General features: G+C 46.1%; 1 protein-coding gene across 1 annotated transcript; it reads right to left on the bottom strand.

Annotated features, from left to right (window-relative positions):
- Nucleotides 1–905: 905 nt before the first annotated feature.
- LOC147622269 (uncharacterized) lies at nt 906–59,863 on the bottom strand. Its single transcript, XM_086823571.1, has 9 exons — nt 59,835–59,863; nt 59,563–59,675; nt 3,072–3,283; nt 2,724–2,829; nt 2,451–2,633; nt 2,181–2,343; nt 1,753–2,099; nt 1,590–1,658; nt 906–1,285 (listed from the first exon to the last, which is right to left on the bottom strand). Exons 1-9 carry the CDS (start codon nt 59,861–59,863, stop codon nt 1,218–1,220), a joined length of 1,290 nt encoding a protein of 429 aa, XP_086679697.1. The 3' UTR covers nt 906–1,217.
- Nucleotides 59,864–72,089: the final 12,226 nt, after the last annotated feature.

The raw sequence follows: 72,089 nt of genomic DNA on the forward strand, positions 1-72,089 counted from the left end.
AAGAGACGTGCAAAGCACGGGTCACCCCACTAGTCAAATTAAAGAGAAGACTAGAGCAACAAGGGAAGGAGCCTATGCATTTAGCATGTCCTTCGAAACACAATAACGAAACGGCAAGCAAGTCTACACAAGAAGGGAAGGAGCCTATGCATTTATCATGTCCTTTGAAACACAATAATGTAACGGCAAGCAAGTCTACACAAAAAAGCATGCCATTTTCCTGTACAAACTCCAAGGAGGAGTGGACTTGCAAAGCACGTTTCTTACATATATTTTGTATAGGAAGATTGATATATTTTGTATATTTATTTACAAGGAAGATGAATATATTTTGTATTCTTACATTAAAGTCTCCCAATAGCATTAAAACAGATGATCCCAAGTAATTGGCATTAGCCTTTTAAAAAAAACAGAGTAACATGCCCTTCTTTCCTAGAGCTTCATAGCCACCCCCAAAAGGACCCTTGACATGTCTTGGCCACTCTCCCAATGGGGTCTAGTTGTAGATTGAAACGTCTCTAACACCATTCTTGATAGTGAGATCATAAAATACGAGCAACATTCCCTGTTTTCCTGAATCTCCAAAAGAACCCTTTCATTTCTTGGCAATTCTGTGAACAGGGTCTTGTAGTAAAGTGATAGATCTAAAACCTATTCTTAATAGTGAAATCATAATCTACAAGCTCTAACAGGAGGGAGCTGTGCTTGCCCCAAAATTTCCTACATCCAACTCCCTCTCAAAGGAGTAGTGTTAAGTCCCATCCAGTGCATGCACCAAAAACCTTTGAATGATCATTCTCTAAATTCTCCAAATGGAGTGCAAGCCTTCATTCACGTTCCATTAACATGTCTCAAAGAGAGTCCTAGCATGAGTGTAATCATGGCTGAGTCAATCTGCTTACTCCTTTGAACCCAACAAAAAACCTGCAATTAGTATATCCCTCTCTACCACTAAATGGTTTCTGAAGGTCAAACTATTATAACACACTGTTTCTCGAGCTTGAGTGTCCTTTAAAGTTTGAATTTCAACTGCTTACACTTATTGTTGTATATTTTTACAACCAAGATTCGAGGTTCTCCAAAAGAGTAGGCCGTTACGAGTACCACTCTTTACTTGCGAACTCATGCCAACTTGTTCCAATTGAAACAAGCAACTAAGGGTGAACTGATTAAAATATGATTACTGCAAGAACTGCGACAATTGGAAGGGCAGACCTTCACTTCTCATCCTCAAAGTCATCATAGCCAGAGGGACCCACAATCTGATCAGGCATCTTCTCGTCATCTTATACCATCAAAAAAGGCATGTTCATGTGTGAATCAGCATATCAATGAAATATTTAGTAACAAGATAAACACACTTTTTGTGTGTAAAAGGCTATGTTCTATTGCTTCACTGTACAAAGAAAGTAGTCCTCAAAACAGAGGCAAACTTCTCAAAGAGAAGTCACTGAAGCTAAAAGCACTGAAAAAACAAGATAGATACACACCCATCCATGCATACATTACATTCACGGACACATGCTCCCCCCAAAACAAAAAAATAGAAACCCAACCACACATTCAGAACCATTCAGGTGAATCCTTACCCGAAGAACGAATAAAGCCATCTGCATCCGGGGCCAAGAAAGGGGAACCAATGTAGCTTCCAAGAATATCTGAGAGAAAAGCCCAAAAGATTCAATGGACTTTCCAGCAATCACTTGAAGTGCCACAAATTTATCGTGTAATTTTATGTCTCAATCACATTACCTGTACTACTCGACAACTCAGCTGTGAGGTCCCAGAGACTGAAGTTCCGCGGCAGGTGGCTTAGGAGCCCAATCGATTCTCTGGCTCCACCTGCATCTGCATCTGTGGTGATTTGTAAGTTTCCCATGCCATTCTCTGTGTGATTTTCGGCTGAATGGAACGATGCATCTGCAGGAAAATTGGCTGGAACATCCATCCCCATCCCTGACATGTCAGTGGGGTTCCCCATACCAGTAAAAGAGAACGCTGAGCTTCCCTGTAACACTGCATTTGGGACAATGCTGAGATCACCATTCAAAGGGATGCTCGAAGCCGTGGGTAGCAGAGACGTGTCTGGATTCAAATTGCTGTTGGAAGGAGGACTATAGAGTAAGACATAAAATGCAATGATTTTTCAGATTGATAACCCAAAGCTAAATAAATCTCACTTGGATACAGGGCTTCCATGGGCAGCCACGAATCCGTCTGCAGGGGCTCCTCCCATGACGGGGGGGCTCAGTGAAGCAACCGGCATTGGCACAATGCGTGGATGACGTGCTACTGCCATTGGTGGATGCTGCGGAACCCGGTATCCAATCGGCATGTGATGCACTGCTAAAAACATCGAAAAGCTAAAGCTTAGAGTCATTAACTCCATTAGTATCCGTCAAAAGCCAAAGACTAGGCATATGCATCTCAAAGAAGTTTGATCTTATCACCTGCCGGTGTATGCAAGCCGTTTTGCAAGGCTGGTAGTGGAGCTTTAACCAGATGCATCTTCTGTGTGAGCTGAGCATGCTGCTCCAAAAAATGGTTGAAGAGCATGATCTGTGGTTTGACCTTCAGGCTGACATAGTATGCTTTGAAGAAATCAGGGTTTTGTTCCTCCAGCTTTTGCCATACTGTGGAACAGAATAAACAAAGCTAAGAGAAACCCTAACTGCAGAATCTTGCATATCTTCATGATATCGCAACAGCTAGCCTTTACTTACCAAGACCAGTAAAACCTGGCTCAATCTTAGCTTGATTCAACAGAGTATTGATGACCTCTGCTCGATTCATATATAGTTGCAGGCATTTCTCTATCAAGTTTTGCACCTGCAGAAGCAATCCCAATGGATGTAAGTGTCTTTTTTTTTTTCCGGGAAAAAGACCCTTCTATTAGTTAACGAAAAAACAGCCACAAAGGGCTACATAACCACTAAGGGCTAGATACAAACTCGCCTCCATGTGTGGGGCGGTGATCAAAGGAATCAAAGGTGGAGAAAGATGGATGTAAGTGTCTTCCTCCAGCCTATTTGACAGCTTCACCATAAGAGACATTGCATACAAAACCTTACCAACTGGATATCTTCACAAGAAATTCTTCTTCCTTCACCACTTGCAGTCGGACCAGGTGGTGCAGCCGTACTCCCAGCGGCAGCCTCTGTTTTGCTTGACGATTGCATGTGCTGTTGTGCTTGTTGCTGCAGTTCTGAGTTTTGTTGCATAGAAAGTATCTGCTGCTGACCAGACTGCCTTGGATGTAGCTGCTGCTGCAGCCGTGTGCCACCTGCAAGATCAAGCCCCAAAGAGCTTTAGTTGGGGGACAGCAACCAGTTCTCACACAAGTTCCAGTCAAATAATGAGCCAATTTACTTCAGTGATTTATTCCCCCAAGCTAAGCCAGCAGCACAACTATTTTGATAGGGTCTTTAGAGAGGTACAAAGCCCAACCAATGGGTGTAACTAATTTGGGGGCTCACACATGACAATTAATGCGATTAAGAACTTAAAATAAAGGCATGGTTTATCCTCTTACAGCCACAGGCACACTTCAACACTGGACACCACACTCCAACCAGGACCACCACCACCCCCCACCCCTTCTTGTATTTATTTCATATTTTTCGAAGGAATATTTATCTGTTACAAGCTTTGGGGGTGCTTCATGTGTCTCGTACCAGATTATCCAGATTACAACATGTCCCAAAAGACATAAGTATCCAGATTTCTTGCAAACCCTATAATCCGTAAAACATGGATTAAAGTCCCCCACTCTGTTGTTGATGACCAATAAATAGTATCCATAGCTCAGTCTCCTCATATCAAATAATCCACGATCTGCAACTTCAAGGTGTCCAACAATATATCCATGATAACATCACTTCTCCCAAGCACATACACGTGAAGAGAAACAGTTCCATAATCTGTTCACCATCCTGAATTAGTTTGGAGAGCAGAAAAAGCTTGAAAATTTCCTGCAAAAGCCAAAAAACGCCCAAGAACAACCATTTTGAAGCCGAACAACCATATTTCAGATTTTGCACCCGGGTCTGTGTGTGTCCATACAGCGTCCGTACACAAGGTCCCAAAACAAGTCCAGTTCTCCATGCTGTTGGATAGCAAGTATTCTCTGTTGAAATATATGATGTACAAGGTTAAGCATGAGGGGAAGAGATAATGGAGATGTGAACACACCCAAATAAAGTGGGCATGTGGGTGGAAAAGGGATCTAGGGTTGGCCCAAACCCTAGCCCTTGGTGGTGGAGTCTATAAAAAGGGCAGGAGACTCTACTTTTTGTAACACATGAAGAAGAAGGGTAAGCCAATTGTGGAGCGGCTGAAATAGAAAGTAACACAAGAAACTTTCTATACATCATGTGTCCTCTCTCACGCTATGGAGTCTCAATGATGTTCAGTAAGTTGTTTATGCTTGTTCATTCATTTATGCTTTGCTCTCCTCTTGTTCCATTGTTTCCATTGTTGCATGCTCTAGATATCCATGATTCTTAACATTCTCTTGCAAGCAATAAAGCAAATATACCTATCAGGTGGGGGCCCTTGAGAGGGTGGATTGGGACCCAATCTAGTGTTCAAGTCATAGTTGCTGTCGCACGCCGTACGACACAATCGTACGGTGCGGTACGTATGGTACAGCACGATATCGTGCGGTACCGTATGGACCTCTTTCTTTTTCTTTTCCTCCCCTCCCTTCCCTTGTTTTTGATCATTGCTGTTTGACCCTCTTTTTTGGAGAAAAAAATGGCCATTTATGGCTGTTTTTGACTGATATGGAACTGGCTTGCTTTTAGTGTCATTTTAGGCTCAGCAACCAAGGATCTGTGGATGTTGACTTTTGGTGTGAATGCAAAGGATCTATTCTCTCTATCCTTGTGATCATTGCTCCATATTTGGAGGGTTGAGGTGACCTTACTTAGGGCAACAAGAAGCAAAGACTTCTCCTCAACTACCTCTTCTCTGTGCTTCGCAAACCGTCTTCCAACAATTGGGCCTTGGCCATTGCAATGCCTTCGTGGGTGCCTTGGACTCTTTGGCCTCCCTTTAAAAAGCTCTCCACCAACCTTCTCTCCATCACAAGTTTTGAGCTCTCAAGCTCAAGCTCTCATTGCTCTCAGGCTCTTCTCTTGGGCCTTGGCACTTGCAAGGCAACCTCCTTAGCGATGGCGACTTTGGCGAGGGCTCGGAGGTCCCTCTTCTCCTACAGATGATCTCATCTCCATCTAGGTCCTAGGATTTAAATTCTAGGACCTGTCCTCTTATCCATTTTTTTGTATTCACTTTTTTGTATTGCACATTGCACTGATCTTATGGTCTAGCCGTCCTTGGTACTATGCTTTTTTTTTGTAACTTATTTTTAATTGAATTTTGGCTTGTAACAACCTCTAAGCTCTCTATCCTTTCAAATTGATAATCTATAAATTTACAAGTGTTTTTTTTTAAACCATAGTTTACTATATCATATTCCAAAATTTCATACGGTACGGTAAATTCCCATAACGGTATCATATTGTACCGTATCGTACGCCCGTATGCCAACAACTATTCAAGTGTACTACTCTAAACCCTAAACTTTGCATTCAGTGAGTGTTAAGCATCAATATCTTATAATTAAAACGCTCCCGCAAGCAAGTGCATATTACAGTTGTTGCTTTCCAAATTTTAAACCAGTATTAATTATTAATAACTTGCTTCTTTTCAAATTTATTAAGTCGTAGGATTCCAAACCATAATAGATGTGCAAAGACCAAGCTCATGTACAAAGTTTCGGACGCCCACATAAAAATGTGTAAATTCACAAGAGACTCAAATAATAAATAGCCCAACCTTTGATAGTAAACATGTCCATCCGTTATAATAATGATGTGAACACGCACAAATAACTAGTTTTCAACACAACTAACCTTCCGGTCATACCACAATGACCTATCAAGAACACGCCTCACGTAATCCAAAGCATGATAGAGCAAGATTGTACGAACTTAGCCACCACCTTGGTCTCGACCACAACCTCTACCTTTGCCTCTACCTGAAGTACAATAAAAGGCTTGATCCAATGTGTCTTGCTTTGTGAAGAAGAGTCCTCACCAAGAGACTTTTCTTCTATGATCAGCATAGACACTAAGGTTCGAAAGTTGGGAACATTCTCCCTTACTACAATGGAGGTCTTGAATAGCTTGTACTCTTTGCCAAGCCCATTCGAATCATCATCCTTCACCGATACATTAATAGTCCCAAGGGATTCAACAATGCTCTTAATCTTTAAAGCATACTCATTGATAGACATGCTTTTCTTTTCCATTGTATGCAGCTCTTGTTTGAGCTGCGGTTTCCTTGCCTTTGTATTTGTTTAGAACATCTACACCAGGTTCTGCCATGCAACTGCTCGAGTGTTGACATCCTGTACGTGTCCTATCATTGTGTATGTGACATTGATCGAAAGCTAATACATGACTTTCCTTGTACCCTAATTTCAATCCTTGAATGTCTTTATATCTACTGGAGTGGCATTCTCTTCAGACAACTTGAGAGGCTCCTCATTGTCTCCTTCCACATAGTCCCAAAATCCTTTACCCATCAAGAAATTGGTCATTCTGAACTTCCAAGCATGGAAGTGATTCTTGTCTAGCTTCTCACTGACAATTTGGTTAATTCCGTCAGACATGTTTTCCTTCAACAATCAAAAAACTACAACAGACAATTTCTATATGCAACCTGTAACACAGTAGTATCTTTTGTGACTCCTACTGCAGCAGTACTTCAGCACAACCTATAGGTCACCAAATCTGACCAGAGTACATGTACATACACCCAATGTCAACAATACATGTGCAGACGCTGTCTGCACTCCCAAAATGCACTGCTACACTACAATAACCAGATTGCGACAAGAGAGAATTCTCAAGCAAAACATTCCGAAACTGTCGAAAATACCTTGCAGTGACAGAACGGAGACCGAAACGTGCCCGAAACGCGAATCTGGATGCAAAACTTCAATATAGAGTACAACGTACCACACAAGCATCTCCAAGCCTGAGACAACTCAATCAGAGATGTATGGTCCCGAAGCTACCGAGGGATGTTGTACCTAAACCAAGAAGAGAAAGAGATGATGATGCTCTTGTTAGCAGTCATCTCCTATCTACACCATATTAATCAGTAAGGAGTTAGGGCCTCTATTGTGGGTGTGCCCGCCTGGTTAGGAGCTTTCTCCATTTTTCCTCATTGTCCATGTTTTTCCCTGTTTTTTCTAGTCGTGGAAGACTGTTTTCTACTAGCCGACTTGTTCTGTCTCACTAGCCAACTAATGTTCTGTTGGCCGACCTGATAATGTGCTGGCCGACTACCATTTTATACTGGCCAACTGAATGTTATCGAGTCGTGGGCCCTTTCTGGGACTGTTGGTCCAATTGCTCGGGCGCTCTAGGTCGCCGAAGATACCCACACGTGCATCGTGGAAGATATTGGAACAAGGAGTAAGAGTTACTTTCTGAAACCGGACATGGATCTGGTTGATTGACCTTGCTGGTCCTCAACGAATGAGTCCATGGCTCTTTTTGTATGGATCTGTTGGTTGATCTTGCTGATCTTCAACGGAGATTCCATCTTGATTTTTATAAGTGATTATATTGCCGGGTACTATGAGCCAGGAACTATTGAAAAGACCCCTGAGTGAACAGGTGGTGAGCGTTCTGGTTGCCAATGATGCCATAAGTACACCAATGAAGGAATGATTGGAAATAAGGATTCAACCAGAGATTTTGAGGATTGTGATCAGTGATATAATGGTTTCATTAAAGGATTGTTTTAAAGATAGCTGATGCTGAGAAAAAAAGGCAATTTCATATTGGGTGTGTAAGTGGTGTGACTAGTTTTATGTTTGCATGAACATCCGGCTAAGGGACCTGAGAACTCTTTTCCCTGGTACCCGGGACAAAACCTAACCAAATTCCTAATTGGATCCCATCACTACAGTGGTTGGGCGGCTGGCTAACCCATGGGACTGGATGGGGTTAGGCTGGACTGATGGATTCGTAAATTGAGACTCAATTTCTGTTTAGTTTGATAGATGAAGTAAATACCGCGATGGAAAATGATGTATCTGGTCAAGAATGGATACACATGATTTGGAATTGGGTTAAGTAATATGGATTGTTGTGGAACAATCTGGAAAGACGTGAGTTCATTATAGAAACTGTATTTATGACCTGTTTGTAAATGACTGTTTTATGTCAAGAATGTTGGGGAAGCATTTTGACCGTCTTGTGATTAAGGTCGACTGGCTACCCCAATTAGTATATATTGCATGCCTTGCCTCCCACACCATTTTGTACCGGATCTCTTGTATATAGTAGAGTTTATACAACTTTCTCTCCTGCGGAGTTTTGCATTTCTGTTCTCACAGGTGTTTGTCTCATTTCTGCTACCCATTCCGACATTGTATCAGAGCCCCAAGTGGCTTGAAGCTTGGAGACAGTGAGAGCTTGAGGGCTGCTTGTTTTTAGGTGCTGACTGGAGAATTTTTGGGCTGTTCGGGATGTGGAGAAGCAGGTAGAAGGCGGCCATCATTGCTGGACAGCCACCTTGCATAGCTGTTGCAGTCTCTTCTTCATTCTTTTTTCCCACCCACCCTTCCTTCACAAGACCTTGTGAACCCCCGAGATGGCAGATTTTGCTCGAGATGGCTGAGAAGCACGTGAAGATCCCCACCCTCCTGACATTTCCCGGTGGACTGACAGTTGGACGAGATCAACTATGGCATCTGGAAGGTAATGATGGAGTTTGTCTTGGAGTCTTATGATTTGGCTGATTTCATTGTGCTTGGAAATCCATGGCTAGAGTTGGAGGAGGAGGAGCTTTCACTCTCTACTAGGAAAGAGCAGAAGGCTCAGGCACAGTTGTGGAATCGTGTCAATGCCCGTGTGCGTTCTCTCATCTTCCTTAATTGCACAGCCCCCAAGTGATCAATCACATCAAACACATGACGTTGGCTCGAGGGATTTGGCAACACTTGGCTTCTTTGTACAACCAGTTATCACCCATGAAGAGAATTTCCTTGAAAGTGCAGATGCGAGTGATGAATCCTACAAAGTCTTCGACGATGCCAGAGCACATCAACAAACTCCAGGCTCTTCAGTAGGAGGTTCTTCAGGCTGGGAAGGAGATATCTTCAAAGGATATGGCCATCACTTTGATGTCTCATCTTACCCCTCAGTACTCAGCTTTCTATTCTTCTTTGATCACCAGTGCAGCACCAATACATGGGAGGAGCTTGTGCCGATGGTTTTGGACCAAGAAGAAGAGCGGTTTACAAACCCTCCACAAGGCGGAGGTTCTGAGGCTTTGACTACCCAGCGGTCAAAAGGCCACAACAACAACAAAAAGAAGGGCAAAGGGAAGTCTTCACCAGCTAAGTCTTCTGAGAAGAAGCCCGACTCAGAGCGTGATGCTTTGAAGGCCAAGCGGACCTATAACCGCTATGGCCAGCAAGGTCACTATTGGAGGAAGTGTCCTCAACAGAGCACCGAGAAAGGTATTGATTCCTAAGTTGCAACTACAAAGACTCCAGCTTTTGTGCACTTGGAGATTATGGACACCGGAGCTTCATCTTCTTCGAGCAGGGAGGCAGTTGGTCTCACCCCTAGGGATACTCGGGAGTGGATTCTCGACAGTGGTGCTTCTAGGCACATGACTCCTTCCCGAGAGTTATTAAAGGATCTTCAAAGGCACACAGGTCACATCTTTATAAGTGACAAATCCACTATCCCAATTCACAATGAGGGAAGGTTGGAGATTATTCCCAATGGCAGAGGGAGAAAGCATTCCTCCCGAGTTCTTTATGTCCCATCCCTTGGCTTTCATCTTTTGTCAGTGCATGAGGTTTGCAAGACTGGCATGCGGGTGGAGTTTGATGAGCATTTTGTTGCTCTTCAGGACAAAGCAACAAGCCAGGTTGTATGGGAAGGCGGAGTGGAGAATGGGATTTACAAACTCTCAACACTCTCTCCTCTGACAAGTACTCAGCTCGGTGATTTGTGGCATTTCTGTTTTGGCCACTTGAATGTAGATGCGCTGCGGCAGGCTTTCCGAGCCCAAACGGTGGATGACTTGCTAGATGTTGGCAGCAAGCAGGGACACTGTAGTTCTTACATTCGTGGGAAGCAACGCAGGGAGTCTTTTCCAAAGCACACTACTAAGCGAGCTTCAAAACCTTTGGAGTTGGTACACACTGACATGGTGAACCTATGCAGACCCCATCTTTGGGAGGTTCCTTGAATTTCTTCCTCGTCCACTTTGGGGAGAGGCTGTGGCTACGACTGTCCATACCCTTAACTGAATCTCCGATGACTTCAGTACCTAAGATGACTCCATATGAGGCTTATTTTGGCAGGAAACCAGATGTCTCCCATTTCCGTGTTTTTGGGACTGATGCCTATGTTCACATTCCAGAGAAGCACAGGGGGAAACTTGACTCAAAGTCCCAGAAGCTTGTTTTTGTGGGATATAACTCTCTTTTCAAAGGCTACATGTTATATGACCCGGAGCGGAACGAGGTTGTTGTCAACAAAGATGTGTCTTTGATGAGCATGTTCCAACTTCCACTATTGAGGAGCCACCTTCTTGGAGAACCAGATGAGTATGAGGATGATTCCCAGGTTATTGTTCCTGCTAGCCAGCCTCAGTCACTCGTAGAGGTTGAGCCCAAGGTTGGAGATGAGCCCCAGCAACAGCAGGTGTTCTGTTTGAGTACCAAAGTGGTTGTTGGACACCATTCGGGAGTCAAGTGTTACAAGTATCCCTCCGAGTGGACCACGGAGGATGGACCTCGAAGATCGCACAGAGTCCGTGATAAAAGTCAAATCAAAAGATGGGTTTCAAAAATTTCGATTCTAGAAGGGAGGCTTTGTCAAAATATGCAGCAAAGATGAAGACAAGATCTGAAAACACAAGAGCAAGTGCACTGCAAAAAAACACAACAATAGAGAGGGAGAGAGAGGGAGAGAGGCGTGTAACTCTGCTATATACACGAGAAAACCCGAATGCTGGAATACAAACATTGTGGGGGCAAGGGGCCATTTTATATGGCCCCTATCAACCAGTCGGCCTGCTATAAAGACAACCGACAGCAGCATAACCCTCACGACCTGCTCAGCCCTCCAGTCGGCCAGGTTCTGTCAATCGGCCAATACACATATCAAGTCGGCCAGCTACAGAGGACAACCTGGGGGCAGCAGAATCAGTCAACCACCTTCTAGATAAGCCAAGAGCCACAGGACAGCCTCCCACACCTGAGGAAAAATAAGAAAAAATATGGAGAGTGGGGAAAAATGAGAAAACACCTAGCTCGGACGGGCACACCCACACAGAGGCCCTGGTGTAAATATACAAACAGGAGATGATTGCTAACACCCCCTCTCAGCTCCTGGATGTAAAACCAACCCCAGTCAGCTGGAGTGCCGCCGAAGCATAGCCTGAGATAGAGACTTTGTGAAGAGGTCCACTACACTGTCCTCCGTCGAACAGAACTCTAGCAAGATGTCATCAGCAACGATCTTTTCACGAACAAAATGCCTCTGGATGACCGTGGGTTCCACCAGTGGAAACCCAATCCTGCCAAGTAACCTCTGCAACCTCACCACCTGGCAAGCAACACCACAAGCAGCCCGATACTCTGCCTCTATCGACGACAAGGCAATAGTTGGCTGCCTCTTACTACTCCATGAAACCGCTCCTGAGACGAGGGAAAAACTGTAGCCTGATGTCAAGGTCCTCGTGTCTAGCTCTTCTCCCCAAACTGAGTCACTCCATCTGCGGAGTCTGACTCCATCCATCAATCCCCCTCCTATGTAAAAGAGTCCAAGATCCTTCGCATGTTGCAAAAACTACAAGATACGCAATCCTGCCTCCCAAAGAGTCCCGTCCAATCTGGTATGCATCAACCAAATCAATGAACCATTCCGCTTCCCAGTCAAGGAGGCATCATACTACTCACAAGGATCAACAACTGTTACGATGGGATGCCAAGTCCTGGAAACCTGCTGTGAAGACCACTCAAGTCCTTCAAAATCTGTAAACTACCCCCTCTGAATCCGGAACCACAGCCTGGAAAATGTGCAACATCCACCTCCTTCTGCAAGTAATCAACTGTCACCTGCCTGGCCTTTCGATAGGTCCTCATGGAAAGAACTTCCTCTTCTACAGGAGTTTCTGTGTCTCGAATGCTACGAGACATCAGAGCATAGGTTACCTCTAAAGTTTCCTTTGACTGACGAACACAAGAACTACCAACATCTATCCTGGAAAGTTCCTGCCAACTGCTACCATCAACTGACAAGCTATCCACCATTTGGTTCGGGAAAGCCTGCACCTGTAGCATATCCACACTTAAGTGGCCATTACCAGACTGCCACTCCCCACAAAACTAAGGACCTGGGAGAGAGAGTGCTGAAAGTTTGTAAACTCCATTCTCTACTCCGCCTTCCCAAACTACCAGGCCTGTTGCTTTGTCCCGGAGAGCAACAAAATGCTCATCAAATTCCACCCGTATGCCAATCTTGCAAACCTGATGCACTGACAACAGATGAAAACCAAGTGATGAAACATACAACACTTGGGAGGAATGCTTCCCCCCTCTGCCATCGGGAACTATCTCCATCCTGCCCTCACTATGAACTAGGATAGTGGATGTATCCCCAGTAAGGATATGACCAGAATACCTGAAAAGATCTTGTAAAGCCGAACGGGAAGGAGTCATGTGCCTGGAAGCACCACTGTCTAGAATCCACTCCCGAGTATCCGTAGCAAAGAGTCCTCCAACCTCCTCCCTGCACGAAGAAAATGAAACATTGGTGTCCATAACCTCCAAGTGCACAAAAGCTGGAGTCTTCACGGTTCCTACCGAGGATTCTGCACCCTTCTCGGTCCTCCGCTTGGGACACTGCCTCCAATAGTTGCCTTTCTTGCCACAATCATTACGATCCTCTCTGCCTTCAGTTTCTCGCGGTCTGAGTAGGACTTCTTCTCATAAGACTTCTCCGATGAAGCCTTCCCTTTGCCCTTGTTGTTACAACTTTTCGACCGTTGGCCAGTTAAGGCCTCCGAACATCTGTCCTGTGGAGGGTTCATGAATCTTTCCTCCTGGTCCAACACCATGGGCACAATCCATGTGATGGTACTGAGCCTGCCACCACTGGTAATCAACGAAGAGTAAAATGCTGAGTACTGAGAGGGCAAATGTGACAGCAACGTTATGGCCATATCCTCCGATGATATCTCTTTCCCAGTCTGGAGAACTTCCTGCTGAAGAGCCTGCAGCTTGTTGATGTGCTCCCGCATCGTCGATGACTTTGCACGATTCATCACCCGCATCTATACTACCAAGGAAACGCTGCCATATACCTCTGGCCAGTGTCATATGCTTGATATGATTGATTACATGTGGTGTGCAGTTGAGAAAAATGAAAGAACGGACTCTAGCATTGACACGATCCCATAACTGTGCATGTGCCTCACGTTCTTTTCGAATCGAGGGTAACTCCCCTTTCTCTAACTCCGGCCGTGACCCCAACAACAATGAAATCAGCAAGGTCGTAAGACTCCAAAACAGATTTCATCATTACCTTCCATATGCCGTAGTTGTTCCCGTCCAACTGACGGTCCACTGGGAACACGGGGAGTGTTGGGATCTTCACGTGCTTCTCAGCCATCTCAAGTAAATCTGCCATTGCGGGGGTGTACCTGAAAAGGGTGGGTGGGTGGGAAAAAATGAGGAACTAAACCTGCAAGTGGCTGTCCAACAAATCAGCCCGCCTTCCTCTTGCTTCTCCTCTTCCTACGGTCCAAAACAGTCCACCAATCAGTAACAAAACAGCCCCCCTCTTGCTCACACAGTTCCCAAGATCTTCCAAGAGCCTAGAGCCCTGATACCATGTCAATATATGGAGCGGAGATGAAGACAAGATCTGAAAACACAAGAGCAAGTGCACTGCAAAAAAAACACAGCAATAGAGAGGGAGAGAGAGAGAGGCATGTAACTACTATATACACAAGAGAAAACCCGAATACTGGAATACAAACGTTGTGGGGGCAAGGGGCCATTTTATATGGCCCCTATCAACCAATCGGCCTGCTATAAAGACAGCCGACAACAACATAAGGCTCACAACCTGCTCAGCCCTCCAGTTGGCCAGCTTCTGTCAATCGGCCAGTACTCATATCAAGTCGGCCAGCTACAGAAGACAACCTGGGGGTAGCAGAATCAATCGGCCACCTTCTGGATGAGCCAAGAGCCACAGGACAGCCTCCCACACCCGAGGAAAAATAGGGAAAAATATGGAGAGTGGGGAAAAATGAGAAAACACCTAACTCGGGCGGGCACACCCACAACAGAGGCCCTGGTGTGAATATAAAGACAGGAGATGCCTGCTAATAGGCTCATAGTACACCTCAGAATCGAGCTCTGAAGCAGCGCTCCCCTCTCTTGTTAACTCGGGGATCTTCTTCAAGCTAGCCTCCTAGGTGCGCCTGCAAAGATTGCAAACATTCATCCTTTGGGGCATGGCTACTACCAGGTTGAGTTCGACTCGCCAACGACATCTGATCTTGTTATGCAGTTGAGCCCCGTTGCATTGCATACGGCCCAGGCCTTCTTTGCACGGTAGCAGCCGGCTTTGACCTAGCATCCGACCCTCTCGCTGGAGTTTCAGGCTTTCCCGTGACTGTCTGCTTTCCAGGCCTCAAGAAGGAATACCTATCTCTTCTCCCGGTGATAGGTGGTACCATCGGAAGAGTGATGGAATCCCCCCCTACCGCTACCTCGGCCCTCACACAAGCAGTCGGGATTCCATCTCTCCGCATTTGTCTTGCCTCGTCGGATTCTGTGCCTCACACGATATGGATTCCCAGCCTTCGGGGCGAGACCCCATTTTACAAAGAGTGGAGTATTGCAGGCCAATTTTTCATTTGCAGGCAGATGGGTATGGTTCTGTCAGAGAACCATTTTGAGCACTTTTCACAACACCTGCCCGCAAACGGCGGGCCCCCACCAGTCAGGGAGAGGCCCCCCCCACCGACCCACCCCCATTGTGGCGGCCGATTCCTCGTCGCAACTTCTCCTCTAGCCCTCAGTGCTCAATGGGCAAGGTTGTTAGAGGTGTCAGAGGCGTTTGGTATGAGGCAGGTATGGTACGCGCCTCGGAAGACTCATATTTTTAGAGACGTTAGAGGCGTGTTAGAGGCGTCTGATATATATATATATATATATATATATATATATATATATATATATATATATATAGTGATAGATAGATATAATATATATAGTGAAAGTTGAGAGAGAGAGAGAGAGAGAGAGAGAGAGAGAGAGAGAGACTAGAGTGTGTATGTATGAGCCTTGAGGGAGGGAGAGAGAGTGTGTGTGTGAGAGGGAGAGAGAGTGTGTGTGTGAAAGAAAGAAAGCTGTATTAAACGTCTGCAAAAGGCCAAAATGACCTATGAGACCAAAATAGTCCATCATCATCATCTGGATACATCATCAAGATTCAAGGGTACAAAGTAAAATGAAATGAACCGGTAGAATATAGAGAGCTCCAAAAGTGGGTATAAAAAACATCATCATCCTAGTGTGTTTGAAGTTTGAACTTTGAACTTTGGGTCTTGAGAAAGACTTAAGGGAGGGAGGGAGAGAATGAGGGAGAGAGAGAGTGTGTGAGGGGGGCTGCCTTGGGCCCTTAAAGCCCCCGTCTAAAGACTCAAACCAGCCAAAAAATAAATATAGATATAAATATAAATATGAAAATTTGTGGACACCTCGATCAGGCAGTCATACGCCTCAAACGCCTCTAACCGTTAGAGGCGCGCCTAGTAACAACTATGCCAGTGGGGCAGATTGACCCCACCCTCTCTTCGTCAAGCCTTCCCCAGCAGCCTTCCTCTCTGATGGATACCTCTTAGCAACGTCCCTCTCCAACCTCTCAGCCTTCCTGCTCCCCCTCGCCTCCTCCCCCCCTCCCCCACCCTCGCCTCCAACTCTACCCGCAATCGCACCATTTTCCCCTTCTTCCTCCGTGCCCACCATCACACCCCCCCCCCCTTCTACCTCTCCAGAGCATTCCCGTCGGCCCCCCGCAGCCCCTGATCCGGAGAGGAGACAGCCGGCGAGTTCCGTTCGTTGCCTGATTCATCGTTTCTCAGAGCCGGTGGCGATGACCATTGCAACCTCACCGCTTTTTTTTCAAGAAATTGCACGGGGAAAGCGCCCGGGTCAGGTCTCCCTTCGGGACCCAAAGGATCCCTTCCTCGGGAGACCCCCGCTGGCCCGAAGAAAGGAGGATAAAGTGAGGACTCTCCCAGTTGAGTCTCCAGGCGGGCCTCCTAAGATCTTGGGACAACCTGTGGATTATAGTTTCTTCCGGTGTCTTCCGACGGAAGGGACAGACAGGTTCGAGGAGACCGTAGCCCCTATTTGGGTATGTGTGGTCTTCCACCACTCCAGACCCTCTACGGCAGAAAATGGCACAATGATCTTCTCTTTCCCCTTGAGCGCAGCCCCCGAGACAAAGTGGGATCCAAAGTCGGTGGCCGCTACCATTCAGGATCAGGTAGTTGAGCTATCGCATCATCTGCAAGATCTCCGCATCACCGACGTTCTTACTCATCTATGGCCTCTCGCCACGATGGAGCTTGGTGGATCACCCCACAAAGACCAGGGAAGGAAGATGGTGACCTCCAGCCTGGAGGTGCTTCTTTTTGTGTTCATGCATACCTCTCCCCCCTTCTTACAGATACCTCTATTGTGATCGATGGAGCACGGAGTATGCATACTCTCGCGCTCAGGCACAGTGGCAATACATGGAGGGCAAGATCCACGCCCACTTGGCGCGACTTCGCACCAGGACAGATTGTGACTATTCCCCCTCTAAGCCTATGCCCAAGACTCTTCGAGTGGAGGGCAGTTCCAGTAGTTCCGCCTCACACAAAGATTGATATGCGGATTGTCTCATGGAATATTCAGGGCTTAGGGGGGCCTTGGTGCTTTCAAGGACGAGGCGTCCTTAGAGGAGAGCTGCAACGAGCTATGGTGGGGAGACCTATCGACGTTCTTTTCCTCCAGGAGCACCATCTTACTGAGGGGCGTACCCGCCGCTGTGGGAAGATTATACCAGGCAAGAGTCATACTTTTTGGTCTCCATCCTTCGGCCCTTCAGGGACGCAGGGAGGAGTGTCTCTCTGTCAGTGAGTAGCTTCTGTTGTCTATGACAGAATCAGAAGTCATAGTTCCAGGACGTGCTCAGTGGGTTACCATTCTGATTGGAGAGGATAGCATTGGCTTCCTCAACATCTATGCCCCGAATGCGGCTGCATGTAGAGCTATCTTTTGGAGCACTGTCCGACAGGCCCTGCCCCAAGCTGATTTTTTGGTGCATGGGCGATGACTTCAACATCCGAAAGCTCGTAATTATACTAGGATGGGCGACTCTTTTTTTTGTATGTCGAGGCATGCTTGTCCATCCATGCCTTATGATAGAGGCAGCAAAGGACAGACTTGGAGGTGTCACAGGCATAGTCTCAGGAGCGGAGTACTCGGCATGGGAGGAGATGATACTCATTCTTAGGGGACAGGACCCTTGGCATCTTCCAGAGTTTGGGCGTAGCCATGGGAGTCTCAGCTTCTCTCGATCGGATAGGCGGAGCACTAGCCCCAACCTCTCTCAGCTGGACAGGTTTTATGTCGACAAGTGGGCTTGCAGCCATGGAGGCATGGTCGGTATTCTCGCTAGGCACTACATTTTCAGATCATGCCCTAGTTATTCTTTCCCTAGAGGACCCATGGGAGGCATGACAGACATGCGAGCTCCAGGATTCCAAACAGCCTCATTCAGGACCCCGAGATCTACAATCGGATCGAGCAGATATGCGCGGGACTGGACTTTTCCTCAGGCTCTGCAGCAGCGTGCACTTTGGATGATCGCCTTGGGGAGATCCATATTTTCTTACAGGAGGCAGGCTGGCAGCCCATAGTAGATTGGAGGGATTTCAGGAGGAGTCTGAGGAGGGGCCTAGCTGTTAGCAGTCATTTCATGTCTGTATATTTACACCAGGGCCTCTGTTGTGGGTGTGCCCGCCCGAGTTAGGTGTTTCCTCATTTTTCCCCACTCTCCGTATTTTCCCCTATTTTTCCTCAAGTGTGGGAGGCTCTCTTGTGGCTGTTGGCTCATCCAGATGATGGCCGACTGATTCTACTGCCCCCAGGTTGTCCTCTGTAGCTGGCCGACTGGAGGGCTGAGCAGGTTGTGGACATCTAGCTGCTGTCGGCTGTCTCTTGTGCAGGCCAACTGGCTGTAGGGGCCATATAAAATGGCCCCTTGCCCCCACACAGTTTGTATTCAATTTTTCGGGATTTCTTTGTGTATATAGCAAAGTGAATATAACATTTCATTTCATTTCATTTCTCTCCCTCTCTATTGCTGTGTTTTTTTGCAGTGCACTTGCTCTTGTGTTTTCAGATCTTGTCTTCATCTCCGCTGCATATTCTGACATGGTATCAGAGCTTTAGGCTCTTGGAAGATCTTGGGAACTGTGTGAGCAAGAGGGCGGCTGTTTTGTTGCTGATTGGTGGACTGTTTTGGACCATTCGGGAAGAGGAGAAGCAAGCGGAAGGCCAGCTGATTTGCTGGACAGCCACTTGCAGGTTTAGTTCCTCATTTTTCCCCACCCACCCTCCCTTTTCAGTTACACCCCCACAATGGTAGATTTACTTGAGATGGTTGAGAAGCACGTGAAGATCCCGACACTCCCCACGTTCCCAGTGGACCGTCAGTTGGAACAGGAACAACTACGGCATATGGAAGGTAATGATGGAATCTGTTTTGGAGTCTTACGACCTTCTTGATTTCATTGTTGTTAAGAGTTAGAGGAAGGGGAGTTACCCTCGATTCGGAAAGAACGTGAGGCACATGTTATGTGATCGTGTCAATGCCAGAGTCCGTTCTTTCATTTTCCTCAATTGCACACCACATGTGATCAATCATATCAAGCATACGACGCTGGCCAGAGCATATGGCAGCATTTGGCTTCTCTCTACAACAGGGTATTGCCCATGAAGAGGATCTCCTTGGAAGTATAGATGCGGGTGATGAATCCTGCAAAGTCGTTGACGATGCGGGAGCACATCAACAAGCTGCAAGCTCTTCAGTAGGAAGTCTTCCAGGCTGGGAAAGAGATATCATCGAAGGATATGACCATAACGTTGCTGTCACACTTTCCCTCTCAGTACTCAGCATTTTACTCTTCGTTGATTACTAGTGGAAGGCTCAGCACCATCACATGGGAGGAGCTTGTGCCCATGGTCTTGGACCAGGAGGAAAGATTCACGAACCCTCCACAGGGCGGAGGTTCGGAGGCCTTAACTGGCCAACGGTCGAAAGGCCGTAGCAACAAGGGCAAAGGGAAGGCTTCACCGGAGAAGTCTTCTAAGAAGAAGTCCGACTCAGACCGCGAAAAACTAAAGGCAGATAAGACCTGTAATGACTATTGAAGGCAATGTCCCAAGCGGAGCGCCGAGAAGGATGCAGAATCCTCAACAGCAACCGTGAAGACTCCAGCTTTTGTGCACCTGGAGGTGATGGACACCGATGTTTCATTTTCTTCATGCAAGGAGGAGGTTGGAGAACTCTCCGCTACTCGGGAGTGGATTCTAGACAGTGGTGCTTCCAGGCACATGACTCCTTCCCGTTCGGCTTTACAAGATCTCTGCAGGTATTCTGGTCACATTCTTACTGGGGATACATCCACTATCCCAGTTCACAGTGAGGGCAGGTTGGAGACAGTTCCCGATGGCAGAGGGGGGAAGCATTCCTCCCAGGTGTTGTATGTTCCATCACTTGGTTTTCTGATGGGGAGAAAACAGAATTAGGGTTTAGAGTTCATTCATGGGAGACATACACAGAGAAGCAAGGGAGAGAGAGAGAGAGAGTTGTGGGGATAAGTCAACTCATGAGGCATGAGTGTGTGACTCCCCTATCACACATGTATATTGCACTAGTACACATAGTGCACTTAGTACATTAAAAGTACTAAGTGTACTATGTACTATAACTTATGGGCTTGTACACACTATAAGGGTGGGCATTGTACCTTTACCCCAACAACCTCCCACTTAAAGGCAAAGTGCCCTTAAGTAAAGGAAAAGAAAAAATCAGCATGTACATGATAATATACAAGGCCATATCAAGGCTGAAACTGGCCTCATCCAATGCCCATCAAGTGTCTGCAATGAGCAAACCGCTCCGGAGGCAAACTCTTCGTCAACAGATCAGCCGGGTTGTCATCCGTATGAATCTTAACAAGCTGAATTTGCTTGTTCTCTATCACCTCTCTGATGAAGTGATACTTCACATCCACATGCTTCGTCTTTGCATGAAAGACAGGGTTCTTTGCCAACTGGATGGCACTCTGACTGTCACAATGCAACAATGGAATATCCCCTGTATAGCCCAAATCAACTACTAACCGAGATAGCCATAATGCCTCCTTGCAAGCCTCTGTGGCTGCAATATACTCGGCCTCTGTAGTAGATAAGGCAAAGCACTTCTGCATCCTGGATATCCATGACACAGCACCTCCTGTGAATGTAAATACATAACCGGTAGTAGACTTCCGGTTATCTGGATGACCGGCATAATCCGAATCCGTGTAACCATGCACTAATGCATCCTGTTTGCCAAAGCAAATGCACAAATCCTGTGTGCCCTTCAGGTATCTCATGACACCTTTCACTGCTTCCCAATGCTTCTTGCCAGGGTTGGCCATGTATCTAGAAACCACTCCCACTGCAAATGCAATGTCCGGCCTAGTAGCAACCATGGCATACATGAGACTGCCACAAGCTGAAGCATACGGAATCTTGGCCATATCAGCCCTGTCTCTATCTGACTGTGGGCTGTCCATAGCACTGAGTTTCACATATGGAGGCAAAGGAGTACTAGTATTCTTCCCCCCGTCCATATTGAACCTCTGCAAGACTTTGCCAATGTATTCCTTCTGAGACAAATACAACACATGCTGATTTCTGTCCCGAAGTATCCGCATACCCAAGATGTGATTTGCATCACCCAAATCCTTCATATCAAAGGTTTGATGCAGCCTCTGCTTCAAGGCATCCATCTCTTTACGAGATTTCCCGGCAATCAACATATCATCAACATACAAAATGAGAATCAAGAGACTGCCATCCAAAGCTTTCTTGGTGTACAAGCAGTGATCTATGTCACTTCTCCTGAATTTCTGAGATTTCATGAATGTATCAAATTTATGATACCATTCTCTTGGTGCCTGTTTGAGTCCATAAAGACTCTTTTTCAGCTTGCATACAAGCTTCTCCTTTCCACTCACTGCATAACCCTCTGGCTGCTGCATATATATCTCCTCATGGAGATCACCGTGAAGAAAAGCAGTCTTCACATCCATCTGAATCAAGTCCAGATCATCATGCGCAACCAAAGCCAACACAGCTCTAAGTGTGGTCATTTTGACCACTGGAGAGAAGATCTCCTCAAAGTCCACACCATATTCCTGCTTGAAGCCCTTAGCCACTAACCTGGCTTTGTATCTTGGCTTTGCATCTGGTGCAACTTTGAGCCTGTATACCCACTTGCATGGCAAAACCTTCTTGCCTGCAGGCAAAGGCACCAACATCCAAGTTCCATTTTTATGCAGAGAATCCATCTCTGACTTCATGGCACGCTCCCATAGAGCCTTGTCTGCCCTCTGTAAAGCCTCTTTATAACATGAGGGCTCTCCACAGTCAGTAAGCATCAAATAGTCAACCCCTGGAACAAACCTGTCAGGGGCTCTGGAGGGTCTAGTGGACCTCCGTACCCAATGACCATCATTTGCAGGTTGCTGTCCAGCCTGCATATCACCTATTGGTGGCTCCTGTTCCATGCCATAAGGCTGAAATATAATGCCCGGTATCTCCTCCAACTGTGGTATATCCATAGGGATATCTTCTGCCATCTCTGGCTGTCCATTTGGACCATTTTCAGCACCATTTAAGGGCTGGTTTTCCTGCTGTAATGGCTGATTTACAGCCCTTTGTTGTTGTCCATGATGTCCATCATCATCAAAGATGACTCTGCCAGGCTCCTGTTGCCTTGCAGGCTCCTTATACATGCATGTTTCATCAAAAATGACATCATTGATGCGTATGATCTTTCTATTTATGGGATCCCAAAGTCTATACCCCATTTCACCTCTGTCACCATATCCTAGGAATATGCATTTGTGAGACTTAGGATCAAGTTTGGTGCGCATTTCCCTGCGTATGTGCACGTACGCAACGCAACCAAACACTCTCAAGTGCTTGTATGACGGAGGCTTCCCTGTCCATACTTCTTCTGGCACTTTCCCACCAAGCCTCGTGTTAGGTGACCTGCTTATAAGGTGAACGGCTGTCATAACAGCTTCAGCCCAAAAACCATGAGGTAATGCAGCATGTGACAACATAGAACGGACCTTCTCCTGTATGGTCCTGTTCATCCTCTCTGCTGTCCCGTTTTGTGGAGGATCATAAGGAGTAGAGAGCTCCCTCTGGATGCCTTTAGCATCACAAAAGTCCTGAAACTGTTTGGACATATACTCTCCACCATTGTCGGAACGCAAAGCCTTCAGTGTTTTGCCAGTTTGATTCTCAACAAGAGCAACAAACTTCTGAAACACTGAGAATGTATCACTCTTCAAACGAAGAGGATAAACCCACACCTTGCGTGTGGCATCATCAATAAAAGACACAAAATATTTTGCCCCTCCCAAAGAAAGCTGACGCATCTCACATACATCTGTATGCACAAGCTCTAACTGAGCATCTTTCTGTCCAAGAGCTTTCTTGTGCGGGCACTGTAGTTGCCTACCATATATACAATGCTCACAAAACTGAAAACTTGAAAACTTTAGAGAAGGCAAGTAACCCAAACGAGACAATTGCTCCATTCCCTTGACACTCATGTGTCCCAACCGGCTATGCCACATAGAAATTTCCGGCAGCTCGGTTGCATTTACATTAGCATGGTGACAAACACCTGCATGCATAAAGTAAAGAGTGTCCACCTTAGAGCCTCTGGCAACAACCAGTGAGCCCTTACTAATCTTCCACTTTCCACTACCAAATGTGGTAACATAATCAGCATCATCAAGCTGTCCAGTAGAAAGTAGATTCTTTTTGATCTCAGGCACATGCCTGACATCATGGAGCATAAGCTGTGAGCCATCTGAAAATACAAGCCTTACATCACCTCTGCCAAGAATCTTGCATGCATGGTTATCACCCAAATAAACCACTCCTTCATTGCCAGCAGTATACCTGACAAACAAGTCTCTGCAACCTGTGACATGAAAGGAGGCACCTGAATCAATGATCCATGAGTGCATACCATGACCACCTGTAAGAAGTGAATGGGCATCAAGTGAAGACGTAAAGAGGACCTCATCCTCACTGCCACCTGCATGTGACACATTGATTTCTTCGATCTTGACTCCACTTTTTTGCCCTATGGCTTTACATCTTTGGCTTCATCCTTCTCTTTGTCTTTGCCTTTTCCCTTTTCCTTTTGATCATTTTTCCATTTGTAGCATTGCTTTTTGATGTGTCCCTTCTTGCCACAATAATGGCATTCCAAATCCTTTTTGGAGCGAGACTTGCTCCTTCCCCTTTCTTGGCTTTTCCCCCTTTGCTGGGATCTCCCACATGCATTCATTGCATTGGACTTTCCAACAGAGTTGTTTTTCCTGTTCATCTCTTCTTGAAGAAGAGCACCCTCAACATCTGCATATGACAGCATAGCATGCGAATTGCTAGTGGCTGTCCTGCATGTGTCCCAACTCTCTGGCAAAGTGCATAACAGAAAAGTGGCTTTGAACTCATCGTCCATTGCCAACTTTTGATTAATGACCTGGCTGACAATACCATTAAACTCATTGAGGTGGGCTGCCATAGACGCCCCTTCCTTCATCTGAAGACCTATGAGTTTCTTCAACCAATACACTTTGCTTGAGGCACTTTGTTGGGCATACAAGTCCTGCAATCTCTGCCACATTCTCCAAGCTGTCTTCTCTTCACGAATGCTGAAAAGTAATGAGTCTGACACAGACAACATGATAGTAGATCTTGCCAGCTCATCCATATCTTCCCACTCTTCAGCAGTAAGAGAAGCGGGCATCACACCCCTTTCTTTGATAGGCTTGTGCTGCTTTTTCTGGAGCAACACATTGTAGCACTGGGTTTGCCAAATATCATAATTATGCGAGCCTTCAAGCTTCTTGATGTGAAGCAATGAAGAGCTCTCACCTGTGGTTGCCATAGCAATATGCAACCTGTCAATGCCTGACTCCCTGCAAATGTGCAAACACTGCACCAAAAGCACACAAAGTGCTCACAGTTGTTCTCCCAAGCTTTATCTCCCACTGCGGAAGCAAGAATGCAACTTTTCTCCCACTTTATGTGATGAAAACACCAAAATCTGGTTGCTGCAGATTTTGGACAGCACCTTAAATGTGCTCTTTTGCCCTTCCAAAGTACTGTACAACAGTACCAAGTGCTTACAAATGATGTACCAAACCCGTACCGGCAAGTACAGCAGCTGAAATTGAACCTTTTGGTCACTCAAAACAGTGTACAGCCATGCCAAAACATGCACAAAGCTGTGCCAAATCTGTACCAGCAGGTACAATAGCAATAAATGCTCTCCTGGCTGTCCAAATGAGTGAAAATCAGACTTTTACAGTCCTGTACACTGCATAAAACAGTCCCGAACAGAAATTGGGCAAAAGCCCCTTGACTGCAAGCCGATTTTTGAGGATTCAAGGCATAAATGTCTTGCCTGCTGCTTTGCCAAGCTCAACAAGCATACAAACTTGAAAAGCCCCTTGATTTGAGATCAATTTCTGATCATACATGGTACATTGACGCACATGAAGGCATCCAGAGTGTTCACGATGCTTCCCCCTGGCCACATATACATCCAATACATGAAAGCCCCTTGATTTACAGGCACATTGAGTGCTTGTAAGGCATCAGCACATTATCCACAGCATCAAATGCGATCGCCTGCATGCAAATCAACCAAATCGGCACAAAAGCCCCTTGATTTGCACTGCAATTTGCTGCAATTTTGCCCAAATGTGCGATTTATCACATCATACAGCATGTATGAGTGCTTAATTGCACAATTACATCAAAAGCCCCAAATTTCGACATTCAATTTCCTGCAAATTGATCCTGATTTGACCAATTTCCTGCAAATTTATCCTGATTGTGACCAATGTCACCCAATTTTGCCAATTTTGCTCAAAAAATTGAGCAATTGGGCACCTGTACCTGCTCAATTGCAAATAATGGACATAAAAATTCCCGAAATTGAAGCAAAATACCTCTAATTTGGGCTGAATTTGAGGGGAAATTCTGATTTTTCTAAGTTTCTTGACTTGCAGGCTGAGACAGAGGCAGTGGTGGCGGCGACTTCGGTGCTGGGCAGCTTCTGGAGCAGCTGGGCAGCCCCACCTGGCTGTGGGCAGCCAGTTGGGTAGCCCTTGTTGGGCTGCGTGGGCTGTAGTGGGCAGCCACGTATGCTGGTTGGCCAGCCCCTTAGAGGTGGTATCGGCAGGCGACACAAGCATGAAAGGGCTTTGCTAATACGCCTAGTGGCTTACGTGTCCGACTACGTTGAATCTTCCCTGCGCGTGATGAGGTCCGCCCGAGTTCGCACAGCCGGCGCCTTGTTCGCCTTCTACGCCAATAGCCAGTTGACGACTTGATTAGTAGCCTTCGCCTGTGTTGCTTTCGCCTAGCGCATCTACGCCCAGCGCTTGTTCGCCAACGTTGTATTCTACACGCCTGAAGTCGATCGCTTGCTGCTTTCGCTTTGCTTCGCCGTGCGCCTTCTACACGCCTGAAGTCGACAGCTCTCTTCGCTTGTGTTTCCGCCGCCTCCTTCAGTGGCTTGCGATACACGTACTCGCTCACCAATGGCCAGCGTTTTTGCACGCCTTCGCTTGATTAGCTGCGCCTGACTCCTTGCTACCATCAAGGAGAAGAGGAAGGGAGGGATCACTAAGTGCTCTGATACCAGTTGATGGGGAGAAAACAGAATTAGGGTTTAGAGTTCATTCATGGGAGACATACACAGAGAAGCAAGGGAGAGAGAGAGAGAGAGTTGTGGGGATAAGTCAACTCATGAGGCATGAGTGTGTGACTCCCCTATCACACATGTATATTGCACTAGTACACAGTGTGCACTTAGTACATTAAAAGTACTAAGTGTACTATGTACTATAACTTATGGGCTTGTACACACTATAAGGGTGGGCATTGTGCCTTTACCCCAACATTTTCATCTGTTGTCAGTGGATCAGGTTTGCAAGACTGGTATACGGGTGGAGTTTGATGAGCATTTTGTTGCTCTCCGGGACAAGGCAACAGGCCAGGTAGTTTGGGAAGGCAGAGTGGAGAATGGAGTTTACAAACTCTCAGCACTCACTCTCCCAGGTCCTCAGTTTTGTGATGAGTGGCAGTCTGGTAATGGCTACTTAAGTGTGGATACACTCCAGGTGCAGGCTTTCCCGGACCAGATGGTGGATGGCTTGCAAGTTGATGGCAATAGTTGACAGGAACTTTCCAGTACAAATGTTGGTAGTTCTTGTGTTCGTCAGTCAGAGGAAACTCTACAGGTAACCTATTCTCTAATGTCTCGTAGCATTCAGGACAAAGAAACTCCTCTAGATGAGGAAGTTCTTTCCACGGGGACCTATTGGAAAGCCAGGCAGGTGGTAGTTGATTACTTGCAGAAGGAGGTGGATGTTGTATATTCTCCAGGCTTTGTGGGTCCGGATTCAGAGGGGGTGGTTTACAGGTTTTCGAAGGCCTTGAGTGGTCTTCAACAGGTTTACAGGACTTGGCATCCCACCGTAACAATTGTTGATCCTTGTGAGTAGTATGATGCCTCCTTGACTGGGAAGCAGAATGGTTCATTGATTTGGTTGATGCATACCAGATTGGACGGGAGCTTCTTGATGAGGCTGTTGAGCTCATGTTTGCAGAGGACTGTTTGGGATTGCGTATCTTGTGGTTTCTGCAGCATGCGAAGGATCTTGGACTCTTTTACACAAGAGGGGGATTGATGGATGGAGTCAGACTCCACGGTTGGAGTGACTCAAATTGGGGAGGAGAGCCAGACACGAGGACCTTGACATCAGGCTACAGTTTTTCCCTTGGCTCAGGAGCGGTTTCATGAAGCAATAAGAGGCAGCCATCTATTGCCTTGTCGTCGACAGAGGCAGAGTACTGGGCTGCTTGTGGTGCTGCTTACGAGGTGGTAAGGTTGCAGAGGTTACTTGGCAGAATTGGGTTTCCACTGGTGGACCCCGAGGTCATCTAGAGACATTTTGTTCGTGAAAAGATCGTTGCTAGAGTTCTGTTCGACGGAGGACAGTGCAGTGGACCTCTTCACAAAGTCTCTATCTCAGGCTTTGCTCCGGTGGCACTCCAACTCACTGGGGTTGGTTCCACATCCACGAGCTGAGAGGGGGTGTTAGCAGTCATCTCCTGTCTGTGTATTTACACCAGGGCCTTTGTTGTGGGTGTGCCCACCCGATTTAGGTGTTTTCTCATTTTCCCCCCCTCTCCATATTTTTCCCTATTTTTCCTCAGGTGTGGGAGGCTGTCTTGTGGTTGTTGGCTCATCCAGATGATGGCCAACTGATTCTGCTGCCTACACGTTGTTCTTTGTAACTAGCCAACTTGATCTGTGTGCTGGCCGACTGACAGAAGCTGGCAGAATGAAATGGCCCCTTGCCCCCACACAGTTTGTATTCAATTTTTTGGGATTTCCTTGTGTATATAGCACAGTTACACGCCTTTCTCTCTCCCTCTCTTTGTGAAGGATTTCCACCCTCTTGGTCCACCAACACCATCACCCCCATCCTCAAAGCCGAAGATCCACTTGATCCTGATAACTACAAGACGATCATGATTGGCCACACATTGGCCAAACTCTATGGATCAGTGCTCGAGGCGGAGCACAGTTCATTTGCAGAGAGCCAGGGATGCATAGCCTCAGGACAGGCTGGCTTCCGGAGGAGCTACTCTACCCTCGACCACATCTTCACCCTCCGTGCCATCATCGAGGAGGGTAGAGCACAACACCAGAGGATTTACTGCTGCTTTGTGGATTTCCGCAAAGCTTTTGATACTGTATCCCGAGCCCGCCTCTTACACTATCTACAGGAGATCGGAGTCCCATCTGACATGGTTTGGAGCATCATGGCCCTCTATGAGTCCATCACTGGTCGAGTGAGAGCCCCAGGAGGTATATCGCAGGAGATTTCCAACACTATTGGGGTGAAACAGGGCTCCCCTCTATCACCCACTCTTTTCGGCCTCTACATTGATGAGATCTCTAGCTTCATTGATGGATTAGGCAGGGCTGGTCCCACACTGGCAGCGATATTGATCCCCATACTTCTTTATGTAGATGACATCACCCTCCTCTCAGACTCAGCCGAAGGGCTTCAGAGACAGTTGGATGCCTTACATGACTTTTGCACTCAGCGGGACCTCTCTGTTAACCTTGGTAAAACCAAGGTAATGGTCTTCAATACCTCTCACCCCCCAGATTGAACTTCACATATAGAGGGGATCCTGTGGAGATTGTCTCGTCCTATGTCTACCTTGGTGTCACTTTCAGTGGCCCACGCTTTACCATGCTTCCCGCAGCACATGCCAGAGTGACGTGGGGATATGCAGCCTTGAGCTTACTTGAGCGGCAATGCTTCCAGGCACATTTCCAGGAGCCCAGGACGAAGGGCTGGCTTTTTGACACCCTCTTCACACCAGCCTTGATGTATGGAGCAGCTTTCTGGGGGCCATATTTATCCGATGAGGATTGGCAGCGAGTTGAGAGGCCCCAGGTCATGATGTTATCCCATATGATCCGCAGAAAACCATCAGTCCCACACCAGATTATCCAGGCAGAGTTTGATGCAGCCCCGATGGTAGCGGAGGCACTCTTCCAGATAGTCACATACCTCCATCGCATCAGTCACATGGATCCCCACAGGTACCCGAGGCTTGCCTTGGAGTCCTCCAGACAACTAGCACTTGAGGGGCACTTTGGAGTATGGTATGCACTAGTTTCCACTTGGTTCTCAGTATATGGACTCTACATGGACCGCCTACCCCCCCTTCAATACAGTTTGGACTCCCCTTTTTTTCGGCTGTCTCATGAGGATACCAACCAGGTTATCCGGTCAGATCTTCTTAGCCTCTACACACATTGCACATGGATCACACCCCGGGAGCTCCCCACGAAGATGCACTTTTACAGAGACCACTTCCTCACACTCACTGAGGATGGATTCATCTAGCAACCGGGCTACTTGAGTGTTCACATGTCCCATGCCATGCGGATTGCAATTGGCCAGATACAGGTTTCTTCCCACCGCCTCAGAGTGGAGACAGGTAGAGCTGAGCGCATCTTCAGAGCCGGGAAGCTCGTACGGACACCCAGAGAGGAGAGAATCTGCCGACTATGCCACACAGAGGTTGAGACGGAGGAGCATTACATATGCCATTGCCCAGTATACTATGAGATCCGCGGGAGGTTTCACTGTCTATTTCGTGAGGGATTCAATCCACTCTCCAGAATCATTGACTTCCAGGACCAACATTGCCGGGGCCTCTTCCTGCTTGAGCTCCGCAAACACATCTTGAGAGACAGGCCCCAGCCACCCGTCCCCTCCCTCGGCAGCCAACCAGTTTCTTCCCGACCGAGGAGGTGGAGGATACCGACATAGTGGATCTTGTGGACCCTCCACGAGCTGCTCTGGACCTACCTCGCCCGAGAGGAGTTATCTCGACCGAGCCTCTGCACTCCAGCGTGCCCGACGCCCTTGACCCCCCCCCCGTCGGCCACGATCACCTCATCAGCTCTAGATCCAGGACATGCTCTACTGCCATCGAGCTACCTTTCCACGTGGCATAGTTGAGGGAGACCTTTCGGCCATACTCGTCAGCCCCATGCTTGACATTTTGGAGAGTGGTATACCATCTAGTCGGAGCTAATGTTTTTATGTTCTTAGTATTCCATGACGAGTTTCCATGGACAGTTTTGTATCACCCTAGTGAGATAGCTATATTTATGTTTTCGTTCTATTTTATTTTCCATTCCATGATGAGATATACCATGGACATCATTGTATCACTTTGGTCTCATAGGCCCATAGAGTCTTTAGTAGACGCTTAATATATCTTTCTTTCTTTCTTTCTTTCTTTTCTAAGAGAGTTAGTCACATCGTGACATTCCCTCCCACTTAAAATAAGACTCCGATTAAGAAGAGATGGTTGTCTTTGAAAGAATTCCCAAAGAAGTTCTGGATATTCCTGTAAGTCTTCATCACTTTGCCAAGTAGAGTCGGAATCATCAAGATCTCTCCATTTAACCAAAAATTCTGTAGTGAGCTTATGTCGTGTTTCTTTCTGTCTGACATCAAGAATTGTCTTTGGAATTAAGAGTATGTGTTCATCTTCGATTTCTGGAACATAATCCAAAATATCTAAAACTGGAAAATCACCGTCCACAAACTTCTCGAGCCAAGAAATATGAAAAGTTGGATAACTCCAATTTATAGCTGAGAGATGAGTTCTTCTTAATAATATGAAAGGGTCCATAATATCTTGGGCGAAGCTTTGGAAAGACTGATTTCACTCTCTTGTATCAATGAGGGGCAATATATAATAATACCAAGTCTGCTTCTTGAAATTCAATGTGATGACGACGCTTATTAGCTGTGAGCTGATATTGCTCTTGGACGCTGACCATCTTATCCTTATCCTTTCATTTCCTGAATGAGTTGGTCTGCTAAAGCCACTTTATGTTGAAGAACAAAGTTGGCAGAAACAAGGGGAGTATGGCCATAAGCTGCTTGAAAAGGTGTCATTCCAATAGCTGAATGATAAAAATTCCACCAAAGGTAAATATTCTTCCCATGAAGCAAATCGAGACTGAACATAATGAAACAGAATTTCTTCCAGAATCTGATTAACTCGTTCCGTTTGTCCATCTGTCTATGGATGATAAGCAGAGCTAAAGAGTAAATTTGTACCAAAAGACTTGAATATCAAAGTCCAAAATGTCCTATATACTTTGGATGTCGATCAGAAACTATAGATTTTGGCAATCCATGAAGTTTGAAGATATACTGTATGAAAAGTACTGCAATATCTGAAGCCTAGGCTGCTTTCTTGCACGGAATGAAATGTGTCATTTTGGAAAATCTGTCAACCACCACAAAAATCTGTGTACTGCCTTTAGAAGAACGTGGCAATGAAGTGATAAAATCCAAACTAATACTTTCCCAGCGTTCATTGGGAACTGGAAGTGCTTGAAGAAGACCAGCTGGAACTTGTGTGCTAGCTTTCATACGTTGGCACGAGAGACATGCTGTAACAAACTTAATAACATCTTGCTTCATTTGAGGCCAATAGTATGTAGCTGTCAAAAGACGATATATCTTGTTGATGCCTGGGTGTGCAGCATAAGTGACCTCATGATGTGCTTTCACCAATACTCTTCGACCATGAGTATCATGAGGTACACAAATATGGTCCAGATAATATAATAAACCATCCACTATTGTATATGCTCCATAAATCTTCAAGTCGGAAGGAGTTGCATTTTGAGAATTGAGAATTCGAAATGCATTTCCAAAATCACGATCTTTTGAATAACGGTCCTTAAAACTTTGAGGTATATCCATTTCAACTGTAGAAATAGCCAAGACCGAAGCTGGCGGTGTAACCATTTGGCCACCCGAATGGTTCACTCTTACTTTCACACTATGTACATATTGGATTGGATTGGTATCCATGGCTTATGGAATGTGCCTATGCATGTGATTGACACGTGTCATGCTGTATAGTTGGATATGATATTCCGCTGGGACTTGGACGTTATCATGCCCAGAATATCTGGAGGACTTGGCTTTCCGTTGGGACTTGTGCCTTTGTGTACATGCCCGAAAATACCTGGAGGATTGGCTTTCCACTGGGTCTGGTATCCAATATACTTGCCTGGAAACGCCTGGTCTTATATGGTTTCATGAACGGAAATTGCTCATGCCAATGCTGCATTGCATAGCAACTTTATGTGCTTGCCTGCAAATGAAATTGCATGCTGTTTTCATGCTTGCATGATCTATGTGTAGTTCCGGGCTACGGGACGCCCGCCCGTGAACCGTGCGTGTGAAACTGTCTGCTGACATGGTTGTGTGGCATGTGAACATGTGGTAAGTATTACCCAATCTAGGCTCAAATTGCCCTTAGGACTTAGCCAATATTTATAAGTGAGTGCGTTCCCACTTCAGTAAAGTTTGGGCACCCAAAAGTCACTTATAAATTATGACCGCTTCCAAGTTCAGACTCACTGAAGTCCCGAGGCGGACTAGACTCAATGTCCACGACCTGATCCTCCCTTTTACTCATAAATGGGCATCTCCCCATGTCCCTTCACTTGATTGGACCCCAATTCACTTACTTATTAAGAGAAAATTCGTGTTTTCTCTTCATGAGGATTTTTGGAGGCTGAAAACTCTGTTTTTCCACCATTTCTCTCCATTTCCAAGCTCTCCATAGCCATACCCAACTAGCTAGGGTGTTTTCCAAGCTTCCAAGAGTGTTTCCAAGTGCTAATCTCTCTCCTACTCACTCCCAATGACTAAAATTCAGCAAAACAGCTCTCATTTTTGCTGTAATTTCTGGTCTTTTTGCTGAAAACCCTAATTTCAGCCTTCCTTCCTCAAATTGAACCATAGGGGAAGCTTTCCCAGGGTTCCCTTCATCCTCTTGAAGACTTTTGTCGCGAAGGATTGCGGCAAATCAAAGATATCAACACTTCTAAAGCTTCCAACACGAAGGCTTCCGCTTGCAACAACTTCTATGAAGACTGGTAAGCTAATTGGACAATGTGTTGTCATTACTTATTCAGTAGAAGGGCAGGACTCCTTGTTTAGCCGCCCTGTGTAGTATTTCTCTTGTCCTATGTGCTCTTGAAGATGTTGCTACCTTGCTTGGTAGAACATAGAGCCAATGGTAGAGAATATGGACACTGAAGTCGGGCCGGGCATCAAGGCAGCTCCTTGGTGATCTACATCGACATACCATTGTTTTCTAAATGCTGAATTTCATATGCATTGGCATGGAGGATTTAGCAATGAATGCCCGTGAAGCTATGTATTGAATTTCTCCAATAGTAATATAATTTACTCAAGGGAGGGGTCGGCCGTTCTGGCTCATTGTGTGTCTCTTGTCAATTCAGCAATTTACTTCTTGTATTTGAGCAAGTGTCCTTCAAATCTTAGTGTATTTAAGTGTATTGATTAGCATTGTGTTCAACCAAGTTACATTGGTATCAGAGCATACGATTCTCTTTCACTTCTATCGTGAGAGACGATCACCGTGAACACTAGCTATCTCTAACTTAAAACATTATGGACAACCATACAATGAATGTTGGAGATGCTAATACAAGAGGCAGGGACAATGAAATGCATGCCTCCAATGCTTTACAGGATGAGCAAACTCATGTGGTGCACAATAGGGAACATGAATATGTGGGACAGCCGTCCCGTGGCAAAGAGAAGATGCAAGAAGAAGAGTCCATAGTCTTGAGGGCTGAACTTACTCATATGCAGGCTCTTCTCCATGCACAACAAGAAGAACTGAATCTCTATCGCCACGAGGATCCATTGGTACATGATCGTTTGAAGGCCAAGAAAGCTGAATCTTATATGGCAATGATTGCTCAAGAGTTGCACATGCAACCGAGGGATGCAGCACGTGCATACTTGGCTCGTACCGAGGATGCCTATGCAGAAAAGGCAACCATCCCACATGTCTTGGAATCCCCACTGGTGCCCGAACAAGAACTTATGTCTAAGGAACTTATGTCTAAGAGGATAAATCTCCATGCTATAGGAGAGGAACAATCAGTGACTTCACGCCATGCAAGAATACCTTATGTAGCCCGTGAAGGATACAATGTTTATGGCAGTGGTCAAAATGTATGTCAAATGCCATTGCCGGCTGAAAATGTACATGCACAACACATGCAACATGGACTGCAATTTTCTGTTGGTGCAGGTATTCCGCGTATCTCTCATGCCACTCATGCCTTCGAGTGTGCTCGTGAGAGAGAAGTTATGGCTGAAAATGTATCAATGCATGTTGAGGGGCCAGCCATGCCTCATACTTACACGGCACATGTATCTATGCCTTATGCATCACCTTTTGGTCCAAAAATGATGCCAGTCTCACAGGGGCTGTCCCAATAGACAAACATGGGGGAAAACATGTTGAGATGCACACACATGCATCAAAGTCTCGTGACTTCAAAGCTGGAGACAAATCTGTGAAGTTTGACACATATCATGGGAAATATGATGCATCAAAGGCACTTGCTTTTATTGCCCAGTTTGATATTGCTTTCAGTGATGAGGATTTCACTCACAAATCCATGATCCGGCATGTAAGCATGTTCATGAAAGGCACTGCTACCCATTGGTGGCTCACGGAGAAGCTCTCACCGAATCCCATTAGATCATGGGAAGAATTCAAGGAGAGGTTCTATGCTCAATTCTTGCCTCCCAATACATTGAATGAGATAACAATGAAGTGGGATTGGGTAAAGTAAAATGAGGGGGAATCGGTAAATACATATATACAAAAGTTTTGGAAAGTGCTCTTGGAGGTGTCTCCATTTATGCATGTCACCGAGGCGGAAAGGAAGAGAAGGTTTCAATCGGGATTGCAACCCGTGTACAAAGCGGGATTACAAATGTATCCTGGTCATACCTCACACCAATTAATCGCAGCCGCCACCGGCACCGCCACCGCCACCGCCACCGAGCAATTGGAACTCAAATTGAGTCGATCCAATAAGGCTAAACCCTCATTTCAAGGCAAAGAGAGGGCTGTCCAAAACTTGCAAAATGATGGACACCTAAAAGGGACCAAAACCAAGCCAAATCAGGTCCAAAAGCTGAAAATAAGTTTGCTAAAAAGCGCTCTTATAAGCCGGCAAACTTTGGTCTTAGTGCTGAGAAGAAGGAGCAATATATGCGTGAAGGCAAATGCTTTACTTGTGGCAGCACTGAACACATGGCAAGAGCATGCCCAAATAAGAAGAACAAAGCTGAAAATGCTAATGTACCGAAGCCTAATGTGCATATGGTTCCGGATGTGCAGGGCAACACTTCACATGATAGCAAAGATAGGGTTGTATGTAAAGCTTGGGGACAGCTCAAAGATCAGCCCGCTTTGTTCATGTTTGATGATTGTGCATCTGAAAATTTCATATCCACTCAGATGACAGCTGCTTTGGGTATTGAAGTGGAGGACATGGGTCCTCAAATTGAAGCAGAGGCTGCCTTTGTTGGTAGAGAAGTGCAGGTCATGCCTATTTTTGGCAAGTTGCGCATACACATTCAAGGCTATGTAGATCATGAGGATTTTCTTGTGGCGCCTTTGAATGGCTGTGATGTATTGCTTGGAAAGCCTTGGAATACACGTATTGATCCGTGCAAGGCTTACAAGACTAACAGGATCACCTTCATGCATAAAGGCCGAGAACATGTAATTGATGCTGGTGAAGAGGGTGATACCATTCCCCTTGTATCTCATGTACAAATTAAGAAAGTAATGAAAAAGAGTATTTTTGCGTACTTGATTTTTGTACGAGATACTGTTGAGGAAAATGATGTACATGTAAACACTCTTTGTAATGATAGGCTGAAATTTTTGCAAGAGCACAATGATTGTTTTGCTGATGAGTTACCAAATGAGTTACCACCTGTACGACCGGAAGATCATCGCATTGATCTTGTGCCAGGTAGCTCACCACCTAATAGGCCAGCCTATCGTGTAAGTGCATCCCAAAAAGAGGAGATCATGAAGCAAGTAAATGAGCTTCTTGAGAAGGGTTTGGTTCAACCAAGCTCTTCCCCATATTGTTCACCCGTCCTCTTGGTTCAAAATAAGGATGGATCCTTTCGTATGTGTGTGGATTATAGAGCTTTGAATAAGCTTACCATCAAGAATCGGTTTCCGATTCCACGCATAGATGACATCCTTGACAAGTTGGATGGATCGGCATGCTTTAGCCGAATTGATCTCAAGAGTGGATATCATCAAGTGCGTGTAGTGCCTGAGGATGTACACAAAACTGCTTTCAAGACAGCATTTGGGGTTTATGAGTATCTTGTTATGCCTTTTGGTCTTACAAATACCCCGGCTACATTCAATAGAATGATGGATCGCATATTCAGTGGGTACAGGAAATTTACAGGTGTCTTCTTTGATGACATCCTAGTCTTCTCGAAGACCGAAGAAGAGCATAAAGCTCATTTGGCTATTGTTTTTTAAGAGCTCCATAAGCATAAACTCTTCATAAATGCAAAGAAGAGTGAGTTCTTCTTGTCAGAGATACATTATCTTGGTCATATTGTGTCCAAAGATGGAGTGCAGATGGATCCTCCAAAGATTGATGCAATTCGGAATTGGCCTGAATTGAGTTCGGTGCATGAGATCCGTAGTTTTCTTGGATTATGCGCTTACTACCGCAGGTTCATTCGGCACTTTGCATGGATTGCTTCTCCTTTGCATGATTTGACAAAGAAGAAGGCCGTGTTCAAATGGACTAATGTAGAGAGAGATGCATTCCTCAAATTGAAAGATGCAACTACTCATGGTCCAGTGTTGATCGTTCCGGATTTGCAAAAGCCTTTTTGTGTGGAATGTGATGCATCTAGAAATTGCATAAGGGCTGTCCTTAATCAAGAGGGACATGCCGTGGCTTATGAGAGTCGTAGATTGCATGATGCAGAGCTATCTCTTGGTATTTATGAGAAAGAGCTCCTGGCTGTAATTCATGCACTTACTATATGGAAACATTACCTTCTTGGGGCTGATTTCACTGTGAAGACAGATCACCAGAGTTTGAGGTATTTTCTTACTCAAACTAAATTGTCAGAGAAGCATACGAGGATGGCCAATTTCCTCTCTATGTTTCATTTTCAGATCTTGCACACCCCAGGAAAGAAGAATGTAGTGACCGATGCATTGTCACGAAAGCCGTACGTAGCAGCTATCTCGGTTGCCTCTCATGGGGACTTGTCTACCATGCGTGATTTGTATCATTCGGATGCTGATTTTGCCACTATTTGGACTGATTTGATGGCTGGTCATGCACATGCCTCATATGTGATCAAAGAGGGTTATCTCATGAAAGATAATTGCCTATGTGTGGTGTCTGACATGAGACAAAAGGTTTTGGATGAGTGCCATGCTCCTCCATGTGCTGGTCATAGAGGCATAATGCCTACTACGCACATGACTGAGCGGTATTTCTTTTGGCCAGGTATGCGAAAGGATAGAGGCACATGTACGTGCATGTATCACCCATCAAAAGGTCAAATTTGATAGGCAAAAGGCACCAGGTTTGCTTCAGTCATTGCCTATTCCTACGCAGCCATGGGAAAGTATTACAATGGATTTCATTATGGACTTGCCACGTACCCAACAGGGTAATGATGCAATTTGGACAATTGTGGACAGATTTAACAAGCAAGCTCATTTCTTGCCGGTCAAAAAGACCATCAAAGCTGAGCATATGGTTAAAATATATCTTGCACAAGTGTTCAAACATCATGGAATGCCGAAGTCCATTGTGGGGGATAGATATCCCAGGACTACAAGTCTCTTTTGGCGGGCCTTATTTGATAATATGGGTACCAAATTGGACTTCTCATCAGCTTATCACCCTCAAACGGATGGGCAAAGTGAGGCTGCAAATTCAGCCGTGTTGGATCTCTTGAAATGTTATGTGGCGGATCAGAAGTCTTCTTGGTAGAAGTACTTACCGGTTGTGGAATTTACATACAACAACACAGTGCATGCATCTACGGGAAAGGCCCCGTTTGAGATTGTTTATGGTAAGGTGGTTTTGCCACCCATCCTTCGCACAAAGGATGAGATATTTGCAGCTGATGAGTATGTAAGAGACTTGGATATTGCTTTTGCTCAGGTGCAGACAGCCATTGCAAGGTCACAAGACAAGCATAAAAAGACTGCCGACAAGCATAGAAGGCAATTGGATGTTAAAGAGAATGATTGGGTATTGCTGAAATTTGAGAAAGCAAGACTTGCAAAGAGGCCTGGCAAAGAGGGTGCATATCCTAAGCTTGCAACCAGGTACTATGGGCCTTTTCGAGTGATTGAGAAGATCAATGAAGTGGCTTTCAGATTGGCATTACCTAGTCATTGGCACATACACAATGCTTTTCATGTGAGTCTCCTTCGCAAGTATGTAGGGCCGGAGCCCAGTGAAATGGTAATTGAGGATCCACTAGAAGTGGATAAGCTTGAGGAGATCTTGCAGCCAGAGCAGATTGTGTATCACAAGGAACGCAAGCTTGCTGCAGGCAAAGTTGTGAGGCGTTACCTTGTGAAGTTTAAGAACTATCTTCCCATCGACGCTAAATGGGTAGATGAAGAGTTCTTCAAAGATTGCCCGCATGTGCTTCAGACATATTTGGATGCATTTCAGTTGCGGACAACTGTTTAGAAGCGGGGGGGAATGTCACCATTTGGCCACCCGAATGGTTCACTCTTGCTTTCACACTATGTACATATTGGATTGGTATCCATGGCTTATGGAATGTGCCTATGCATGTGATTGACACGTGTCATGCTGTATAGTTGGATATGATATTCCGCTGGGACTTGACATTATCATGCTTGGAATATCTGGAGGACTTGGCTTTCCGCTGGGACTTGTGCCTTTGTGTACATGCCCGGAAACGGCTGGAGGATTGGCTTTCCACTCGGTCTAGTATCGCATATACTTGCCTGGAAACGCTTGGTCTTATATGGTTTCATGGATGGAAATTGCTCATGCCAATGCTGCATTGCATAGCATCTTTATGTGCTTGCCTGCAATTGAAATTGCATGCTGTTTTCATGCTTGCATGACCTATGTGTAGTTCCGGGCTAGGGGACGCCCGCCCGTGAACCGTGCGTGTGAAACTGTCTGCTGACATGGTTGTGTGGCATGTGAACAGGTGGTAAGTATTACCCAATCTAGGCTCAAATAGCCCTTAGGACTTAGCCAATATTTATAAGTGAGTGCGTTCCCACTTCATTAAAGTTTGGGCACCCAAAAGTCACTTATAAATTATGACCGCTTCCAAGTTCAGACTCACTGAAGTCCCAAGGCAGACTAGACTCAATGTCCACGACCTGATCCTCCCTTTTACTCATAAATGGGCATCTCCCCATGTCCCTTCACTTGATTGGACCCCAATTCACTTACTTATTAAGAGAAAATTCGTGTTTTCTCTTCATGAGGATTTTTGGAGGCTGAAAACTCTGTTTTTCCACCATTTCTCTCCATTTCCAAGCTCTCCATAGCCATACCCAACTAGCTAGGGTGTTTTCCAAGCTTCCAAGAGTGTTTCCAAGTGCTAATCTCTCTCCTACTCACTCCCAATGACTGAAATTCAGCAAAACAGCTCTCATTTTTGCTGTAATTTCTGGTCTTTTTGCTGAAAACCCTAATTTCAGCCTTCCTTCCTCAAATTGAACCATAGGGGAAGCTTTCCCAGGGTTCCCTTCATCCTCTTGAAGACTTTTGTCACGAAGGATTGCGGCAAATCAAAGATATCAACACTTCTAAAGCTTCCAACGCGAAGGCTTCCGCTTGCAACAACTTCTATGAAGACTGGTAAGCTAATTGGACAATGTGTTACTTATTCAGTAGAAGGGCAGGACTCCTGTTTAGCCGCCCTGTGTAGTATTTCTCTTGTCCTATGTGCTCTTGCAGATGTTGCTAGTTGGGGTTATTAGGTGTGTTGGGTATTTTTAATAAGAAAAAATCAACAAAGCAATCGTGCGCTTCTCAACGGCAGCTGACTAGAGGAATTTCCACGAAGGGGTCCGACTACTCATGGGAGGGGTGCCTATCCATGAAAGGGTGCCGGCTGAAGAGGTAAGCCTCCTGGATTGAAGGGTTGCTTCTTGTCTTTCCTTTATTCAAGAGTTTCTTGCATATGGCTAGCCCAAAATTAATCAGCAAAAATTGGGAGTTGGGGACTAAATTTGATGGGGCATTCTCTCTTGCTCTTCCATTCAACACTTGCTACACCCAATTTTAGGGTTTGGGTAGGCTGATTTTAGGGTTAGGATTAGGACTGATTTTAGGATTAGGGTTAGGATTTGGGCATGTCACAAGGCGGAAAAAGTTTGCTCTCATACCACTGTAAAGCTTTTATAGCTTTATTAACATGATTAAGACTTAATTAATGAACATAAGACAAATACTGCAAGAAAGACTGAGTTGTTTGCATTGAGACAGAGGCCTTTCTTAAATAGAGACCGAAAGGGTACAAGTGAAGAGACACATCCTTGGGAAGGGGTGTGGCTCTTGAATCAATGGTTATGTCCTTTGGACTTAGGGGTGTGTCTTTTAATGAATAGACATGAACTTTGATAGTGACCCATGTGTAAGGGTGTGACCCTTTTCTCTTTTTTTTTCCGAGAAAAGATCCTTTCATTAGTTATATAAAAACCGCCCGTAGGGCTACAAAAGATCCTCTCCTGCTCATAAGAAAACAGAGCAAAGAACAAAGCAAGGCAACCAGGGAGACTCTCCCTAGGTGCTGGAAAGTACAAGTATCAGTACAAAGAACTGAGGGACTATATCATACAATAGGAGGGGGGGAAAGCCAAACAGGTGGCCTGTAGTGCCAACGGGGGGACCCCGCGTGTAGGGTATAGAAGGGGCTGCTGCGCCAAGTGGTGTGAAAGACCTGGCGCCGCAAGATCGCCTCATCCGAGTCGCCCCGGATGCGGCCATACTGTCCTCGCAAGGTGTGGATCAACTCCTGCCAAATCCCCCGAACAGTCTCTGCTGGTGGCTCCAGTCTCCCCTCAAAGGCCCTGAAACACCGGGCCCTCCAAGTGAACCAGATGGTGAGGCTGCTGAGGAGCTCCCATCGAAGATCCCTCTCCTGTGTCCAGCCGGCGGATGAGAAATCTGATGGCCTGGCTGTCCTGCTCCGTCTCATAGCCCATAGCAGGCCCAGACGAAGTCGACCAAGCAGCGGCACCCCACGTATACATACCCTCTGGAGAGAGGGGAGCCAGAATGCGCAACATCCGCAGCCAAATCTGTTGCGCCTGAGGGCAGTCCCATAGGCAATGTCTCTGTGTCTCCATAGGGTGGCCGCATCGGACGCAGCTGCCGGAAGACCGCTGTAGACAAGCCAGGTGCCAACTGCAGAGCCCCTGTGGGCAACCAGCCCCACTGGAAAGTCGAGATCCTGCGTGCCTGTCGACTAGCCCAAAGCCTGGTCCAAAAATCCTCCGGGAACGCCTGTGAGAGTCCCTGTAGCCGCAAGTGCCCCGATGCAGCTGGAGAGACCATCCTCCTCGCAATCAAAATATGTCGCCCCAACCGAACAGTATACTGGAAAAAGGTGATCTCGGTGGCCTCAAGGGATGCATAAGGATCATGCCACTTGTACTCGCCAGGGTCCCACTGGAGCCGGGCCAAGGGACGCGCTGCATATGCCCAAATGCGCCAATCAGAGTGCACATCTGCAGGGTCTGGGTCAATATGCCACTTCCGAGAAGCGGCGACCACTACCCGTATCCTCTGAAAGATGCACTTTGCAACCAAAGGCGACTCCACCTCCACTCTCTGAAGTCTGCCCTCATCCTGGATCTCATAGTAGAGGCATCTGCCATCCTCAGTGCAAGCTCTGACAGCAATCAGGATCTCCAACTGTGTAAAGGCTCCCATCCATCGTGGGGCCACGGGCTCGAGAGGCGTGAACCACTCCTCTGTGAGTGCCTCCTGAATGTCATCCCTCATAATCAACCCCCCTCTGGAGTGACTCAGCCGCTCCACCTGGATCTCCTCTGGGAGACTGCAGAAGGCCTGCCAGTCTCCAAAACTACGTGCTGGGCCTGCCACCAATGGTCCCCAGGCTAGACGAGGCCGAGAACCCAGCATATGACCCTGCTCTGTGCAAACTGCTGGGCTCAAGATGAGCGGCTGTCTGGCCCGCTCCTCATCACAAGAAGGAGGTCTCCGAGAGAGCCCCGGTCTCAGCAACTCCCAAGCTCTCAGGATGCTCAAGGCAAATCTGTCCTCCCATCCTCTACTGAGGCCTGTCCTCCTCATCTCTATGAAGATCCATCGTATCTCTGGTGCAAAAGTGCCCCCTACTGGGGGAGCCCGAGCCTGTAGCCGCTACAAAAGAAGCTCTTTCCAAGGCTCAGCGCCTGGAAGCAGCCCCCGAACAATAAGCTTTCCCAATAAGGCTCTGCTCTGATCAACTGGATCTATAATGCCCAAGCCTCCCTGGGCCAACGGAAGTGTGATAACTGCCCAAGCAACCTTTGTCCGGGCTGGCTGACCATCCCGCCCAGACCAAAGAAAGTTCCTGATCAGTCTCTGTACCTGGCTAATACAAGAACTCGAGAAGATCCAGCAAGACGTAATGTACCACATGGTCGCTAAAAGCACCTGATTTGCCACCACCACCCTCCCAGCCAAGGATAGCCGAGCTATACTCCAATACAAAAGCTTCTTCCGAATGCTCAGAAGAAGCGGGGCAATTTGCTGCTCAGGTGACAAATCTAGTCCAATCTGGCATCCCAAATATCGCACTGCTGTGCCAGGAGGAATCCATCTAAAACCCGGGTCTCGGCTCCATGCCGGAGTGGGAGCGCTACTGATCCAAAAGGCCACTGTCTTGCGCCAATTGATCAATGCTCCCGAAGCTGCACTAAAAACCTGGAGCGACTGCTCTGCCCGCTGAAGATTGGCCTCCTGGCCATGCAAAAATAAACCCGTGTCATCAGCAAACTCAGCATCAAGCAGGTCCTCCCCCCGGACTGGGAGCTGGAGTCCTCTCAAACCAACCTCCTCTGCCGTCAGATACATGCTCATAGCCTCAGCAAAGAAGAGAAAAAGAAACGAGGCGAGAGGACACCCCTGACGGACTGATCTGGTCAGCTCAAAACTCGGCCCCCGTCCTCCTGCAATCAACACCTGGCTACGAGCTGTGGAATATAGAGCCACCACCCCTCGAATCCAACCTGGCTCAAAGCCTAGGCGAAGCATAGTGCCCTCTAAGAAACCCCAATCGACTCTATCGTATGCCTTCTCAAAATCGAGAAGTATCACGACCAAGTCCTCACCAAGAAATCTAGCTCGGGCCGTCACCTCCCAAAAGGTGAAAATGTTGTCAAGGATACTACGCTCCTTGACGAATCTTGTCTGGGTAGCATGAATCAACTCCCCCAGAAAGGGCTGGATCCTCAAACTCAAGGCCTTTGCTAAGACCTTGTAGACAATATTGAGGATCGTAATAGGTCTCCAATGCCGAATATCATCTGATACTCCCTCCCCCTTGGGGATAAGAAAGATCAAGCCCTCTGAAAAGCTTTGTGGCATCACCCCAGTGTCCAAAACATACCGAAAGGCCCTGCGGAGGCCTGGCCCCAAAAGGTCCCAATAGCGCATAAAAGAGGCAAGCGTCAATCCGTCCTCCCCTGGGCAACTATGGCGCGGAAGGACCCTCAAGGTCTCTGCAAGCTCAACCTCTGAGAGAGGCTCTCCCAGAACTGTACGCATACGATCTGTGACCCTCCTCTGCACATGGGCCCACACAGTCTGTCTCCAAGCATCCTGAGCCTCAGTGGCTGGCTCCGCTGAGAGCAGGTCTCTAGAACCCAGTGGCAATGGCTCTGATCTCCTCAGGCTCAGTAGCTACCGAACCGTCCGGCCTCCCAAGCTGGCGGACTCTTGCTCGAGCATGGCGGGGTCCAATAATCTCAAAAAACTCCCCAGTCACTCTATCACCAAGCTGCGTCCACTGAGAGGCCTGGCGGGAATAGTAAAACTCATGTCTCTGCTCCTCTGCCTCTCTAACCTCCTGGCGTGCCTGGCTCAGCTGGGACGCTACCCACTCACATGTAGGCTGCTTATCCTGCAAGCGCTGAAGCGAAGCAAGGCTACGTCTCAGCCGACGCTCCCGCTCGCGAGCCTCTCCCAGCCGTGTCAAGGCTGCAGCGTGCAAAAAAGAGCTGAGGTCGATGAGTCACTGGGCACACTGGCCTGCTGCATCCTGGTCAGAGCTCTGACTATCATGCCATATCCTCTCAATGTCCTCAGCTAGACTAGGATCTGTAAGCACCCTCTCTGGGATCCTCAATTGCAAACTGGTCTCCCGTGTCCTCTCCTCAAGTGTCAAAATAATTGGCGCATGGTCTGAAAAAGAGGTGCCAACGAGAATGCCAACGGAGCCCCCTAACCTATCGCCCACATAAAAGCCATCAATCCGTGTGAGATTAGTCCCTCCCTGCCGGCGATCCGACCGAGAGGAACTAAGACTGTCCTGAGAGCGGGAGAAGGCCTCATGCTGCCATGCATCAGTGATCCTCAGTGTCATGCAAAATCGCTCCCAAGCTACAAGCTCCGTACCGTGCACTGTAACATGACTGCCTCCCACCCTATCGGCCGGGTCCTCAAGCATGTTGAAGTCTCTCCCGACACACCAATGTGCGGCCTCTAGCAATGCATCCGTAACCTGGGTCCAGAACTCTGCTCTGGCACTAGCATGGTTGGGCGCATAGACATTGAGCACGCCAAAGAGCTCATCATGCGTCCTCAGAATGACATACTGTGCTCTACCAGGCACAATGATCCCGCGATCCACAATGGCCTGCCGCCATACATCCGCAATGACCATACATACTCCTCCCTGCCCAGTGCCCACCCAAGGGACCAAACCCTGCAGACCAAAAGGTGTCCCATCTACCAGGCATCACCGAACCATATCTCCGGATCCTGCTCTCACCCAAATGGTACTCTTGCATCATCAAAATATCAATACTACCCCCAACCAGGCATCTCTGAAGCTCCTGCCTCAAGCAACCACGATAACATATATAATGTGCGCCGCCAAGGCCCTGTACATTCCATGAGATGATCCTCATGGATGACCTGCTGAGGTGGATGCTGTCTCAGCCGTACGGCGGGCCTTCGCTAGCGGCTTGGATGGAGAATAGTCCCCTGTCATGTGCATCATAGATGCCATGGACATTCTCAGGGCTAGATCCAGAAAAGGCAACCAGATAAAGAGTATGAACCCAGTAGAAGAACCAGGATGATGGAGCACAGAGCACAGAGCACCTTTGCAGTGTAGACTGAAGCAAGGCTTGGAGAAGAACCAAAGGGATGCTGTCGGCTGCTCACAGAACCAGTCGGCTGAATCAGAGGACATGGGCAGCATCACGCGCATCATGAGCAAGCAGTATAACCAGTCGGCTGAAGTAAAAAGGGATTTATGAATATATGAACTGGCCGACCAGCAGTCGGCCAGTTCCCCATGAATATCAAGGGGCTATAAATAGCCCAAGTGCCCATCATTCTAGGCATTCAGCCCACTAGGGGTTTGAGTCAGTAGGAGTCCTAGTTTGGGACTGAATTTTGGTGTGTTATCACCTTTTCAAGAAGGCAGCCAAGGGCTGCAGACATGTACCCTTTTTGTACCATAGTATATACTGAATTTCCAGCACTTCTCACTCTCTCTCTCTCTACTCTCTCTCTACCTGCGTTTTTGCATCAAATGGTGCGTTTTTGCATCAGAAGGTTTCCAAGAGTGTTTAGGGCTGAAAGAAGACTCCCCAGAGCTTCCGCATGTTACATCCCCATCCGAGCGGCTACAAATCTGCCCACCCAGTGTGCTGCAAGAATCTCGAATCAGGCGCCAGTAGCTGTGTCCCATGGCAACTGCCTCCCGCTCAAACAGAGCAACCTCGTGTATGCATACATATCCACGGTCGCGTGCTAAGTCTGCCACTATGCAAACGACCAAATGTTGAATCCCTGAGGCATCCGCACTCCCGGGATCAAAGAAAAAATGAGCCAACTCCCATAGTCGGCCTATCACATCTGTCACCTCCAGATCGCTCACATGGTGAGAAAACTCAACTGCCTGAGTCTTCAAAGTGCTAAGAGCGAGCTCCAAAGTCCACTCCCGGTCGCGTGGGCCACAGAGAGGGAATGAGAAGGCCCCCGCTGAATCAAGTGCCTCCTCCCCGCGGGCCGGAGGTATCACTACATGAACTCTGATGGGTGCTGGCTCGTGGGGGTCCTCTGCTCCAAAAAGCCGTGTGAAGGAGTAATCAAAAGCCTCCGAGCGCTGTCTAGTGTCAAGACGACTCAGCCGACTACGGATAGAGGATATCCGTGAAGCCCGAATCGGCATGGTAAGTCTCCTCTGCGGTGCTCAAGCAAGGTCGGTGCTCAGAGCCCTCCGGACTGCAGGTTAACGCCAGGGGACTGCCAGGGCCTCCCGAGGAGCTGAGGCGAGCGGGGGGGGGGGGGGGAGGAGGGGGTGGAGAAGGAGCCGCTGCCGAAACCGGAGCGGGGACGGGAGGAGGCGAAGGTGGAAGCGAGGCGGGAGGGGGGGACGGAGGAGGGGGAGGGGGAGGGGGGGGCCGGAGGAGGGGGTGCTGGCATCTCCTGGTCCTCAGTCGGCGTTGGGGTCTCCTCCTGGAGGGGAGCAAAGCTGTTCCTCACGGGAACCCAGTGGTGCTGAGACTGTGGCTGATGCTGCATCGGTCTCTGGGCGTGCTGTTGTGGCTGTCTCCCTCGACGGCGCCCCTGTCCAGGCTGCCACTCCGAGGTCTCTGTGGGCTGAGCAGGTGTCCCGGAGGCTGCCTGCCGAGCCGCATCTGTGGGCGGGCCATCAGGGGCCTACTGTCAGAATTGGTGCAGCGGAATACACACACACACACACGTAGAGAGAAAGAGAGAAAGAGAGAAAGAGAGAGATGGCGCAGAGAGTTGACGAACGCTTGACTTGATATAGCAATGAATAAGATAGTTCTTACAATGGGGGCATAGGGTTGTTTATATATCCCATAGGTAGAGATGGCCGACCCATTAATAATTAAATAGGGGCTTATCCCACATGAGATACATTTCTTAACACCCTCTCTGTAGCTCATAGTGGGCATAAGTAGGAATACCAAGTCGATGAAGAAGCTACCATGGACACCCCAGCAGTGGCCAACCACTAGGTACACCTCGGATTTGCAACCACCAGCTTGTCACCACCAAAAATGCCATCCTGAGCACCAATTGCCTCAAAGAACATTGAACTGTAGACCACACTACGTCCAAGAATCCCCATTCATGAACAGTGAACACATCACGTCCAAAAACTCCACAAGATAATGAACTTTGGTACACACCCTGTCCATAATCCCGAAAACAACAATGAATGACTGCAGCATATCCATAGTGTTTTATACGCCATGTTGGTTCCTTGCCAGATGCCTAGTGCTTTGAATTCTGACACACGAATCCAAACACCCAAAAATTGAACTCCGACACATGGGTCCAAGTCATCAAAACGGGAGCACAGACTGCCCCTCTCTGCCACTCACATGCCTCTCTCTGGCTGAAGCACGTGGTAGCATCCATCCACCAAGCTAGAATGCTGGAGCATGTGCCAGTGTAGTCCTCGCCACACCGGCAGACGCCGTAGCATCTCTAGTAGAATCACTGTCACTGTCATCCTCGTCAGCTTTGCCTTTGCCTTTGTCATTCGTCGAGCCTTGAGCTTTAGCTTTGGATTTGCAATCCCGAGCCAAATGCCCTCGCTTTCCGCACTTATAACAACGGCTCCTAGACTTCTTATTGGATTCCGATGCAGCATGTGCCGATTCTACATCCTTCGGAACTCGAATCTTGCCTTGGGAAATGAGCACTGCTTCCTCCTCAATGAGAAAAGAGCTGAGATCATCAAATTCCAGCTTTTCCTTCGTGACTTGTAAGCGTAATGCCCTCGAGACCATCTCGTACTCCTCAGGCAACTTCGTAAGAACCAAGGCAGCTAACTGGGTACTAGTTAACACACTATTCATAGCCGATAACTGATCATGGATAACCTTTGCCTTCATTAGAAATGACTGCATAGAGGTCCCGGCTTCAAACTTGATGGAAAACAACTGGCCGAGAAGGGTTACTGCTCGCATTGTTGAGTCTCGATCAAACATTCCTGCAAGCTTTGACCACATTTCCTTGGCAGTCTTTAAAGTCTGAATGGCAGGGGAAATTTCCTTGGTGAGAGATTCTGCAATCGCCGACATCGCCTTCGCATTGTGAGCATCCCAATCCACAAGAGATTTGAGAAACTCCTCCTCCTGAAGACGTGTGAACCGATTGCTATCCCTACGGGGACGTTCCTCCGAGCCATCAACAATGTCCCATAAGCCTTTTCTGCTAAACCATAGCCTCATGATCAAGTTCCAATGCGCATAATTGTCGCCATTCAGTTTGTCGTCCTTGCTCAAACACGGGAGTCCCATCTCGAAAACTCCGTCCACCTCTTCTCAGTCGACCCGGTCTGCCTGCTCCAAAGTTTGCCAAGCACAGAGAGCAGTAGTGTTTTTATGAAACGCTGCCCAAGCCACGTGTGTCGCTTCTTCTCCTCCGCACTCTCTGCCGCCTTGTAGTGGCCACCTTCAACACCTTGCGCTGCCTGCACCTTGCTGTAGTGCTTGACTTCTGCCTTGTTACAGCCGCCAAGACACTCGCATTGCTGCTTGCTCTGTCTGCAAGAAAACGCAGCTGCCAATACTTGGCTGCCCTGCTTTGCCACCTGCAACAAAAAAACCGCGTGCTGCTTTTGGTGTGCAAGCTTGTGCCACCCAGAAACGCAGCCTGGTGCTCACTTGCTCAATAAAAAACGGCTATCTGCTCACGGCTGCTCACAGCACCTTCTCTGCAGTACTGCCCACCTTCGTGCTTTGTGTCCGAGGGTCGAGAGCCTGCTGCTCTGATACCATGTCAGAATTGGTGTAGCGGAATACACAGACACACACGTAGAGAGAAAGAGAGAAAGAGAGAGATGGCGCAGAGAGTTGACGAACGCTTGACTTGATATAGCAATGAATAAGATAGTTTTTACAATGGGGGCATAGGGTTGTTTATATATCCCATAGGTAGAGATGGCCGACCCATTAATAATTAAATAGGGGCTTATCCCACATGAGATACATTTCTTAACAGCTGCTGCGGTGAAGGTCAGGGTCTCCTACGAGGGCAAGCCTTGGCCAGGTGGCCGACCTGTCTGCAAATAAAGCACTGGTTCGGGAGCCCCGAGAACTCCACTCTCTGATCAATCCATCCCCCCCCTATCCTAGGTAGCTGAATGACCTTCGGAAGGGAGGAGATGTCAGGAACCAAAACTCTGATCGAAGGTAGCCCAGCTGCTCTAGCCACCACTGAAGCTGCTGTGGGGCCAGTCTCGAGCACCGAGCCCACCAGTGCTCCTAGCCTCGAAAGGAGCGGAAGGTACTCGCGGCGGAGTCCAGGGAAGCAAACTGTAACATGGAAAAGGCGCTCTCCCTGCTCAGCCGCCGCTGCTGGGTCAAAGCCATGCTGCCAAGGTCTGAAGAATGCTCGAGCGCCCCTGATGTCAAGGGGACTCATGGCTAGGACCTGGGCCACGCTCTGGGCTGTCTCGAACTCGATCTGATAGTGTCCACGGCCCAGTAGCTGAACGTCCAAGATCTTGCCCACATCTGCAAGAAGGCGGGCCTAGAGAAGATCCCGAATCTCCCCTCTGCTAGGGCGAGTGCCGACTATACGGCAGATGGTGGAATGTGCCTGGAGGCGTTCCACCTCTGCGGCGGCGAGGCTCGCTTCCACTTCTGGTGAAAGAGAAAGCCTGATGGGGGTATCCTCAGGGGCGGGCGAGGGGGCTGCGGAAGAGTCCCTCTGAGGTGGGGCGGGAGGAGCCTCCATCAGAGTCTGAAGCTATGGCGAAGGCGAAGCGAGTGCGGAGAGACCTGCAAGAACCGAGCTGCACACAAAGGGGCGAAGGGGGAAGGCGGAAGGTAAAAAAAAGAAAGAACCCCCAGGGGGCAGAAAAACCAGAAAGAAGGGGAGGGGGGGGTAAGACGGCGAAGAAAAAAAACCCTAGGGGGGGAGGCGGAAGCAACGCGAAATGAGGGGTGGTGGGAAAGAAAGGGCTGGCGGAGGAGGGGACTGGGCACTGAAGAGGGGAGGGGGGCGCAAAGGCGAGAAGGTGGGGGGCAAGCGCTTCAGCGCAAGAGAGCCAGGCGGAGGGGGGGCGCATAAGCGAGGGCAGGCGGGGGGCGGAAAGGGGCGCGTGGGTGGGAAGGGGGAAGGGCGTGCAGGCAGCGCGAGCAAGGGGGGGGGGGGGGGGAGCAGGAGCTTCAGCGAGCAGGATTTTCAATGTAAGGGTGTGACCCTTCACAGGTGTCCTTTCAGTTAATAAGGGATTAAGGAGTAATTAAGGAGAGATTAAGAGAGTTAGTCACAATCGTGACAGTGTGGCTGCGGAGGTTACTTGGCGAGATTGGGTTTCCACAGAAGGAACCCACGGCCATCCAATGCAACAACCAGAGCTGTATAGCTATTGCTCGAAACCCGATCTTCCATGCCCGGACCAAGCACATAGAGATACAATATCACTTTGTTCGTGAGAAGATTTTGGCTGGTGACATCTTGCTTATCTTTTGTTCGACGGAGGACAATGCGGCGGACCACTTCATGAAGCCTCTACCTCAACAGATGCTCCGTCAACACTCCAACTCACTGGGGTTGGTTCCACATCCAAGAGCTGAGAGGGGGTGTTAGCAGTCATCTCCTGTCTGTACCATATTACTCAGTAGAGCGAGTGAGGACCTCTATTGTGGATGTGCCCGCCCGGTTAGGAGCTTTCTCCATTTTTCCTCATTGTCCATGTTTTTCAATATTTTTTCTGGTCGTGGGGACTGTTTTCTGCTCGCCGACTTGTTATGTCTCACTGGCTGACTGATGTTCTATTGGCCAACCTGATCATGTGCTGGCCGACTGCCATTTTATACTGGCTGACTGAATGTTATCCAGTCGTGGGCCCTTTCTGATGTGGGCTATTGGCGTCAACTGGCTGCCCCTGTTAGTATATATTGCATGCCTTGCCCCCCACACCATTTTGTACCGGATCTCTTGTATATAGTAAAGTTTATACAGTTTTCTCTCTCTGGCAGTTTTGCATTTCTGTTCTCACAGGTGTTAGGTCAAGATGGCATGCCCAAGGGCTAGCCAAGGGCCAGCCCATGGCTGGTGGGCTTGTCAGCAGCCTCGTCAAGGGCTGTTCACAGCCCTGACCCTCTATGTGAGGCAGCCGACAGCAAGCAGGGACAGCATATCCCTGTCGGCCAGCAGCAGGGGCAGCCATAGGACATAGTCTGCAACCTATATTGGGCTCTGTGCAAACAGCCAGGGTTAGGGACAGCAAGGTGCATCATTTAATGCTGTTAAAACAGCAAAGCATAGCATTTTATTCTATTTTCAGCAATTTTTTGTCCAACATGGAGCTGGCCGACCTGGTCCAGTAGGACATATATAAACAAGCGCATCAGTCCCTCCTTAATCATGCAGTATTCAGAAGAAGTCTTCAGCAGTTCAAGCATCAGTCAGCAACCTATCATTTCCAGGCAAATCTTTAAGCTCCTCTTCAGCATTCAGCCAGCATATGTGCAGTCCTACAGCTATCTAGACTTGCTTAAGTAGCCCGAAGAATCTTCTGCGGTGCCTCGGATTGGTGGATACTCAGCCGACGTACGTTTTTCCTCATCCTTGCGTTGGGCAGTCGTATCGCTTGTTCTCAAGCATTGTACAGCATTCTCCAAAGAATTAATATAAGCAAATAGGAGCTTGCAAGGGGGGCCCTTCAATGGGTAAATTGGGACCCAATACTGTGTCGTCTACTTCACTTCTATTCTCTTCTCTCTCTACTCTGTGAATTGGATGCTAAAGATCTCACCACATAAAGGTATAAAGAAGGCCCTATTGTGCGTTACCACGATCAACCTCAGTGCATGTAACACGTGAACCGTGCAATTGCCGTATATTCTGACATGTTTTGTGGCCTGTGAACACGTGGTAAGTGCACTGAAAAACTCTTGTATTAGTTATTAAAATGCTTTGTAATGTTTATAACCTTTCGCATTCATTTAAAATGGGTGGACATTTTTTATAAGGTGCACGGGGCCCAACTTGGTGGGCACCCTAGTGGCCACAATGTGTGGGGTGGGCACGGTATCACGGAGCTTCCCTCTGAATGGACCACAGAGAACGGACCTCGAAGATCGCACAGAGTCCGTGATAAAAGTCATTCAGCGGAGCTATGCTTTGATGTCTCGTATCATGTGGGACAAAGAGCCCACTTCCGTCAAGGAACCCCTTGCACATGGTACTTGGAGGAAAGCCATGCAGGTGGAACTGGATGCCATTGAGAAGAATAACACTTGGGAGTTGGTGCCGAGGCCGTCGAAACGGTCCGTCATTGGTGTCAAGTGGGTCTTTAAGACCAAGTATACGTCAGATGGGTCGGTGGACAAACACAAAGCCAGACTTGTGGCAAAGGGTTATGCTCAACAGCCTGGCATCGACTATGAGGATACCTTTGCACCAACAACGAGGATGACCACGATTCGGACCGTTCTTGCCCTTGCTTTTTCTCAGCGGTGGCCCGTATATCAGATGGATGTCAAATCTGCGTTCTTTAATGGTGACCTACAGGAGGAGGTGTATGTTGAGCAGCCTCCAGGCTTTGAGGTTCCAAGATCAAAGGGGATGGTTTACAGGTTACGGAAGGCCTTGTATGGTCTTAAACAAGCTCCCAAGGCTTGGAATCAGAAGATTGATTCCTTCTTTCTACGGGGTGGATTTCAAAGATCGGTTGCAGATCCCAACCTATCTCTCTTTCGGGAAGGTGGCATGGTCACACTGATCATCCTTTATGTGGATGACCTCATTCTCACCACCGGCGGTCATACGGAGCACATTACAGTGACGAAGGCTGCCTTGTCAAAGGAGTTTGAGAGCTATAGGCTATCACGTCGCCGATGGACCCAAACACGAAGGTGATCCTTGTGAGCCAATTGATGCCTCTCTATACCGGAAGCTGGTTGGTTCATTGATCTGGTTGTTGAACACCAGGTTGGACTTGAGCTTTCCAGTGGGACTGTTGAGCTCATTCATGTAGACGCCGTTGAAGTCTCATTGGGATGCAAGATTGCAAATCTTACGAAGGATCTTTGACTCTTTTACACAAGAGGGGGATTGAAGGATGGAGTCCGACTCCAAGGTTGGAGTGACTCAGATTGGGGAGGAGATCCAGACACAAGGAGATCCACATCACGCTACAGTTTTTCCCACGGCTCAGGAGCGGTTTCATGGAGCAGTAAGAGGCAGCCAACTATTGCCTTGTCATCGACAGAGGCGGAGTATCGGGCTGCTTGTGGTGCTGCTTGTGAGGTTGTGTGGCTGCGGATGTTGCTTGGCGAGATCGGGTTTCCACAGAAGGAGCCCACAGTCATCCAAAGCGATAACCAGAGCTGTGTAGCTATTGCTTGAAACCCCGTCTTCCATGCCCGAACCAAGCACATAGAGATATCACTTTGTTCGTGAGGAGATCTTGGCTGGTGACATCTTGCTTTTTTATTGTTCGACGGAGGACAATGCGGTGTTCGACGGAGGACAATGCGGCAGACCTCTTCACGAAGTCTCTACCTTAGGCTATGCTCTGGCGGCACTCCAGCTCACTGGGGTTGGTTCCACATCCGAGAGCTGAGAGGGGGTGTTAACAGTCATCTCCTGTCTCTATATTTACACCAAGGCCTCTGTTGTGGGTGTGTCTGCCCGATTTAGGTGTTTTCTCATTTTCCCCACTCTCCATATTTTTCCCTATTTTTTCCCTTGGTGTGGAGGGCTGTATGACTGCTTTGCTGCCCCCAGGCTCTCCCCTATATGCTGGCCGACTGTCCAATGCTAACCAACAAGTGTCTACTGCTGGCCGACTGGAGGGAACAGGTCGTGGGCAGTTATTATGGCTGTCGGCTGTTTTTGAAAAAGCTGACTGGCTGCCTGGGGCCATATAAAATGGCCCCTTGCCCCCCACACTCTACATGTTGTATTCCGGGATTTTCTTGTGTATATAGCAGAGTTATACGCTTCTCTCTCTCTCTCTCTCATTTCTGCGTTTTTCTGTTGTGCACTTTCCCTAAGTGTTCTCAGATCTTGTCTTCATCTCCGCTACATATTCTGACAGAGCCTGCCGCTTGTATCTGGATGCTTCCTCTAATCCCAGGGCTCCCCTAACCCTGCTAGATTAGACCACTAAACCTAAAGATTAGTACTAGGTACGTAACATAGACTTTGCCTCAACACGGTACATGCATCCACGAGAAAGGCCTGGTTTGAGATTGGGTTTGAGATTGTTTATGGCAAAGTAATTTTGTCACCCATCCTTCGCACTAAGGATGAGATCTTTGCTTCCGATGAATATGTGCGTGCTCTTGTTGTTGCCTTTGCTGATGAATATGTGCGAGCTCTTGATGTTACCACCCATCCTTCACGCTAAGGATGAGAGCTTTGCTGCCGATAAATGTGTGAGATCTTAATATTGCCTTTGCACACGTGCGAACAGCCATTGTTAGGTCTCAGGATAAGCATAAAAGGACTGCCAACAAGCATAGAAGGCAGATGAAAATTAAATAAGGTGATTGGGTATTGCTGAAATTTGAGAAAGCAAGACTTTGCAAGAGGCCAAGCAAAGAGGAAGCATGTCCTCTGTCACATGCATCCCGCACTTGGATGCCACGTAGGCATATCTGAACAAGAAGGTGCAGGACCTAGAGTGGAAATTGGTCCCATGTGAGCCCAATCTGGGACGAGCCAACCAGGGTTCCACACTATGCGTGCGAGGTCAAGTATGCATTGTCCTGCACATGAAGCAGTGCCAGTCCATACTGAGTCTCCCTCTGGAATGATGTCAAGTGATCTGTGTATCTGGTCTACGGACCGGGTGCCAGACATATGTAGATGCATGTAGGTTTGCATGTAGAAAAGGGGCCAGCCCATAAGGCTACCCCAAGGCAGAGCCTAGAGCTCTTGTTGTGGGCATGGGAGAGGTGTAGAACCACCCCCAAGGGGCCAAGAGGGCCCCAGGCTGGGCCCACCAGCCTTGGCTTGGGCTGGAAGGGCTGTCGGCCAACCCTAGGACCTCTGGACAGGCAGTCGACAGGGCCCAGGCCTTGGACAGCCTGTCCGCCAAGTGTGGGCAGCCCACACAGCAGCACATGGGTTGTCTTACAGCCCAGCATGTGTGTTTGGTGGCCACGGTGTGAAACGATGGCAATTTATGAGCATTTACTGCTTATTACGGCTAATCCTGAGAATATACAACAGGCCGACCCCTGTTGGGGTGGCCGACCAGCACCAGTTGAGATTACAAAAGCTCAGCCAAGAAATCGATTAAATCATCTGTCTTCACAAAGGGTTGATGCGTTCCAAGGGCCAAGACAGCCAAGGGGAGTGCTCCAACCAAGGTGAACATTGCAGGTCAAGATTCAGTCTTTATTTTCTGATGTGCATCATTCTAATAAAGCAAATACACCATTCGTGGTGGGTCCCCATAGAGGGTATTTGGGACCCAATATTGTGTCCTCTCCCTCCCTCCCTCCCTCCCTCCCTCTCTCTCTCTCTCTCTCTCTCTCTTTTCTGCACATCTACTTCTTCAATCCTATGCGTTATATACGTCGTGAAAGATTGCTGAATTCTGAACATTGAAGTTACCGATTTGACCACGAAGCTTCCACATGTTACATTGGTATCAGAGCCTTCTTCAAGTGTAAAGATTCAACCAAAAAAGGCACAAAAAGAGAGAAAAAAATTTCTCGCCTGTGTGGTTGGTTTCTAGACGTCGGTGGATCACCCCCTTATGGTGTGACTCCTATCCCTCCAAGGATGGTTGATTTTCAGCCTCCGAAGTCTCCCACACGCATAGTGGATGGTCAGATTGCACTCTAGAAAGAAGTGAATGATAGAGGACATAAGAGCATAGTTAACAAACACATGAATTTGTTTCCCTGAAACTCTAGAAAATCGCCTGAGAGAACCAGGCGGAGGAGCAGAAGGAAGCTCACGTAACCCAAAATCACGAACTGTCTGAAATACCATCCAAGCACAGATATGCTCGAACTCGCTGGAGGAGGAGCAAAGTCATCATCATCTGACTAAGAATCCATAGCTGGAGGTGTAACAGAAGCAGAGGGAGGAGGAGGAGGCGAAGGAAGAAGAAGCTCACCACCGCCCTCTAAAGATGTAGGAGTCTCGTCGAACACCACATCACGGCTCACAACTTTGCCGGCCTGCTGATCATATAGACGATATGCCTTGGACACAGTGCTGTCTCCGAATGCCATGAGCCTTAAAATATTGCTGAAACTCTTGGGATGTAAACTCACCAGCTTTGTTGGTCCTTCTGATCCCTCTTCTGTGGACGAGGCTCTTTCACATGAGCCTTGGCATCGTGCTATGTAGGCATAGCTGGATGCTATTGAACGGAATGGCACTTGGACTTTGGTGCCTAGGCCACTGCAGCGTAAGGTGATTGGTGTGCACTAGATCTTCAAATCAAAGTTCCGAGCTGATGGTAGCTTGGACAAGCACAAGGCGAGGTTGGTTGCCAAGGGTTATGCTCAGCCCCCTAGAGTCGACTTCGATGAGACCTTCGCTCTGACAGCCCGAATGACTACCATTCGCACCGTTCTTGCTCTTGCAGGACATCATAGATGGCCCGTATTCCAGATGGACGTCAAATCAGCTTTCCTGAATGGAGAGCTTACACACGAGGTTTATGTTGATCAGCCGCTGGGATTTGTTGTTCCAGGCAAACAAGATCAGGTGTACCGGCTTATATGGTCTAAAGCAGGCTCCGCAGGCTTGGTACCATCGAATTGATGAGTTCTTTCAAAAGCTCGGCCTGCGTCATTCTCATGTAGATTCGAGCCTTTATATCCTCCTTGAGAGGGGGTTGATTGTTATCATTGTGGTCTATGTTGATGACCTCATCTTTACAAGTTCTTATTCTGTGAGGATCCATTCAGTCATGGATGCTTTGGAGACAGAGTTTGAGATGACAGATCTTGGCCTTCTGCATTATTTTCTTGGCTTTGAGATTTGGCAGACCCCGAAGGGCATTTTCTTCTCTCAGTAGAAGTACACACAGGAGATGCTTGACAGATTTCAGATGACTGGATGCAAACCAGTATCTTCTCCTATGGATACCAGTGAGAAGCTTTCTCTTCTTGATGCTTCTCCAAGGATTGATCGGGGACAGTATCGGGTTCTCGTCGGTTGTTTGGTTTGGTTGACCTACTCCCGATTGGACGTGTGTTTTGCAGTCAGCTTATTGAGTTGTTTCTCATCCAAACCCCGTCAGCAGCATTGGCAGTGTGCTCTCAGAGTTCTTCGATACTTGCGTGGCACTCTGGACTTGGGCATCTTCTATGGCCAAGGATGCACGCTTCTTGGATGGTCTGATTTAGATTGGGCTGGAGATCCAGATACTCAGCGTTCAACCACTGGTTGTGTTTTTTCAATTGGGTCTGGAGCCATTTCATGGGGCAGTAAAAAGCAGCCTACTGTGGCGCTTTCCTCTACAGAGGCTAAGTATCATGCAGTTTGTTATGCTGCATGTGAGGCGATTTGGTTGCGGAGATTATTGGAGGAGCTTGGCTGTCCTCCTACCGGATCTACTCTTCTTTGGTGTGACAATCAGAGTTGCATCACCATCGCCAAGAACCCTATGTTTCATGCTCGTACGAAACACATTGAGATACAGTATCACTATGTTCGCGAACGGGTTCTTGCTGGAGATTTGCGTTTGGAGTATTGTCCTTCAGCGGAGAATGCGGCAGATCTGTTCACCAAGCCGGTTTCTCAAGCTTCCTTGGCTCCTCATCTTCGGCTTCTCGGAGTATGTTCAACCAACCCATCCTTCAAAGCTCGCTATAGAAGCTGATAGCTCAAATGGCCAAACCGAGCATGCCACAGCAGAAGAACCTGAAGAAAGCAAAGCAGTCAACTTGTACAGACCACTATCTTGGACTCCCTGAGCCAAGATGCTACCAGTCTCCTTATCACAAATGGTAATCTCATAACGAGAGAAGATCGCCTCCGCACCCTGAGCTGTAAGAGCACTCACTGACAAAAGGTTAAATACCAAATCTGGAATGTACAGAACGTCAGAGAAGTACCTCTTGTCCTCAGAGGAGCAGAAGATGGGGATGGTGCCATGTCCATGCACTGGCACGAAAGAAGAATCACCCAAAGTGATCTCGCGTATCTTGGCAGTGAAGCCCTCCAACCAATCTCGATGGGGTGTCATGTGAGCAATAGCACCGCTATCCACGATCCACGACCGCGACTGAGAAGTCACAAGAGCAAGTACACGACGAGTACCTGCTAATAGAAGAATACCATCATCCTTCTTGGTCTGAGACACCGTTGTAGAGGAAGAGTTCTTTGCTTCTTCATCCTGCTTCTTCTTGTGACATTGGGGCAATTTATGACCCTTCTTGCCACAATAATGACACTCAATGTCCTTGTCTTTAGAAGATCTGCTTTTGTCTTTGTCTTTATTCTTGTCGTTATCCTTGGAGTTCTTGTCAGAACCCCCTTTCCCTTTCTTCTGTTGATTCTTCCCTTTATCTTGTGCAACAAAAGCTCCATCATAACCATCAGAGGTGCCAATCCGCTCCTCAAAGCGAGACTCAATCTACATAATGGAGGGGAGAACTTCCTCCCAAGTAACTGGAACAAGACGAGAAGAAGAAACAAGAGACTGAATATAAGCATCAAACCTCTCTGGAAGCTTGGAGAGAAGCCGAATAGCCATATCCTCTGTAGAGATATCCTTGCCACAAACAACAAGCTCGTCCTTAAGATCTTTCATCTTCGAGCTGAAAGCAGATAAAGATGGAAAGGCAAAAACTGACAAGTTCATAAGCTGCTTTTCTAACGCCAAAATCCAACCCAGAGACTTAATCTCGTAGAGATCTGCAAATGCCTTCAAAACTTCATGTGCAGTATCTGTTGTACGCACATGAGAGAGAACAGAATCTTGACAAATCAACATTAGAAAGGAGAAAACACGATGATCATTGATTGAGTCACACCACCGGAAGCAAGGGTGGAAGAGGTGGCATTGCCAGGTGTAACAAGCCAATCCCAGAGATCCATGCCACGCAAGGCTGATTTCACTTTCACCTTCCACAAAGTGTAGTTGGAACCATCCAACTTTGCAGACTGAGAACATATGAAGTGTAATCGGGGCTGCCATAACAAGAGCTTGGGCTCAATCTCAAAAATATGCACAATCTCGAAAGGAGTGTCCACCACAAGTACCAAGGTTGCCACCAAAGCCAGAACCACCACAAGACACCCACTGCAAAAGGGAATGTCCACTAGACAGGAAAACGCAGCCAAAGAGGGACTGCAGACCTGAAAATACAGGCCGACTGGTTCCAAACTCTAAGTAGAGAAAAAACGCTGATAAAAAAAATACCTTCAGGCTGTAAGCGATGAAACCAAGGTGAAGGAAAGCAATCAACAGCAACTATCCAGAAAACGCAGCATCCAAAGGACTGCAAATCTGAGAAAAACGCAGAGGTGAAGGGACTGTAAATAGAGCACAATCTGGGGCAGCAGAGAGAATCATTGAATCGGGAGCGATGATACCATGAATGAGTGCACAGAGCGGAAGCAAATAAGCACTAGAGTATGCTGTGCAGAGAGTGCAAGAGAGAGAGAGAGATATGGAGCAACTATGCTGAATACTTGTCATGTGCCAGTATGTCCATGGACATGTTCCTCAGCTAGTCCAGAAGGGGCAGCCAGAAAAAGAATGATAAGAACCAGAAGTTGGAGCATCAAGTGCTGTTTTGGCTAGAGGGGACCACGCGGACCAGGCGGCTGCCAGAGGGTCCTTGTCGGCTGCAAGAAAAGGCTATCAGCTGGACCAGATTTGAGGCGGCTGCAGGCTGATTTTGCCTTGTAGATGGAAGTTTTTTTTTTCTGACCATTGTTAGTCTACCTTAGTACCGGCCTTTCTCGTTCTTTGTCTTCAGGAAAATATTGCCAGTCGGCTGGCCGCCCAGCAGTCGGCCTGCTCTTCTATTTTTTCAAGAGCCTATAAATAGGCAAGGATGCTCATTGTGTTATTCACTCACTCCCATACGGAGTGGGTCCTTAGGGTCCCTAAACTAGGACTATTTTGGTGTGTTTCACCTTTTAAGAAAGGCAGCCTATGGCTGTAGATGTAGGTACCTTTTTGTACCATAATATACTGAATTTCCAGCATATCTCTCTCTCTCTCTCTACTCTCCCTTCTGTCTGCGTTTTTGCATCAACATGTTCTCAGTGGTGTTTAGGACTGAAAGAATACCCCCAGAGCTTCCGCTTGTTACAATACTGTTTTGGCCCGAGTTCCGGCCCCAAATGTACATGTACAATGTTTAGTATGTTTAGTTTTCAGCTTTGTTAAGTTTTGTCCTATGTCCATTATTTCATTAAGTGTTTAAGTGATTGTTATTTACGAGACGGCACCCAATACATGCTCACACCCAATGGGGTGAATTATAGTCATGCTCGCATTAGCCTTGCACATGCTGATGATCAGTCGCCTTCAGTCTATGACTCTTGGGCTCGCTCCTCGGGGTGACACTCCTCTCGGGAAGGGGAGGCACCTCTAGGACGAGGGTGAGGTGGGTGAGCAAGGTGTCATCAGTAGTTGGTGACAAATGAGACACTGGCCCGGAAGCCCGAAGAACTCCACTTGCTAAATAATATGAATCACTGAATATGATGATAGAACACTAGATCCACCCACAGAAGCTTAGCAACAACAAAGGGCAGTAAGACGGGCTGTGTGCGCGTGCGCGTGCGCGTGCGTGCGTGTGTGTGAGTGAGTGAGAGAGAGAGAGAGAGAGCGCTTACCTCACGGATCAGGAGGCTGTGTTGCAGGGCAGGCCAATATCGTGGAAGTGGCGTGCTCGCTTCAAGCTTGGTAAATGCGTGGACCCCAAAAAAGTTACTCGTGTAATTATATATAGAACTCGCCTGTTTATATATACATATATCTCAACTAAAATAAAGATCACCCCGGATTCTGCCCCTGATTAAAGGACACCTTTTTTTCGCTCTTTAGAATCAAGGTACATACTTTATTTTAAACTTTAAAGATCATATATGGATTAAAGCACTCCTTTTTTCACTCTTTAGAATCAAAGTACATACTTTATCTAAAAATAACTTATTGTAAGATTCCTCTTAAACCCCTCAAAATGTCTAATATTTTTTCCTGTAATCAATTTTTTTTTAAGAATAATAAAAGATCTTATTTCTATCTGTTCTAGTTTAGAAAGAGAAAATGTTTTAGAGAAAGGTAACTCAGTTTTTAGATATCTTTGTATGGAAAAATATTCTTTTTTATTAAAATAAATTCTCTCGAAACAGAATTTTAAAAAAAAATTCCTAAGGTGCATTAGAAATAAATTATAATCTGCTAAAAAGACCCTTACCCTAAGGGTCCAGATTTTAAAAAAAAAATAGATTAAGGTTCTGAGGGGCCAATCAGATTAATCCAAATGTAGGGAGGAGATACATTGAAGAAATAAAGAAAATCCCCCCAAAAATGAGTAAATACTCACATAAGATGAAGAGTGGACTAAGGACCAAAGGAAATACTAAAAAAATAAATTTTTGACACCTGAGAGTAGGGATTCTCCCTCATGAAGGAAGCGTCTATTTCACATGTGTGGTGGAGTTTTAAACTCTCAAATAATGAGATATTTCATCTCTCCTCTCTCTTAATTCAAGTCTAGTTCCAAAAAGTAAGCTGAACTGACCCAAAAATGGTCAAAAATTGACCAAACTGATCTGGAAAATTCTAGAATCAGTTTGCTTGATAAGAGGCTCACTTTTTCCTATAAATAGAAGCCTTCTTCTTTGTAAAAGCTTAATAGTGTTTATGCACTGTTACTCTACTCCTCCCCAGAGCCAAAAACATTGAATTCATTTAATAATTCACTTGTTTTTGACTAATTCCTCTACAAAGAATTGGTGGCCACTCTTGATCTAAACAAGAGTAGAATCCTCAATCCCTCAAGCAAAAGGAAAGCTCACAAAACTCCATGTAAAGCCTTAATGAAAAGGCTTCCCCCTTCTCTTCATTAAGAATTTCAACCTTTCTTTATCCTGAAATGAGTAACAAATAAATTGATTTAATCTTTCTTATTGTTTACTCGCTTGAAAGTAAGAATTGAGTAGATTAGAGTGTTTTACTTCAACTTGGATTTAAATTAAAGTGATATTTATAATGTAAAATTTGAGAAATGGGCAGCCATACAAAGGAGGTTATGGTAAAAAAAAATTAAATTTTATGAAAATAAGTTTTATCTTTATGTTATTCAAAAAGAATAATCCCCACCGTTTGTGCATTCTAAAAGGAATTCTTTTTAATTTAAAAGTGTTATTCCTATTAAATTGATTTTTTGCATAAATAGATGCATAAAAGGATTTTCTTTTATATAAAAGTGTTATTTTCATTAGATTCAATTTCGATGCATAGAAAGATGCATATTGGATATTTTTTTAATTAAATAAATGTGTTATTTTCATTAGATTCAATTTCTATGCATAGAAAGATGCATATTGGATATTTTTTTATTATAAAAGTGTTATTTTCATTAGATTCAATTTCTATGCATAGAAAGATGCATATTGGATGTTTTTTTATTATAAAAGTGTTATTCCTATTAAATTGATTTTATGCATAAATAGATGCATAAAAAGATTTTTTTTTATATAAAAGTGTTATTTTCATTGAAGTTAGATTTTATACATAAATATATGCATAAAGAATTTTTATATCAAAATTAGAGTTCTCTTTGATTCTATGTTTAATTTCCATGAATAATCGATAATTGAATAAGTAAATACACTGTGAGAGAAAATTCTATCGTTTCATATTCACTCGGATGGTAATGAGAAAATTTAAAAAATCTATCGAAGTCAAAAATTTAGATAAATTGATTAATTTATTCCTCATAGAAATCCGTGATTAGTTTAAAAATCAGTTAAGTGAATATTCAATGAATGAAATTCAGTAAAATAGTAATTGAAATATCACCCCCCTTTCGAGAAAGGTAGTACAGAAAGAACCTTACCAGACTCGAACCCAGAATTAGACTCTGACCAAGACCAAACTCTTTGTTAGTTTCAAGGAAAGACGATGTGACCAGTTCAAGAAAATACACTCAAATCACCCACCAAATCTGAAACTAAGTTGAGACCCTTTGAATTGATCTAAGAATCAAGGTTACAGAATTCGAGAAATTCTGTTTGGAATTGAGACCTACGATCAAGAAGTCTTGGGATACGACTCATTATATTAAAAGAAAATCAAAACTGAAAACTTGCATAGAAACCCTGTTTTCTTAAAGGACCGTCTTACGCCAAAATGCTGGAGGGAGCATTTGGTATATGTGTTTTTCTAAGGGAAGTTCGGTTGCAACAGCTGGTAGGGAGTGCTCAAAGGACAGCTCACGCGGCAAAGCGTACCAAGGTCTTGACCAGCCTCGGTACGGTTAAAATGGTGCGCTTCCGGTACGATGGATGAGAGTCGATGAAGCGATCCTTGAGTAAAGTGCCATGACACCTAAGGAGGATCCTGAAGGGTTCTGACCAGGCGATGCACGGGCTTGCGGCGCCGAGGACACCCATGTGTATGTCGTGGAAGATTTTGTTAAAGTTTAAAGAGGAGTATGTGCGTATCTGTATTCTAAAGCAAAAGTTAAGAAAGGCATTCAATTATGGATAAGTACTTATCTGGTTCTACCAATTCCAGTGGTTGGACGGTGGCTAAAACCCATGGCTAGAATCAGTAGAGTTTTAATAATAAAATTGATTAATAAGAATACGCTTAGAATTCGAGTAGATAAATAAAAGCCTAAAGACTTCTCAAATGAATAGATCAACGGCTGTGCCTGATTCAATTAGGAAAAAAGCGTTGATTTCTTCAAGTTAAGTCCATAATAGTTTTCCTTCTATCTGGTTTGATCAGATGAAGGTTAGTTTAATCTCTTGACCTCGTTAGAAAATTTGTTAAGAAATTCAAAAAGGTGGAATCGTCCTCGTTCTCCGGGCAAGGAAAATTTTCTCAGTTTTGGTTTCGAAATAATCAAAGATTAGTCTCATGCTCGGACATTCGAGGACTTGGCTCCGAGTGGGAAACCCTACCCCGTGCAAGAGGAAGCTACTTCCGTTGCTGCTACCAACCGAGAATACGGTGCGCAGAGGGGGCAGTGGGATCTCACAGCTGGTATCAGAGCGCTGTTGTAAACTTTTGAAACAGCAGCAGAAATTACTTTAAAAAAATTTTAAGTAAATCTGGGAAAAAAATATTTTCACTTGCTAAGAGTATGTTTGAAATGAATTCATAAATTGAATTGGATTTTTAGATGGATACCCCAAATCTGTCTAGCATTCCTGGACTTTCCCAGAGTTTGGACATGATTGCCTTTGGATTCGACGTCGGTATATGTGGTTCTTTGGAGGAAGATGTATTAACGTCAATACCAAATCAACGTCAGACTTAGGCAGAATATCTCGCTAGCCATGATTTTGATAAGGCTAGGAGTTGTTCATTATGTACAACTCTTTAATTATTCACCCCGAAATTTTAGAATTTCCTGCCGTATTTTTAGACTTCTTAGCCGCTTTATTCCTAGGAGTAGAATTACAACACCTCTACCAGTGATATGATGAATCGTATATATCATGGCATGTCTCCATCACAGTTTCGCTTTTTTATGCGTATGCGATTGAGGCAATGACTTTTGGAGCCGAGATGCTCTAAGTATATATCAAAAACTTTTGATATAAATGACGTTTTGCAAAAGATTCCAAATTGTTTTTCATGGTTATGAATATTGATTAACAAAATTATCAAAGTGAATCTTGTTTTTAAGAATTATGATGGAATAACTATTGTTCAAGAAATAAATCTCAAAAATTAAATAGTCATAAATCTGATGAGACGAAGTTAAGTTGACAAAAATCTTGTTTTGTCAGAATCATGAGGCGCACGGCCCGTGCTAGGCAACCGGATCCTCTTACCCAATGATGAAGAGTTAGATCCGGACGTTCGTAAAGCCCTACACCGATCCCAACTAGGTCCATTTAAGGGTGAAGGGGAACAGTTAGGAGAAACAATGGAAAAATGGATTGAGGCCATGGAAGAGTACTTTGATGTAACCGGCTACAATGAGAGGAGCATGATGGCTCTCACCAGATTAAAGATTATGGAAACAGCCAGGGTCGTATGGAGGAACCATTGCGAGACAAACCGTCTCGACAAAGATACCCAGACCTCGTCAGATCTTAAAGCATACCTCAAGAAAAGGTTCTGTCCTCCAGGCTTCCTAGAAATCAAAATGAATGACTTCTTGGAATTAAAACAGGAGTACCATCAGGCATTGGCCCTTCTCCTCAAATATTCTCCACTTTTGGATGAAGAACAGCTGATGGCCCGATTCATTGGAGGAATGACTGCACCCTCAAACTTTAAAAGGTTCAAAACCTCGAGAAGTGCTTCAAACTTTCCACCCCTAAAGAGGCAGCAAGGCCCAAGTCAGAATCAAGATGCTAGCAGATTCAGAAGTGAAGGAAGACCCTTCCCTCGGAACACTTTCTCAAGAGCCCCACCTTTTTCAAGGATTTAGAGGGATGAGCTCAGAAGTGAGAACCGATGTTTTGGATGTTAGGGTTTTGGTCACCAGTTGAAATACTGTCCGACTCCTACCATGTCAAGAGGACAGGGAAGCCAAGGACGTAGAATGCAGAGACCAGCCCTTCCTATCAGTCAAATCAAGGTCCCGTCTCATCAAAATCAGGGCAATCTCAGGAGGAATCGAGCTCAGCCATCTGCCTCTGTGTACAGAGTAATCTCAGAACTCCCTCCCAGAATTGGGGTAACCAAAGAGAAAGAGTTCCACCCTAGTCTGCACCAGCCAGAGCGGTTACAATAGCAGAAGTAGTGGAAGAGGAAAGAGGCAAGATTTATGCCGCTATTGAAAACCAAGGGCCAAATCGTCAATTCTCAATCATCCATACTCCAGCTGAGTATAAGTGTAAGTCATTCAAACTTTTAATTGATTCAGGCAATACTCATTCATTTATTTTCCCTGGATGCTTGCGTAAGCTAGTCTTAGATTAGAAAACAAGGAAACCTATGCAAGTTGAATTGGCCAGTGGGAAGATCCTTTTCACTCACCATGAGACAGATCGTATTCAGTTCAATCTAGATGGGAATATAATTGACTGTCAATTCGGAGTCCTACCTTTGGGAGTTTTTGACGGGATCCTTGGAATGGATCGGCTCCACAAAAATCAAGGTGACATTCACTGTCACAATGGAACCATTTCCTTCCGTGACCTTCACAGAAACAAAGTTCAAGGAACTGGATTTTAGGATCCCCAATCTGCAATTAGTAAAAGCTTCTAAGTAACTGAAAGGACTTAGAAAGAAGCAGCTCATTTACGTTGTCAAAATGAATCTAGTAGACATGCTAAGTGGAGCCCAGATCTTCACAAAGATAGATCTCAAATTAGGGTATTATCATATCAGGATTAATGAGAGCAAGATATCCCGAAGACAGCCATCAATACTCGGTATGGGCACTATGAATTTACAGTCATGCCATTTGGTTTGACAAATGCCCCAGCTACATTCAATCGCCTAATGCAGGACATTCTCAGAGAATACTTGGATGATTTTGTTCTTGTTTTCTTTGATGATATTTTGATTTACTCAAAGAATGCAGCTGACCATGAAGCTCATGTCCGAAAAGTTCTTGAGATTCTAAGGAAGCACCAACTCTTTGCAAAAAAGAGCAAATGCACTTTCTCTGCCAACCATGTTGAATATTGGGCTTCCTAGTATCCAAAGACGCGATTTCTCTAGATTTTGCTAAAGTCCAAGCAGTCATAGATTGGCCTGAACCAAAGACAATAAAAGAAGTCAGAGGATTCTTGGGACTAACTAGCTAGTATAGAATTTTTATACCTAAGTATGCTCTCATAGCTTCCCCCTTGACTAATCTTCTCAAGAAGAATATACCGTTTTAATGGTCTGCCAAGTGTCAGAGTGCTTTTGATAAGCTGAAGACCGCCTTGGTAACCAATCCCGATCTGAAATTGCCAGATTTCTCTCTACCCTTTGAGGTAGTAAACTGATGCCAGTGGTTTCACCCTGGGAGGTGCACTCATGCAGGAAGGTCATGCAGTGGCCTATGAATCCCGAAAACTTGGAACGCATGAGAGAAATTATGCTGTCCACGACCTGGAGCTACTTTCAGTAGTATATGCCCTGAAGTTATGGAGACATTACCTACTACTTTCAGTAATATATGCCCTGAAGTTGTGGAGACATTACCTACTAGATCAAAGATTCACTTTGATGTGACAGATCATCAGAGCTCAAAGTGGATCTTCACTCAGAAGGATCTCAACATGCGCCAAAGATTCACTTTGATGTGACAGATCATCAGAGCTTAAAGTGGATCTTCACTCAGAAGGATCTCAACATGCGCCAAAGAAGGTGGATGCAAACCCTGCAGGAATTTGATTTTGAAATCAAGTACCGCCTAGGCAAAGAAAATGTGGTAGTAGATGTCCTCAGCAGAAAAGCCTCCTTGCTTGCAATTACAGTGGTGTCAAATCCATTGATTAATGAGGCAAGAGAGAAGATCATGTAGGGTAGATTCTTTGGCCCTATTGCTACCCTACTTATGCAGGAAAGCAAAACTCCTCAGGAGTTGAACCGAGTTCAAGGATACACCCTGGATGATGGAATTTTGTATTATAATAGCAGGCTATGCATTCCCAATGATGAGGGAACTAAAGGTCAAATTCTGAATGAAGCCCATGACAGTCTTATTGCAAGACATCTAGGTTTCATCAAGACCTACATGTCTGTGAAGAAAAGCTTCTTTTGGTCTGGACTAAAAAAGGATGTACTTAATCATGTACGTCAATGCCTGATTTGTCAGAAAGTCAAAGCAGAAAAAGAGTAAAAATGCCTGGGAAGTTACATCCATTAGACATCCCCCAGATGAAGTGGGAATGCATCACTATGGATTTTATTACTCGACTACCTTCAGTGCAATCAGGTTACAACTCCATCTTCGTGGTAGTTGATAGACTAACCAAAGTTGCCCATGTGATTCTAGTAAAAGAAACCTACACTGCGGTGGACGTGGCCAGAGTGTTCCTCAAGGAAATCTTCAGATTACATTGCCTACCCAGGAGAATAGTAAGTGATGGAGATCCCAAGTTCACGTCAAGATTTTGGACTACATTTTTCAAAGCAGTAGGAACTTTCTTGGATCTCAGCACAGCTTACCACCCCGAGACTGATGGTCAAACAAAAAAGGTGAACCAAGTAATTGAAGATATACTTCGGTCATGCTGATGGCAGGGAACCCAAAAAGTGGCTAAGCTATCTGCACCTAGTCGATTCTTATCACCGAAGGATTGGGATGAGCCCTTTCAAAGCTCTGTATGGACAAGACTGCCTAACACCATTAACTTGGTCTGACCCAATGATTAGGGTCGAGATGTTCAGACACATGCTTGACGACATGGAGCAGCAGATGCAGCCAATCCGCAAAGATTTAAGAGCTGCCCAGGATAGACAGAAGTAGTATGGAGATAAGAAGAGGTCAGACAGAGAATTCGAAGAAGCAGATATGGTCTTCATTCGAGTACGCCCAAAAAGAAGTTCTCTATCTCTTGGGAAGTATAAGAAGTTATCCCCCAGATACTGTGGGCCATATCTGATTACAAAGAAAGTAGGTGACTTAGCCTATGAACTTCTTCTGCCTCCTCATCTCAAAGTACATAATGTATTTCATGTCACCTTACTTAAAAAGTATGTACCGACCTCGAATAATGTGCTTAATAATGAAGTCTTAACTTCTTCAACCCAAGGGCTGATGGAACTCCAACCTGAAGAAATCCTTGATGTTCGAGAGAAGGTTCTCAGGAACAGAATTTTGAGAGAATTCTTAGTCAAATGGAAGTTCTATCCTTTTGAAGACGCCACCTGGGAGAAAGAAGTCGAACTATTGCGGGATTACCCCCAGTTTGCGAGATGAGGACATCTCGCATTTTTCAAGTGGGAGAGATTGTAAGATTCCTTCCCAACCCCTCAAGATGTCCAGTATCCTCCCCTGTAATCAATCCCCTTTTCAGAATAATAAAAGATCTTGTTTCTATCTGTTTTGGCCTAGAGAGAGAAAATATTCTAGAGAGAGATAACTCAATTTTTAGATATCTTTGTATGGAACAAAAATCCTTTCTTATTAAAATAAATTCTCCCAAAATAGAATTTTAAAAAGAATTTCCTAAGGTGCATTAGAAATAAAAAGACCTTGGGGGTCTGTGTTATGGCTCCTTCCTTGGCCGGGACCTCATGTGTTCTTTGAGGGTGAGGGCACTGATGCTGTGCTTATGCTTACGGCGACGGGGTATCGGAGGGGGTACCTCAGTATGATTCCTCCTGACGCCTTGCACATGGAGCATTGGCAGAGGGATGATGTTTTTATGGTGATTGCCGCGATTGCGATGTGGAACATTTGGAGAGCTCGTTGTCTCCATGTCCTTAGTCACACGCGGCAATCGACACGTGATACTCTAGTCCTGATTTGGCTCGATCTTATCCGTGCACTGCGTTCCACGTATGATGATTCCTGTCGGCCTTCACAGACAGCTCAGGACAGACTCCAGGCCTTCATTCGTCGTTGGGGGCGCACGGGTCTCTTCTTCAGGATTGTTGGAGGACATGCTAGATGGGAGTACACTCCCCCACAGTGGTTCATATTGCACACATCACATCATCCACCGTGATGTAGCACCGACTGCTCACAGGCTTCACGCCTCCCATGTATGCCCCCTCAGTAGGCCACCTCTGGCACTTTGGGGTTTTTTTCATACCCAGTATTATAGCTCTGTGTTTCCTCAAAAAAAAAAAGAAATAAAAAGACCTTAGCCTAAGGGTCCAGATTTTTTGAAAATTTTAAGTTTAGGTTCTAAGGGACCAATCAGATTAATCCAAATGTAGGGAGGAGATAAATTGAAGAAATAAAGAAAATCCGCCCAAAAATGAGTAAATACTCACATAAGATGAAGAGTGGACTAAGGACCAAAGGAAATACTAAAAAAAAGAATTTTTGACACCTCAGAGTGGGGATTACCCCTCATGAAGGAGGCGCCTATTTCACATGTGTGGTAGAGTTTTAAACTCTCAAATAATAAGATATTTCATCTCTCCTCTCTCCTAGTTCAGGTCTAGTTCCAAAAAGTAAGCTGAACTGACCCAAAAATGGTCAAAAATTGACCAAATTAATCTGGACAATTCTAGAATCAGTTTGCTTTGTTAGAGGCTCACTTTTTCCTATAAAGAGAAGCCTTCCGCTTTGTAAAATCTTAATAGTGTTTATGCACTGTTACTCTACTCCTTCCCAGAGCCAAAAACATTGAATTCATTTGATATTCGATTTCAAGGAAAGACTATGTGACCAATTCAGGAAAATACACTCAAATCACCCACCAAATCTGAAACTAAGTTAAGACTGTATTCTAAAGCAAAAGTTAAGAAAGGCATTCAATCATGGGTGAGTACTTGGCTGGTTCTACCAATTCTAGTGGTTGGGTGGTGGCTAACCCATGGGTTGGATGAGACTGGAATCAGTAGAGTTTTAATAATAAAATTGATTAATGGGAATACGCTTAGAATTCGAGTAGATAAATAAAAGCCTGAAGACTTCTCAAATGAATAGATCAACGGCTGTGCCTGATTCAATTAGGGAAAAAGCGTTGATTTCTTCAAGTTAAGTCTGTAATAGTTTTCCTTCTATTTGGTTTAATCAGATGAAGGTTAGTTTAGTCTCTTGACCCATTTAGAAAATTCGTTAAGAAATTCAAAAAGGTGGAATCGTCCCCGTTTTTCGAGCAAGGGAAATTTTCCTGGTTTCGGTTTCACCAGATTAGTCTCGTGCCCGAACATTCGAGGATGAGGCCCCGAGTGGGAAACCCTACCCCGCTCAAGAGAAAGCTACTTCCCCTCTGCTACCAACCGAGAATCCGGTGCGCAGAGGGGGCAGTGGGATCTCACACCTATCCTCAGCATTTGATGACTCTTGTTGGCTTAAAGACTGGATGTGGTGTAATGGGGTAAGTTGGATAAAGGTTCAGCCAAAGCCTTATACTTAGAATTGAGAAAAATAAATTTGAATGTGGAATATTGCAACAAAGCTTGGAAAGTAAATTGGAAAGCTAGAACTCGGAGAAAGAGATGGAAGCTCATCTAGGAATCTAACTTGCCCTTGAAATTTCAAGTTTTTCTGTGGAGAGTGTGCTTGGTTACGCTACCAGCTGGATCCAAACTTCTTCATAGGAACTTTACTTCAGGTTGTTGTCCAAGGTGTAGGTAAGATGGGAAGCATACATTCTGGGGGTGCCTTGCCATCAAGGGATTTTAGGCCAGGATAGGGAAATGGGTAGTTAGACGTTTAGGAGTACAGGGACTTTGGGGAGACTGGATCTTGGGAAGGGGGGTGGAATCTAAAGAGGTTATTAACTGGTTGTTCAGTATTATAAGATATGGTTGCTTATGGGAGATTTGGATATCTAGGAATAACTTAGTGTTTCATAATGGTGGGGAAACTGGTTTTAATGTCATTGAAATAATGTATAAATGTATTCATTTGTGCAGATTTGCATATCATGTTAACAAGTTGATTGATGTTAATACACTTCAGGCAGTACAATCTCTCCTCAATGGAATCAGATGATTTGCAATACAATTAATCTTGGTACATAATAGGATTCCCTAACAGAAAATTGTATGCAGGCTTGCCTAACTAAGGAAGGGAAGATCAGGCTGCCCAAATTTAGACCCAGGATTAAGAGTCACATACATTCTATCCACATTATATCACATCACTTCTGTCCACACCATATCTCATTCAT

The sequence above is a fragment of the Cibotium barometz genome, chromosome 29 (genome assembly GCF_041138505.1).
Source record: "Cibotium barometz isolate CiBa-2024 chromosome 29, ASM4113850v1, whole genome shotgun sequence".
In the NCBI taxonomy this organism is placed as follows: domain Eukaryota; kingdom Viridiplantae; phylum Streptophyta; class Polypodiopsida; order Cyatheales; family Cibotiaceae; genus Cibotium; species Cibotium barometz.

Excerpts from the sequence above, each read along its gene's own strand:
- LOC147622269 (XM_086823571.1), bottom strand. The coding sequence starts at position 59,863 with ATGTCCATGGACATACTGGCACATGACAA. Across the intron at positions 59,676-59,834 it reads GACATACTGGCACATGACAA|TCCCTTCACCTCTGCGTTTT; the intron begins GTATTCAGCATA and ends CTCTATTTACAG. Across the intron at positions 2,830-3,071 it reads CTTGTGAAGATATCCAGTTG|GTGCAAAACTTGATAGAGAA; the intron begins GTAAGGTTTTGT and ends TTGCTTCTGCAG.